General features: G+C 36.8%; 2 pseudogenes; both read left to right on the forward strand.

Annotated features, from left to right (window-relative positions):
• Positions 1-5,350: 5,350 nt before the first annotated feature.
• Positions 5,351-51,106, forward strand: LOC106734581 (60S ribosomal protein L6 pseudogene; annotated as a pseudogene).
• A 33-nt stretch (positions 51,107-51,139) lies between these two features.
• LOC102486124 (60S acidic ribosomal protein P0 pseudogene) lies at positions 51,140-51,523 on the forward strand (annotated as a pseudogene).
• The last annotated feature ends 9,650 nt before the right edge of the window (positions 51,524-61,173 follow it).

The following is a 61,173-nucleotide window of genomic DNA, read 5'->3' on the forward strand; positions in this document are numbered from 1 at the left end:
CGAGAAATCACCCCCCAGGGGGGATGGTCACGCCGCAATCCCTTCTCCTCCATTCTCCTCTCGGGATCTTGGGCACGCACGCACACGCGCCCGACGTGAGTTTTAAGCCACCGGGTCCGGGACACGAACCGCGGTCGACTACGTGGGAGTCCAGCGACATAGCCATTACGCTAACTGCTGGTTCCCGAGAAGCATCTTTTATAAACTTTTCAAAGATCTTTTATATTACAAGGATATTCTGATGTAATGAATAAGAATATGTATGATTTCTGGGCTATACAATAGTCCTCTGATGTCAATAATGATGTCATAAATGTAATTTATGCCCTTAATGTTCTATGAAATGGTTTCCAGTTTTTGTGTGGTTGTATATAAGATTGCTCTGGATATCTTTATATATATAAGCCATTTCTAGAAAATGGTCTATTGTGTTCTTTTAACTGCCTGAGGGCATGTGCACTTGCCAGAGAGAAACAAAAGGAGAAAGCGCTCCTTTGTGGGTCAAGATCATGTGTCAGGATTAGGGATATGCAAGCACAAGCACTCAGCTTGTCTTTCAAGCTGTGGGGTGGGATCAAACCACAGCCAGCTACATAGGCTCGAGCTCCCCTTGCACTGTGCTAATTACTACACTATGGATCCAGCCCGGAAAACAATGAATTTTGATATTTTTGGAATGTCTATACGTATTTAGTGCATATGCTCCTATAGGATAAGCTGTCTGTATCTATCCCAGAGATCATTTTCCTGGAGGCAAATACACGTTACTGAATAAAAGGTACCATCAGATGTCTGGTAGATATCAATGCAATTGACTTCAATGCCTAAGTGAGGTGCTGACTACAGTCATCAGGGATTTCTTTCTGGGGTAGCACATATTTCAGAAGTTATTCTCCTCATTTTACATTTCATGAATTCCTATATATGTCTTATTCCTGTAAATTTCCCCCATTGACCTCCAGAATATATACTGAGCTCCTCAGGCAATATCTTTTCTTCTCCCACTCCAGTATCTTGTAGTAGTATATATATATGTTCCATAATGTTTTAAGAGAATTAAATCTTCAGATATTGCCACAGTGGAGCTCACGTTTCTAATAAAATAACTTAAAATTAGTAAGTAATATCTGAGGTAGGCTAAATAATGGCCTACAAATATATCCATTTCCTAATACCTGGACCCTGTGATTGCTCTTTTACATGGTGAAAGGAATTTTGCGAGTATGATTAAGTTATGGAATAGAAAATTATCCTGGATGATCCCATGGACCAGAAAACTCAAGATGATATAATTACGAAAGTCCCTATATGAGAAAAACAGGCAAAGTCTGAAGAAGTGAAAAGTGAGCCAGGAAAGAAGGCAGTGTACGGACAGAAACAGAGATTGAAATGATACATTTTGCAGATGGGAGAAGGTGCCACAAGCCAAAGACCATAGGTGGCCACTCGAAGCTGAAAAGAGAAAAAAATCAGATTATCTCCTTAAGGTTTCTAAAAGCAAGCAGTTGTGTCAATGTCTTGGTTTAAGCCAGTAAAACTGATTTTGGATTTTCAGCCTCCAGAACTGTAAAAGAATAAACTTGTATCGTTTAAGCCACGAAATTTGTTGTAATTTGTTACGGTACTAATATACATTAATACAACAGTGATAGTGCTCTCTCTATAAAATCTGGTGACAATGCAAAGAATAAAATAGAAATGATCTATGATTGAATCATAGTTAACATGTTAGTATATTTTCTCCTAGATGTATTCATACCAGCATGTATAAAATTCATATATGCACTTCACACAATAGAGAAACCGTCTATTGAACTGGTCATTTCATATTGTACATTCCTTCAGTAGTAAAATAGTTTTATGATTTTCAAAAATTATCCATTTTGGACCAGCAAATGGCATAATGGTTACATTGCTGGACTTCCACATAGTCGACCATGGTTTGAGTCCCAGACCTGGAGACCTAAAACTCACGCCAGGCACATATGCATATGTGCCCAAAATCCCAAGAGGAGAATGGAGGGGAAGAGATTACATCATAGCCAGTCCTTCTGGGGAGTGATTTCTCACTTACTGTCTCTCTGTCTCTCCAGTAAGCACACATGCCCCTAAAGCAAAACTCTATCTAAAAAAATAAATAAATAGGGACCAGCAGGTGGTATGGTGGTTAAAGGTGTTGTACTCTCATATGGCCAAAGGGGTTTGAGTCCTGAACCTGGTGGTTTGCTTTCTCACTTTCCCTTTCTCTCTCTCTCTCTCTCCCCCACTCTGTACTTCTCTGGTCAAATTTTAAAAATAATAATAAATAAATAAAGTTAAATAAAATAATTCTTTAAAAAATCTTTAAAAAAATAAATAATATTTTACTACTCGGAATAAACCCCATTATATTTCATAATTTATTTAACTGATTCTTTATTGTGGATCAAATGCTATTTTTAAAACATTTTTCTGCATTAAGTAGGTATTGTTTGTACATATATATATATATAAATAATATATTATTTTATATCCCTATATTAGTAATATTAAAATAAACACTGCCATAAATGCTTGTTCAGATTTGATCATTTACTAAGATTATTTCTTAGAAATAAAGTTAATAGTACATTTTAATACATTTGACACAAAATTTTCCTTAGACTTCTTTACTTACGTGTCAAGTCATACATTAGATAGACTATCCATATTTACCAAGAATTCTCTCATATCAGTCAATCATTTGAAATTTATTATTACTGGGACCAGCAGATGGCATAATGGTTACATTGCTCGACTCCTAAGTAGTTGGCTATGGTTTGAGTCCCGGACCTAGAGGCTTAAGAAGTCCCAGACCTGGAGACTTAAAGCCCATGCTGGGCATGTGTGTGTGCATGATGCCCAAAATCCTGAGAGGAGAATGGAGGAGAAGGGATTGTGGCAAGACCAATCCCTCCTCGGGGAACAATTTTTCACTTTATGTCTCTCTGTCTCTTTAGCAAGCTCATGCTCAATGCAAAAATCTCTCAAAAAAATAATTGTTGTTACTATAATTTTAATTTTTTTTATTGCTAGAGAGAGTGAGCATTTCTTTCATCCCTATTAAGAGTTCATATATTTTTTAAGTTTTCATTTAGTTGAGGGAAGGAGAAGGCAGGAAAGAGGTACTCTGGAGAAAGTTTTATCATATCTCAATCTCTTGCCAGCCCCCTCAGCCATTCACCTAATATTTGGACTATAATCTTCCATGTGTCTAATGCACAATGGAGCCCTATTGCCTGTACAACCACAGTTGAGCTGTAGTTTGTATTTTTTTTAATGTTTGTGAATTTCTAACTTTTGCTTGTTTTATTAGAAGTTTTTTTTTTGTTTGGGGGACCAGCAGTTAGTGTAATGGCTATGTTGCTGGATTCCCACGTGGTGGACCATGGTTCACGTCCCAGATCCGCCAGCTTAAACTCATACCAGGCGTGTGTGCGTGCATGCCCAAGATCCCAAGAGGAGAATGGAGAAGGGATTGAGGTGTGGCCATCCGCCCTTGGGCATGATTTCTCGTTTTGTCTCTGTCTTTCTCTGTCTGTCTGGTGAGCACACGTGCCCTATAGCAAAAACCTCTCTCTCAAAGAAAAAAAAAAAAGCTAAAAGAAAAAAAAAAGTATTTTTGGTTTTTTGTTTGTTGTTTGTTTTATTTGTTTTTGTTTCTGTTTTTGTTTTGAGAGACAGAGAAACTGTTGCTGTTGGTTGTTGTGTGCTCACCAAACAATACTAGAAAGAGAAAAATCACTCCTACACTTCCACACTTTAAGTTCATTTTTACAAACTTTTAAAGTCCTCTCATGTGAAAAATTGATCGTTCCATCTTCATTTCTTTAATTCTCTGCTTCCTAAAGAAACATGGTGTCATTTTCCTCTTCCTCATTCTTTCCCTTCCTAAACAATTCAGTTTTAGACCTTGATGGGGTCAAGAAAGTTAGTCATCTACTACAGGGTAGGAGATGGAAACCCCAGTGGTTCAAGTAAGATATCCAAACCCAAGAAGAATGATGAGGGTGTTTGTGTGAAATGTCTTTCCAGGGAAGGGTGGAAAAGCATGACCTGGAGAAGGAGATCATTTCTGCAAGACAGCTTGATGTGCTCTGGCAGGGTGCCAATGGGTTCAGGCAAGTAATAATGTAAATAAACTGCTTGCCACTAGAGTGTTGGAGTCCAGACTGCATAAGGAGGCCTTTTTTTATGGTAAGATATTCTAGGGTGGGTGTCAGAGTCCAGGTTAGAAGAGGAAGGTGTCATTTAGGTGCAGTTTCAGAATTCTACTGGTAGAAGAGGCATCTGCAGGAAAGGAGTAGCGGCAGTGATGGGAGATTAGTTACATGAAGAGGAATTAACCACATTAACAAAGCAAGAATAATGAGGGCTACTTATCTATCACTGGAGAAAGAAGTTATAAACACAGAACTAGAGAAACTATGAATTCTGCAGTGGTAAATTGGCTTGGAAGCATCAGTATTGGTTTGGTTTTCAAATAGATAGATGATAGAGAGGTACGTGATGTGTGAGTGTGCAAATAACAATCTTTATAGCTCTTTTCAATAAGAAAAAGAAACAGGGTGCATCAATAACCCACCAATAAGGAGCTAACCTAACACCCGTATTTTAGTCTGAGCCAATAGGTGGCCTGGAGGTTAAGATGCTAGACTCACACATGGTTGACCATGGTTCAAACCTGGACCAAGTGGCTTAAAAACCACACCAGCTGCATGTATGTGCATACCCAAAGTCCCAGGAAGAGAGTGGAGGAGAAGGGATTGCTGCATGGTCATCATTCCTCGGGTGTGACTTCTCACTTTCTCTTTCTCTGTCTCTCTCTCTGACAAGCACACGTGCCCTATGGCAAAAACCTAAAACACACACACAAAGCAAAAACACATTTCAGGCAATGGATCAAAAGTAAATATTATCAGTAATGAGATTAAAAAATAATAAAAATAAAACCGCATAGGTATATCTGGCAGGATGTGAATGCAATGAAAGCACATTATTATTTCTGTAATATTCTGGCCAAAGACGCATAACCTGAATGTAATATAAGGAAATATCAAGAAAGCCCAAATTAGAAGATATACTACAAATAATTGTCTAAAGTATTAATATACGAAATACAAGGAGAGGATGAGAAACTGTACTAGACTGAAGGAAAATGAAAAGATACAAGTAAATGCAATGTGTAACTCCCAATGGGATCTGTTTGCCAGTTAAAGAATGTTGACTGAATCCTAAAGATTAAATGATAGTAACATGTCATTGTGAATATTCTGCTTTTGTTTTTAGAAATATAATCACATAATCTCAGTTCTCTTTCCCGCTATACAAGATGGCCGGTGAAAAAGCTGCGAAGCAGGACACTAAAGAGAAGAAACCTGAAGCTAGGAAGGCTAATGCCAGTGGCAAGGTTAAAAAGGGTGACCCCAAGGCTAAAAAGCCCAAGAAGGGGAAGCCCCATTGCAGTGGAAATCCAGTCCTAGTCAGGGGCATTGGCAGATACTCTAGATCTGCCATGTATTCCAGGAAATACTCAGAATACAGTACAGGAAGAAATACTCAGCCACTACATCTAGGATTTTAAAAAAAAGAGAAAGTTCTTGTCACTGTTATACCAGTTGTTGGGGACAAGAATGGTGGTAGCAAGGTAGTTAAATTTTGCAAAATGCCTAGGTTTTATCCTACTGAAGCTGTGCCTCGAAAGCTGTTGAGCCAAAAACCCCTTCAGTCATTATGTGAGAAAGCTGCGAGTTAACATCACTCCTGGGGCCATTCTGATCATCCTCACTGGACGCCACAGAGGCAAGAGAGTGGTTTTCCTGAAGCAGCTGAGCAGTGGCTTGCTGCTTGTGACTGGACCTCTGGTCTTCAATCGAGTTCCACTGCGTAGGATACACCAGAAATTTGTCATTGTCACCTCCACAAAAATTGATATTAGCAAAGTAAAAATCCCAAAACATCTCACCAATGCCTACTTCAACAAAAAGAAACTACAGAAGCCCAGACTCCAAGAAAGTAAGATCCTTGATACAGAGAAGGAGAAATACAAGATTTCAGAGAAGCCCAAGATTGAGCAGATAGATATGAACTCACAAATTTTACCAAAAATCAAAGCTGTTCCTCAGCTCCAGGGCTACGTGTGATCCGTGTGGTTTGCTCTTACAAACTGAGTTTACCCTCACAAATCGGTATGCTAAGTTTCTTTCCAAGAACCTAATTAAATAACTGAATATCAAAATAAAGAAAAGAAATACAATCACATAATCAAAAAGTAAAAATTTAATATTTTTCTTTTTAATTTTTCATATCCTATCTCACTGGCTAGAATGTTTAGAAACTCTATCCCTTAAATATTCATGAAAATTGCAAGTATATTCTTATACTATTATTATGTTAATGAAATATCTCTGATGTTTTCAGCTTTGAGATTAGTGCTGGTCATTAGTGTCATACTAAGAATATATCTTCCTATTTCTAGGGCAGTTTTGTAGCAGAATAAATGGCCGGCTGCACCTGTCTGGTAGCACAATGTTTCACAAAGCTGAGGCCACGTGGGAAGGTCCTGAGTTTGCATCCTGAACTCTCTCTGTGCATACTGGGTGCACGTGCTGATGGTCCTGACTGACTGAGTCTGGGAGAGGATTACAGCATGAAGACCCTGTTAGGGGTGTCTGTCTATCTCTCTCTCTTTCTGTCTCCCTTTCTCACAGCAGAAATAAATACATAAAATCCTTTTTAAAAGTCTGACTCATTGGGAATCAGCAGTTAGCATAATGGCTATGTCGTTGGACTCCCACGAAGTCGACCGTGGTTCGTGTCCCAGACCCGGTGGCTTAAACTCACGCTGGGCGCGTGTGCATGCGTGCCCAAGATCCCGAGAGGAGAATGGAGGAGAAGGGATTGCGGCATGGCCATCCCCCCTGGGGGGTGATTCCTCACTTTCTGTCTCTATGTCTCTCTCTGTCTGGCGAGTGCACACACCCTATAGTGAAAATCTCTCAAAAAAAAAAAAAAAGTCTGACTCATTTTCTTTATTCACATTAATATACTTTCTGCTTTGATTTATTTGATATGACCAAGTATATTAACATATTTACTAATTGTAAATAATTAATATTATCTCTGAAATTAATCTTAACTCTGCTGTAGGTTACTAAAAATTATAAGGCCGGCTTATCTTGGCCAATATTTATTTACAAATTTTCATCTGTACATAATAAATTTAACTATACGTTTTTCATTATGCTCGTTACTCCGTGCTTCAGTATGAGATAATAATAACAAAATAATATTTATAACATTGAACAGATTAATGTGTGTTAAAAGAATGATTAACATGCAGTTCCATGATATCCTTTTCCATTTATCGAATTATTAGTCTATAGCTTCACTTTCAACAACTCTTTACTCTCAATATCTTGGACTAATGCTCTACAAAACTCTTCTGTAAAGGGCCATATGGCAAAAGGCTGTCTCTGTGATCCGAATGGTCTGTCACAGCTACTCAAACTCACCTTTATTAGTCCATCTGTGCTGCTATAGACAAATGGACAAAATATCTGAGACTGGGTAATTTACCTCGAATAGAAATAGATTGCTCACACTTCTGCAGGCCAAAAGGTCCAAGATCAGGAGCTGGCATTTGGTCTGAGGACCTTCTTGCTGCATCTGAACATGACAGAGGTGGAGGGAAAGCTAGCAAGTTAGCAAAACAAGCAAATGCTGCATAAAACCTCTTTTTAAAGGGGACTTAAACCCATTAATGAAGAAGGTGACCTCATAGCCTAATCACTTCTTAAAGGCCCTACCTTTTAGTACTTCTACATTAGTGACACCCGACATTTTTAAGGAATACTTTTAAACTATAGAGCTGACATCGTAGCATGAAAATAGTCAAGGATAATTCATAAAAGAACACACATAACTGTGTTCCAGTAAAGTCTTATTGTCAAATAAGACTGAAATTGACCTGAATTGGGCTGAAATTGACCCCCAAATTATAGTTTTCCAACTTCTGCCTCATTTTTGATATTCTTTTTATACATTCTTGAATGCAATTTTAAATTCTTACTCTTTTTCTTTAACATTTAATATCTGTGGAGACATTTATTTTCCTCTGTGTGCAACTGTGGAAACTTCTCATAAATTTTGATATATAATATTCTTACTGCTGTCATTCTCCTGCAAATTATATAATTTATAATACTTATGTCCTTCTTGATCTTATAACTATTCAGGAAAGTGGTCAGTTTAACTTTTAAATGTTAGAAAATGAAGAAGGCTTTGAAAATAGGGGCATGGATAAGATAATTAAAGGAACACAATTAAGTGGCATTTTAGTATTGGTGATGACTCACATTATTTAGTGCAGATATGAAAGGCTCAAGAGTATAAGTCATTGAGGTCAGCAGTTGACATGATGGTTAAGATGCTAGACTCCCACATGGCCAGTTGAGGTTCAAATCCCAGACCCGGCAGCTTGAAACACGCTGGGCCCAGGTACATGGGTGCCCAAAACCCCAAGAGGAAAATGGAGGAGAAGGGATTGTGGCATGGCCATCCTTCCTGTGGGGTGATTTCTTGTTTTCTCTCTCTCTGTTTCTTCCATGAGTGCATATGCCCTGTAGTAAAACTCTCTAAAAAAATAGAATAAAGTACTGTCTTGTGCTGCCAGAACTAGAGCTATTTGGATGCATCATGGTCAAGAATCACAATATAGAGTTTATTTAACACATTTAGAAAAGTATGAAATGATGTTAGTGTATAATATGAGAGTCACAGAAAATGGCTTTAGCATGCTAACCTGAAGAATATGAAATAAAAAATTTGTATAGAAATGGAAAAGAGAATTACAACACAATCCTGAAAAACTTGAAGGTATGGACAAGTTACTGAATACTATTCATTTTATTTTCTTGGTATGGTATTTTGGTCAGAGTGAATTCTCTACAACAACTGCATTTCACAAGGTATTGGAGCTGCTATTTCTAAGTGTTCTATGAGTGTTGGAAAAGAATAGTTAAATCCCTGCAGAATATTGGTTAATTTATTTGTTTGTTTTTGCATTCCTTATCTCTCCAGGACTACTTCAACAATGTATTAATCTTCCTTTAGTACCGTGCTCCTTTCAACTTCTCCTGGACTTCTACTAATTATATATTTTTATTATTTTATGTATTTTGATGTTGGTTATTTGATGCAAAGGATAAAGGTTTTTTGAATAGTGTATGCTTCATCAATAATAAATACAGCATTACTGGTTGATTTTTTTTTTTTTTTTTTTGGAGAGGTTTTTGCTATAGGACACAAGCGCTCACCAGAAAGACAGAGACAGAGAGACAGAAAGCGAGAAATCACCTTCCCAGGGGGGATGGCCATGCCGCAATCCCTTCTCCTCCATTCTCCTCTTGGGATCTTGGGCACCCCGGTGTGAGTTTAAGTCGGTGGGTCTGGGATGCAAACCGCAGTCGACTACGTGGGAGTCCAGCAACACAGACAGCCATTACGCTAACTGCTGGTCCCCCATTACTGGTAGATTTAATATCAAGGATATTTCTTGGCATTAATGTTGTTACCTTACTTTTTTATTATTTAAATGAATGATATTGTCTATTCCCTTAGTCTTAACCTTTGTGGATGCTTTTTTCATTATAATTTCTATATATGATATCATATAAAATTTAGTTTTGATTTTATATGGTATAGACTTATAATATATTACAAATTTGTAAGACTGTCTCACTATATATCTCTAATACACAGGGGTGGGTGTTGGAAACAAAAGCACTAGCTATGACTTGGCCCAAAAGCTTCAGAACGCTGGTCTCCGCTGAGTCTATCAATTTACATAGGTTACTGCTACCAAGAGCATGTGGTAGGGCAGGAGAAAATCAGATGGTAAAGGACAGTAAGTGGTTTGCTTGATGATATACTTAAAAAAAAAAAAAAAAGAATTACCAAGACCTCCTAAGGAAGAGCATAGAATAGAAGAGAGAAAATAAATCTAGTCTTTTTCTCATTCAAATCAAACTAAAAGAAAACTGTTGGCCTCTTCCCCTCCATGGCACATATTTTCACTTACTCAATTACTTTCTTTAACAATAAACCGGACTCAGCCACCCTCTGGGGACTATTCTGATTGGAAATTCACATAGCAATCCCCCAAGAAGGTTAGCTGTTATAAGCTTTATGGATAAGAACTGAGATGGTCTCTGGTTGTAAACTCTATGGCCACATCATCGATTTAGTGGCTCTGTTCTCAAATTCTGTGCTGCCTGAATTATGGGGACTGTTGTTCTGCCTCTGTCAGACCATATTCCTCTAACCTTTCTGAACATGAAGATGTCTAGCTCCCACATTACAATCTCAAGAGACTGCGTTTTTTTCCTAAGTGTGTACCTACTTCTTATAGGAGCTCAAAAGATGAGAAAAAAGAGTGAGCAGAAAGAGTAATTCATAGCTGCAGTCACAATTCAAAACAGAGAATATTTGAAGGTTGTAGATTTACTATGTTCTTTTATGACTTTCTGCTATCGGGCCATTTCCATCATAAAAAAAAAAGCTCCTAGATGCATAAACTGAATGTCACTAAGGCACAAGATCTCAAGGTGCTATAGCACTGAAGAGCAATAGAATTCCTGAAAAGATAGGCTTTCAACAAAGGAATTGCATTAGGGAGGCAGCAAACTATAAAGCCCTGTTTTCCCTTTTGCAAAGGTCATTACCATGAACTTTTCCTCCTTTATGATAGGAAGCGGCAATCGAAAGGGTGATTTCCAGACACTACCACTACAATCGTATTGCCATCATTAGCTCCCCCAGATAGTCTAGGGGTCTCAAGGAATGATAATCCACAATCCTAACATCTTCTGTATGTAAGCAATAATGCAATAGCAGTATCAAAATTTTTCATCAGGCAATTAAATTTTATGCAAGCTAATTCAATTTTGCTGCTGTTTTATTAAGTCCTATGGAAAAAAAAGAAAAGAAATCTGTTCTCTCTGGTAAATCACAAGTTTCACAACACATTTCTTAATACAAGCTCCTTGTTCTGCTATTTTGATATATTAAATATCCAGCAACGAATTTCTGGGGTCATAAATCTACAGTGATAAAATTAATCCTATTGCTGAAGACAAATAAATATTTTATTGCAGTTTTATGAGCTTTTGTTCCCTCTTCACTTGCAAGTAGATGTTGTTTAGTGGTAGGAGACATTTTGCTTCTGTAAAATGTATTAAAAACAATATAGCAATAATAGAATTCGTATCTACAAAACCGTAGTGCACCTTTAAGATTGGAAATTCAAGTATATCTCTCCCTGTCCCCAAGTTTACAAAGAATAATGTGTCAACAGAAAATACTCATTCATTATAGTCAATTCAGTTTATATTCTAAATTTTTTTTTGCATTTTAATATAGGCACTAACTTTTTATTTTATTTTACCATGGGACACTTCTTTGGTTTGTGTTTGTTTTATTTTGTTGGGTTTTTTTTTGAATTAGCAAAAACTTAATAATTACAGGGAGAAGGAGAGTGTAAAAAACCAAATATTCACCAAAATATAATTCTAATTCTCAAGAGAGCACAAGCCCTGGAGGTTTCAGTGGAAGTTTTATACGGAAAATTCAATGAAAATAGGATTTGCGAGGGTTGAAGAGGGGTAAGCTCAGGGACATCTGATGTCTGTAAAACTTTGATATGGTTCACTTGCCTTCAGAAAACCTTCCACAAAAACAAAGACATTTGGTGTGGAGAGATGGAGTAGTTTATTTCCTCACACATGTAAGGAGAAGAAACTGAGACTGAGAGAAGAAAGTGAAAAACACTCCTTGAAAATAAACTCAGACCACATCTAAGTAATCTTTCTACCAATCCCTTAAATTCAGTACCTTTTTTAATTATTATTATGATACATCCATTGCTAAACTTTTGCTAAATTGCACTAGGCAAAAATCCAAAGGAGGATTCTCCAATAAAATACGCTCTCTGTCTTCCTTAGCCATTGTGCACATGAGGTTGCATTTTAGAAATACAAAGTATTGCTTAGTGCAGTTCTGGGTCTACATCCTTAGGCACCATACACATTGTCTTTTTCAACTAATTTCCATTTTCTTTAGGCTCAAATTCTGTGGGCAGGGTGGCACATTTAGAAATGGACTTTGTGAGGCCAGCAGGTAGCATGGTAGTAAGGCAGGGGATTCCCACATGGCCTACCACGTCTGGAGGCTTGAAAATCACTTTGGGCATGTGTGGATGCATGCCACAAATCCTCAGAAAAGCATGTAGGAGAAGTGATTGCAGCATAGCCATTCCTCCGGGGGATGATTTCTTACTTTCTCTCTCTCTGTCCCTCTCCTGCAATTGCATGTGCCCTATGGCAAAAAAAAAAAAAAAAAAAAAAAGAAAAGAAAGAAAGAAAGAGAGAAAGAAAGAATGAGAAAAAGATGGAACTTTGGAGCTTTGTAAGTACTTTTATCTCTGCTGGCAGGAAATAGCATGTACATGTCAATTTAATTTACATCCTGGCAAACTACCAAGTATATCAAAATATTTTGCAAGCAATATGTAGATGAGAAACATAAGTACATAAGTATAAAAGTGCAAAAGAAAAATAAATGAATTCACCTCCTCAGTCAAGACAAAAATAACAGGATTTCATTAACTTAAACACACAAAAAAGAAGAAAAGAAAAATGAAAGAAGGAAGGAAAGACAAAGGAAAGGAGGGGAGGAGAAGGAAAGGAAAAGGAAAGGGACGGTAAATGGGGAAGGAAACAAAATGGAAGAAAAGGGAAAAGGAAAAGAAAAAAACAGTGAAGTAGGTTTTCGTACATTGCATATAGGCGATGAAGAAAAGTAATGCTTCAAGGTGGAAAACAAACAAGGTGAGCCCGACATTTGCCCTAGCTTACTGACTTGAGGAAGAACTAGACTGTGGCTATCTACTCTTTCGTGACTTTTTTGGAGGGGAAACCCACTCAGAGTCCAGAAGACAATCTGAGCTGAGAAGATGAATCTGAGCATCTGGAAAGAACAAAGTGGTTAAAGTTTCTAGGAAAGAGTAATAAAGAACTGAGAATTATTTAGAAGAACTTCTTAATAAGAACCCTAATTTTTAACAACCAGACACATTGTCACCCAGCAAAACACTATTGAGCAGTGTCTTTTCCAACTAAGTGTGGCTATTTTGTCCAATGAAATGTTAGGAAATGCTGTGCACCTTTTTCCTACCTGCCAGAATGTGGTGTAGTTTCTCAGCTCTGAGCAATCTTGCAGGACAATGAAGCATATGTGCAAAACCACAGGCATCTGGACCATTGTGTCTTCTACCCACACTACTAGCTCCTGAGCCACCTGCAGTCCTGTTTGGGTCCCAGTCATCAGTCCACTCATGTTTCCAGTATCATACATGTGTCCATTCAGGGCTGTCAGCAAACCACTTGTCTACACATCCTTGACTTGCACCCTTGAGCACATGGAAACTACTCTGTTGCTCCTACAATGTAATATTGGGGTTTGGGAAATTTTACAGTGAAAAAGAAGGTCTAGAGAAAAAAAAAAAAGAACTTTTATTTTCTTTTTACTTTGAGGACTTGCTATCTCTCTGAACTCTAGGAAACCCAATTTTTTTCTGGTGTCCAATCCCACAAACCTATCTGGAGAGTGGTTGCAGGGATCAGTCCATGAAGATAATGCACCACTGCAGAATTTTTATCCACCTCTCTGTCTCCTTAGAGTGAAAATCAAGAAAGTTTTGCTCTTGTTAAGGTATTCTCCTGAATATTTTGTTTATGCCTTAAGTCTTTCCTATTCCAATAAAAATCCAGTTTTTGTTTGTTTGTTTGTTTTTTACTTAAATGTCAAAAAAAAGGACAATGTGTTAACCTCAATTTCTGTTGTTAAATTCTTTTCTTTACTGGAGAAGAGATTGACTTATTTAAATAAGTAGTTGAAAATTTCAGGGAAAAATATCAACAGAAGGTATTAAAATATGCTATCATACCAGATTCCATGACCTTCAAACTTTCCTCCTAGCTTTTTAGGTAAATGTCATAATTTGGAGAAGGGATGATTAAAAGCTTTAGCTTTCTCATTTTTGTTTAATGAATTTTTGAAGAGAATACTCTTGTGCTTCCTAATAAACTAAAATATAATGATTCCTAGCTTCCTTCACCGTGAAAAGTTGCTCTCTTTGCTCTGGTGGTGCTTTCAGACATACTCCGGAATATGGCATGAAGCAATCCCTTGGAGCTCACATGAAAAATACAGGGAATGACAACGTTCTACCAAAACCCACATGAACAGGGTCAAAGCACAACATCCTATTGACATACAAAAGATGACCATGGCGTGCCAGATACATTAAGGGAGATTTGGACTCTACATACAGGAATGGAAATTCTGAGAAGAGTCAAGGAAAGACAGGTTTTACAAGTCACTCTTTTAAAAGAAAACATATGAAAGCAAAGTAACATATTCCTTTCTTCTTCATTCTCTCCTAAATTACATTGTGTCTTTACAGAAAAAAAGGAACAAAGCAGAATTTCACTAGCTGCTACCCTCTCCCCACTACCATGCCACAGTCCTCGTCACCAAGATAAAAAGACTGTGGCTTCCTGAATCATTTCCAAGTGGATAATATTTTAAGATGTTAATGAACATTGCCTGGGTTCACTGCTTCCTCTCTTCCTAACAGTTGAACAGTAGTTATGCTTCCCACAGGCCTTACCCTAACGTAGGGATAAATAGCCACAGTCTATGCTTTGGTTATTGAAAAGTCACTCCACAGATGATTTACTAAAAGAAAAACCCTTGTGATTCATAATAGGTGAAACTTTTGAGAAAGGCATTAATATTGGTTCTCAGATCCAGAGCTTGTAGATCTAACACTGAGATTTTATTAAGAACAACAGAATATGGAGAAGACAGAATGATCATATGAGAGTTGTTTTCCCATCATAGAACCAGGCAAGAGATAGAAACATATCTTGGACTGTAGCAGTAAGTTTGGAGAGAATCATCAAATAGAGCCAGAAATTATGAGTTGGCTTAGGTTATCTGTTTTCTGTTTATCTCCATGTCTGCCACTGTCAAGACTGGGGTTGAAACCTCAGTGAAAAACGGGAAAGAGAAGGTAGAAAACATGCCTAAATTCCCATATGAAACTTTTGAAATATACAGCTTCCCAATATGAGTGATCACAAATGGCTATTTATTATCATTTATTTATGATAATGAAACAATTTTTGAAAAGTAGTCAGAGATGGAAAAAATATTTGAGGATGCTCTACATCTATACAAAAGAACACCAGACCAGAAATACTTCTAAAATAATGATGTGAAGAGTTCTAATGAATTCCCTTCCAGTAAAATAATAACTAGCAACAATGATAAAAAAAATTAAATATCTGGAAGTTCTAAGGTCCTAATGCAGAAACATTTATTCCAGGCAATCTACCAAGTCATGGTAAGAATAACAAGAATCAGTAGCATTTGAGCCGTAACTTCTCTCTTCCTCCTTCCCTAGCTCAGAGTGATGGAAGTTCTAGGCATCTTTAGCCAAGAATCTGGGCCTCTCCTTCACCCCCCTCCCCCCGTCTCACTCTAGAAATATGGTATCTCTCTAGGAAGGCAGGCCACCAGTGTTTCTCACTGCCAAGCCACCACCTCTATGTTGCAAACATTCTCTCACAGGCAAGAGAAGCCCAGCTACTAGGGGTGCCTCTTCTTTCTCCACTCATCTCTCACTGTTACGGAACAAGTTCTGCACCAGCCCAGGCAGGCCAAGAATACCAGGACCCGATCATACTTTCTCCACATCATGTGTACGCCAGAAGATCTACCATATAAGAAAGCTGAGCACTTTAGAGATTAGCACTTTTGTTCAATGTCCTCCTTATAGAACAGGGTGTTATAAACAGAAGAGAAGGCTGTTATCCTCACTCACAGCCACTCTGAAGCAGGGTAGTCTAAGTTTTGCCCAGGGGGGAGAGAAAAGCAAAGAATAAAGAGCTCTATAGTTTGCCCCCAGAGGTTCCACTTTCCATGGAACACAGTGCAGGGCATTCAATCATTGTTAAAACAGAAAGGACTGCCTTCATGGTACAGCGGTAGTACACTGCTCAGAGAAGCCAGATCTCACACAGTGATGGAGGTTCTGATTCCTGGCCAGGTCATCCTGAAATACACCAGGCAAAACATGAATCCCCAAGACTGAAGGGCCTGGAGGATTGGAGGAAGGTGATGATGATATGACCAGATCCTGCGAAGGATGCTCATCTCTCTCTCTCTTTCTCTCATGGACATGCACACATGATATGTCATGAATAAAGACAAAATAACTTAAAGAAACATTGGAGGTGGGTGATAAGCAATTATTATAACAATAAGAGAAATAACAAAAGTTTAGCAAAAATAAACAACAATAACAACCAAGAAACAGCTAAGGAGAGCCCTCCTAGAATGTGAACGAGTCTCAGAGTCTGGTCTCAACAATTATTCCTGCAAATAAGCCCAACTTTAACTGAATCAGACTAAAGGCTAATTTATGTTCCAGGATGTTGTCAAAAATAATCAAGCAATGAGCTAGACATTAGTGGAGTCGATTTTATGGGTCTGATACCAATATAGGTCAACCAGTAGTTTAACAAAGAGTTTAAAGAAAGAGGCAGTATAAAGAGCCTACATATTGGCTGTTTGCTGGACTCGCATGTAGTTGACTGTGGTTCAAGTTCCAGACCCAGTGGCTTAAACTCACACCAGGCAGGTGTGCGGGCATGCCCAGGATCCCGAGAGGAGAATGGAAGAGAAGGGACTGCGGTGTGGCCATCCCCCTTGGGGGGTGATTTCTCGCTTTCTGTCTCTCTATCTCTCTATCTCTCTCTGTCTCTCTGGTGAGCGCACGCACCCTAGAGCAAAAACCTCTCCAAAAAAAAAACAAACAAAACAAAACAAAACAAACAAATAAAAACCTCTTAAAAAAAAACAAAAAAACTACATGTGGAATTCAAAATATTTTGTAACAAAATAAACTTCTACTAACTTGTTATAAGATATCTAAACAGGATCTAATTTGACACACCAAGAAAGATAAGATAATTTGAAAAGAGCCCTTACCAGAGTTACATGAATTCTGCTAAAATTGAAGTAAGAACAAACATGAAATTTAGGATGAACTTTCCGTGGAAGTGTGGTCAAATTATTGTTGTTTTACAAAAAGTTTATAGAAACAGGGCCCCAAAGAAATCATATAGTTTACAAATGGAAAACTTGTTTTTAGAAGGGACAAGACTATGTTAAAGAAGATGCTGGCAGCAGTGGACCATCCACATTAATTATCAAGAAAAAAAATTAATCTTGTATAAACCCTAAATTGAAGAGGTCTGACAGTCAACACCAAAAACAATAGCCAGCACAAGAGAAGTACATCCAAATCGGTCATGTTAACACAGGTCTAATTGAAAAATTAAAGCTTCCAAAATTTTCTGCTCAGATTCTTCCAAAATCAGCTACAGAGAAGGACAGAAATTTCAATAGAAATTTTAAACAGTAGACCAAGATCTTGATCCATTTCTTCAAATAACTGTAGTAGGAGAGAAAACATGGGTTTACCAGTACAACCCTGAAGACAAGTGTATGATCAAAGCAATGACTACCAACAAGCGGAAGTGCTCTGATCAAAGCAAAAGTGGACCAGTCAAGAGTAAAGGTCATGGCAACAATTTTGGGGGATGCAATAAGTCATTATGCATGTTGACTTTCTAAATAATCAAAGAACAGTAACATCTATCTATAACGAGTGTTTTGAGAAAGTCAGTCAAAACTTTAGCAGAGAAACTTCCAAAAAAGCTTCATTAGAGTCCTTCTCGGCTTTGAACTTCATAGAACTTACATTGAGAAATAAAGTTTAAATTTTTAATCTTTTAATTCTATCTTTTTTCTAACTTAATTAAAAAAAATTACCAGTAGGCATGTGTACTTTCTAGACAGAGAGAAAGAGAAAGCACCCTCATGGGGCATAGTCAAACTTCAATCCCCCCTCCTCTACTTCTTTTCAGGATTTTGGGCACACATGCATATATGCCCAGTGTATTTCTCAAGCTGCTGGACCTGGGACTTAAACCACACAGTTGCATGTAGAATCCAGCCATTTTTGACTATCTGGCCATGCACTGACCATCTGTGAACTTTTAGGTTTGTTTACATGCAAAGTTCATAATTTCTTTCCTTGGCCACTTGTTCTCCAAGAGCAATCTCAAAGTTACTATTTCTCAAGGTGAGTCTGGCTAAAATATTAAGACTGAGATCCACACTCTTATACTATTTGACAAATGGATAGCTTATAAAAATATAGAAATTTTTGCTATCACCTCAGCAAAAATCAAAATGTTTGATAACACATGAACACCCTGTGCTCATTTGCACACTTAGGGCTAAAAGGCATTTTCATACATTGTTGATAAAAAGTATGAATTCAAAAAATCTTTGAGAAGGAAAAGTGAGCAGAATTTATCAAATTTGTAAAAAGAGACTTTGATCCAGCAATTCTAAATGTAAGCTTTAAATGCCCCTTTCCTTCTGGAAAAGGAGCCCCATGATATTCTGCACAACTCTTGCAACTCTACTTAATATTTTTGCCAGCTGCTTAGTCACTGGCTCAAGTCACTTCTCAATGCATTGACTATCTGGAACCATATTCCTAGCAGTCTTTGACCTCAATTATTGCCTGGAATCTCTGACTACTCTGCCCAGTTCACTTGATGAGATTACCTTAAATATAAACATTTGCCCAAATGAAGTCTGAATTCATTACTACTTTCTTACAATGAGCAGGAGTAGGTCATCGCTCATCAGTTGCCAGACTTAAAACCTTGCCAACCTCTCATTTCCCTTTATCCAGAGGTGTTGAGAGGTCTTAGTGCACCTTTTGATATGACTTTCCCAGTATACGATACATAAAAACATGTTATACTGTGTCCTATCATACACAACACTACATAAACCACAGGGAGAAATATGTTTGAAGTATTTTCTATAAGCTAAGTTTCTGTTAGCAACATTTTACACACACACACACACACACACATTTTTTTTTTTTCTTGGCGAGTAAGCAAAGACCCAGAGAACATACTTTTCTTGTACCTTTCTTAAGGTCATGGATTTAGGATTGTGCTGTGATTACAGTCAGCTCTCTTGACCTTCAAACCAGTGCCATTTTAACTAAACTTTCTAGTCTCTAAACTGCCTCCCAGTTAATCAGAAAGGGATATTCAATCAAAAGTTCATTCCTGTTTCAGCAACATCAGTGAATACAGAAGAATTAATGTATTTTCCATATGACACCTTTGAAACTCTCAGATTGTTTATAAATTAGTTCTCAATTGGCTTCAAATATCTTCTAAGTGTTTCTTTACATTTTGTTACATCGGCCACCTTTTATTTTGGGGAGGTGTTGTTTTCATTTTCTGCATATCAAATCTAGATCAAAGTCAAATCATGGTACTTTCTTCATTTATGAAACACCCTAGACTATTTTTCTTTGCAAATCAGTTACGTGCTATGTCTTTTCTGGGTCTGAAACACCGCCAATCCCTGTGTTTGGCAGCAGGTGACTTATAAAGCCCTACAAGTGGAACTTACCATCTGTTTGATAGCTAAGGATTTCATGCTTTGTTTGTCAAAAAAGAGATTTAATTTGTATTGATAATTACAGATTTAAATGATCAACTTTAATGCTCATGAGCTTAGAGGATATCTTTAAACATGACTTTGCTCTTCCTCTTAGTTTTTACATTTAGAATGCTTCTAGCTCTTAGTATGAATCTGATTGGTGTGGCCTACTTCATGAGGTCTATGTATTTGGTCCTGTGGCACTTTGCACAGAGAACCTTTCCTGCCTTCAATTTTCTCATTAATGTAAAAGTTATTTTTCCAGTCTTCAGGAGTATAAGCATTTCTTCCTTTGTTAATCTTCACTCTTTCATTAAACAGAAAATCTTTAAATGCCTACATTTTAGCTAGCACTAGTAGTCATTTGAGTTAGTATGTTGCACAAAAGAAATACATCATTGCCATTATTGGGCTTATAATCAGAGGGGAAGGATAAGAAAAAGCAGGAAAAAAAGGAGGGGTAGCAGGTGGTATGGTAGTTAAGGCACTAAACTCCCACATGGCCAACTACAGTTAGAGTCCCAAATCTGGTGGTTTGCTTTCTCATTTTCCCATTCTCTCTCATGTATCTCTCTAATCAAGTTAAAAATATTAATAACAAATTAAATGAATAATTCTTTTTTTAAAAAGTCAAAATAAAAGCATGTAACAGGTAGATTAGTTTTATACTTTAGAAACTCCTTGGAAAAAAAGTGCGAAGAGCAACATGATAGAAAAAATGATGTGAGTGTATATACTATGACCATATAGTCACATGCACTATTATACATGACTATTATACACAGAGATAGCCAGATAGTATTTCTTTTTTGGTTTTCTTAGCACTTATATCTTAAGGAAAATAAGTTAACAATTACCAGAAAAAAATATAGAAGAGTTTAAGCAATGACCCTGAATTAAAACAAAACAAAATAATAATAAAAAACTTTGTTTTTAAATAACCCAAATGATCAATAATGTTACTAGACCACAGTAAAATTTAGAGGAACAGTCACACGGAATGATTGTGTTTAATGACCTTCTTGACCTTCATAGAAAACTGATTTTATGCCAAATACAGTGAGAGTGAATGACTCGGATTAATTTTTTAAGAATAGCATCCTTGTTGCTAAATGGAAAATGACTTGGGGAGTCACAGGGGTAGATAAAATGAGATTTAATTAGGATGTTAAAGAGCTAAACAAGAGAAAATGATGGCCTAACCTAAGCAAAGAACAGATAACTTGAAAATAGGATTATTATAATTTGAGGGAGATTTGATCATAGAGAGTTGCAACAATGGAGATTCAAGGATGGTCTGGATGTAATGACCAGTATCAGATAAAGTTAGATATTCTATATTTATAAATAACCACTGAAACAACTCACACAGCCTCAAATGTCAAAGTTTATTACTTGCTCATGCTATATGCCTGTTTGTACATTGACCAGAAAACTCTGATCGTCACAGTCATTCAGAGATCTCAGTTGAGAGAGGAACCATACTCCTAAACTTTGGAGATCATGATATTGGAGGAAAAAGAACTTTCAAGTGTTTCATTCATATTAGCTACTAAATAACCTATCCTGGAGGTGACCAACAACATTTTCACACAGAACTCATTTTCCAAACTAGCCACATGGTTCCATTAAACTCAAGAATGGAGGCTGGGCAGTGGTGTGTCAGTAAAATGTGACACTGTGAGACTGATCCATACGGGAAGGTTTAGAGATAGCATCTAAACACCTCCCTGAGCACACTGGGCACACGTGTGACCATGACTGTGGAGGGCTAAAGCTGGGAGTGAGTTGCATTGTCAAGATCTTTTTGGGAGTGCTGTGAAAGAAAAAAATAAACTCAGAAATCAAGAATGAAAACACTAGTGTGCCAGAGAAGTCAGCTTTATACACATGCTTAGATAGCAGAAGGCTGTAAAATATATGCTGAATACATTAATGGTTAATGCCACATCTCCTTTTTGTAAGATGCTTTTTTTTTTTTAACTTGCAAGGGAGCATGTGCACTTGCCAGAAAGAGACACAGAGAGAGGCAGAGAGAGTAAGAGGGAAAAGTGCGAAAGCATCCACATGTGGGCTGATCACACCACAATCCCTTCTCCAATTCTTCTTTGGGGATTATAGACATACACGCACATGTGCCTGGCCTGATTTTTCAAGCCACCAGGTGTGGTATTAGATCACTCAATCAGTCATATGGCATCAGCCATCTTAATCCCATGTCACTGGCTGGCTCTGTAAAATCTTACTTTATTTTAAAGAAAGAATTGGAAACTTTTCTGAAAAATGTCATAAGTGCCTTAGACAGTGAGTTCCTGGACTATAAATAATTTCATATTCAACAGGCCCATTTCTTAGGGCAGTTATATTGTGACACTATCCACCCCAAAATGCTGGAGACCTATTTTAGATAGCATTTACATTCAGATTATCATCTACGCTGTCATCTATGATAGACATGATGAAGAATGTGAAGAGATCTTGGAAATCTTGGCAAGTGACTCTTTGTAGAAGAAATGTGAAAGTTGCCTTTTTCAATTTATCTGCATTTTATCGATCAATTTCCATTTTAACTGAAAGCGTTTGAGGAGTTCTCTTAAAATATTATAGATTCAAGGATATCTTCTCTGCACCATAAAGGACCATAACCTTCTAAGACAGAAGCCAGATTCATTGTATTCATAATTGTATTCACTTATGTATAGAATAGTACCTAGCACAAAACATACTGTTGAATGACTAACAACAAAGGTACTTTAATATGCATTATATATAATATATACATATGTAGAACATGATGCTAAAATTTTATAATGTAACCTGTATCTGTAATAGTTCACGTAAAATATAACAGGACGTAGTGTTATAAAGTACACAGTGTAAGTTTTACATAAATAATTTTGGGTGCCTGCATGCCAGACATTTTCTTAGGTGAATTAATTTTACCTTATGTCTTCTACACAACAGAAAGTTGTTTTAGTATTTTATTTTCATTTCACAGATGAGAAAACTAAAGTATAAATCTACTCTTGCCATTGTTAGGCAATGTATGGTGTTTCACGTTTCTTGGACTGTGTTCCAATGTCGTATTTTCCACGTGGAATATACAGTTATATGATGTCCTCTGAGAAGCCAGTGGACAAAACACTTTCTGGATCATCAGCAATTTTGCCTAAAGTATAGCTTTATTATAATCATGTATTATTGTATAAAATACAGTTTTTAAAAATTTTTGAGATATACAGAGAGAGGCAGAGAGACAGAAAGTGAGAAGTTCCCCCACCCCCACCCCCAGGGGGGATGGTCATGCCACAATTCCTTCTCCTCCAATCTCCTGGGATTTTGGGCATGCACAGACACGTGGCTGGCACGAGTGGGAAACTCTAGCTGCAAGGGAGGTTGGTGAAAGTAGTTTTTTGTTGAGCAGTTGACACGGTCAATAAAATTGGGATTGTGTTTAGTTAAATACTTAGTAGGTAACGTTGTCAACCCAAATAATAATCTGAATGTAATCAGCGATTAGTGTTAGCTCCATCCTGCTTTGTACACATGTCCATTGGTCATCTCAGAGAGGCTGCCTTTAGAGTTGGTTCACCCAGAAATAAAGTGAGCATTAGTTTAAAGGTTTGTGAAAGATTGCTCTAGTTCTTAACATGCCTGCAGGGTGGCCTTGTCCTTTGTAGAATCTCCTATTTCTTAACTCACAAATAGATCATTGATTTATTTCTCTAGAGCTTAAGCTGAGGATACATATGTTTGAAATCACTAGAGAGTTTTAAACTAGGAGTTCTCCATTTGTCTTCTGACCTTGGGAATATTCTCTGCTTACTGTTGGAATATTTACAGTAGAAAGTTGTTCTCTTGATTTTGAGAATAGGGGTGAAATAATTTAACCAGTAAGTGACTTTACATGGACCATGAAAACATCAAATGAGATTTAGTCAAAAGAATCTACTGTAGACAAAAGGCATCAGAGGAAACTTAAATTGCATGGATTTTGGTGCTATGAGGTCCAGGCAGTGGGAGTGACCTGGGCACTACCTCTTCCATTCTTCCAATGCTCAGAAAGTTAAAAGCTCTGAACCAAGATTGATGGAACTGTCCTGTCTCCAAGTGCTTGCAAAAATTATTATTTGATCATATCATGATTGTAGGTTAACCAGGCCATGCTGATGATAACCAGGACAGTACTTCACTTTTAAAATTCTCTCATGTTTACTAAATAGAAGAAATGACTCTTAGTATATGAATCCTAAGAGTCAAAGACTCAATAACACTGTCTGTGATGTTCTCAGGCCCAGCTATTTTAAGGGAAAACAAAGTTCACTCTTCATAGTAGAAGCAGGATTCAGTTCTTAAATTAAACCTCCGTAATAACCTAGTGTTTTCAATGTATCCAAAACCCACCAGAAAATGTGAAATTTGAAAGGCAATAGAAAATGTGAAGAATCAAAAGTAGTTAGATAAAAAGTAGTTAAATAAAATCCATCCTGAAGCTGAAAACTCCATAATTAATGATATAGTACCTTTTTATAATAGAAACACAGATAATTAAAATGGGCCAACCACTAACAACTCAAAGGAACAAACAAATAAAGATGGCCTGACAGTGCCCTCTAACAAACATAACAAAATTATTCTGTACAACATTGTTTCATTGTTGGGACCAGCAGTTAGCATAATGGCTATGTCACTGAACTCCCATGTAGTCGACCGTGGTTTGAATCCCAGACCCGGTGACTTAAACTCATGCTGGGCACATATGCATGTGTGCCCAAGATCCCAAGGCAGTGTGGCCATCCCTCCTGGGGGGTGATTTCTCTGTCTCTCTGGTGAGCGCACACACCCTGTAGCAAAAACCTCTCCCCCCCCAAAAAAAAAGAAATCAAACATTGTCTCATTGGGCCCAGCTATTTTAAGGGAAAACAAAGTTCACTCTTCATAGTAGAAGCAGGATTCAGTTCTTAAATTAAACCTCCGTAATAACCTAGTGTTTTCAATGTATCCAAAACCCACCAGAAAATGTGAAATTTGAAAGGCAATAGAAAATGTGAAGAATCAAAAGTAGTTAGATAAAAAGTAGTTAAATAAAATCCATCCTGAAGCTGAAAACTCCATAATTAATGATATAGTACCTTTTTATAATAGAAACACAGATAATTAAAATGGGCCAACCACTAACAACTCAAAGGAACAAACAAATAAAGATGGCCTGACAGTGCCCTCTAACAAACATAACAAAATTATTCTGTACAACATTGTTTCATTGTTGGGACCAGCAGTTAGCATAATGGCTATGTCACTGAACTCCCATGTAGTCGACCGTGGTTTGAATCCCAGACCCGGTGACTTAAACTCATGCTGGGCACATATGCATGTGTGCCCAAGATCCCAAGGCAGTGTGGCCATCCCTCCTGGGGGGTGATTTCTCTGTCTCTCTGGTGAGCGCACACACCCTGTAGCAAAAACCTCTCCCCCCCCAAAAAAAAAGAAATCAAACATTGTCTCATTGTTACTATAAATATGCATCAAACCATTTTGAATCCACAATCCAGACATTTCTTGGTCCTGATGATTATTGACAAATTATTGAGAAAAATGAGGTTATCCATTAAACACTTGACAAGCCAACCAAAATAATATTTTTATCGCAATCTGCCATATTCATTCATATGACTGATTTCTTTTTTTACTCCCACCTCTCCTTTCCTTTTCTCCTTTCTTTTAAAAATGTTTTATGTATACTGTAATCTTGAGCCTAAAATAATAAAAGTTAAAACAAAGCTAATACAATTTAGATCTGTTTTCCGTCTCCTCGAAATTCATACATGTTAATCTAACTCATCATTCAGTTCTGCCAAGCAGACTGTTTTTATATAGAACCAAGTGAATTATACAGTCTGTTTATCTTACACCTTTTAATTAAATGGCCTCTACCTCGTGCCTGGTCTCTAGTCCACTGTCTTACATAATATATCTGCTCACATTTTCCATCTCATTAAGAATAAGAAACGGATTTGAAGAGTTGAAGTGGAAATATGTTCAAATCACAACAAGATATAGCAATTTCATTTTTCAACTTCGATGTGTCCTGAGCTTTTTATTCAGGTCAGCTGAGCTTTTAAATGCTGTGAGTGATTACTAATTCCAGTCAGTTTTCCCTGAGAAGCTGAAGGTGATGAGGGAGGGAGACACTTTGCAACAACAGAAGATAGATAGAAGCATAAAACAATACTGTTCAATTTCGAGAAAGTCAACAGAAATGTTAAAAATTAGCTAACTCTTCTGGGTGTTATGGAAAATTGTAGAGTGGAAATAGGTAGATGACATTTGATTAAATATTTAATTAAGCTAAATACACACAGGCTTCTTAATTTTTAATGTGTTCTGTAGAATAGTGTTCCACCAAAGTGAAGTGGAGAAACAATTTTAACCGGCTCTTTCTTCTGATTATATTTAATTGCTGACATGATCAGCCCAACATGCCATTCAACATCAAACTTAGGCACATTTTACTGCAATTCTACTTATTACACCCAGTTTTGTATATGGGGTGATGCTCAGAATACAAATTATCCCTGCTAATATTGACTTACTAACATTTTGCCTTGTCTATTAATCTAAATGGCTTTGGAGAGGTTTAGTTATCAGCAGTCAGGGATCAACATAATTGCGTTATAGGCTACCCTTGCCAATGCTGTTGTGTTCAAGAAAAAAATTTAAAAAGTGATGATGCTTTTCTGAGCAACGACAACTCCAGAAGAACCAGGGAACCTCCAGGATATATTTAAATATTAAAGCTTCAGTATAAGGTTATAGGAAGCTCCCGAGGAAAGATGTAGCACTTTGTAACTACCAGGTTTCATTCTAGAAATGGATTCACACAAATAACATTCCCATTCCCGTTTCCACTGACTCAGTGAACCAAAGAATTCTGCAGTCCAAAATCACTTAAACATGGAGAAAGAGGATGTATGAGTGGAAAAGGCATTTTAAAAAGTTTTCAAAATAGGAACTTTTTAAAGTTCATTTATGTCATGAGTGAGAGAGCCAGAGAGAGAAAGAGAAGGAGCCAGAGAGACAGACAAAAACAGTACTTCTGGACACAAATCCAGAGCTTTCCACGCAAGTCAGCCTCACAGAGCATCAGGTTTTCCTGCTGCACCAACAGCCAGACCCCAAGAATTCTAAGTTTTTAAACCTATTTTTGTAAGCACATTACCTCCAGGTATGAGAAGTTGTCCCTACGTGATTTATGGTGTTTCTGTTCATAATTTGTCACAACCTGTTGCACTTAATTTATCACTCATACGTTTTTGCTTAAGTATAACTCCTTGAGACAGTGCAGTAATTTGTATATCTCTCTGTCCCCAATTCATGTGTTAAACTACTGGGATTAAGAGGGCAAAAATTTGATACAATTATGGGTTGAAATGGGAGACTTTGGGAAAGAGATTAGGGATTGGGAGATTCAGGTAAGGCAGCTCTGAATGAGCCCTGATGTTTGGTGTGTGTGTGTATGTGTTTATGTGTGCTAGAGCAAGTGTGTTTCTCTCACTTGCCAGAGAGAGAAGGAGATACAGACAGAGAGGGAGAGATAAAGTACTCCCCACCCCCCAATGAGGAATGGTCATGCTATAACCCCCTTCTCCATTTCTTCCTTTCAGGATTTTGGGCATCCATGCTCATGCGCTGGAATATTTCCCAAGCTGCAGAGTCTGGGACTCCAACAACACAGTTAACCATGTGGGATCGCCACCAGACCATAGAATGGTCCAAGTCCTGGTATGTTTATAAGAGGGAAAAGTAGACCACAATAGGCAGAAACTTACAGCCAGCTTCTCTGCTCAAAGGTCTGCCATTTCGTGATGCCTTTAGACCTTCCATGTGGCCAGAACTATTAGTAAGTAAACATGTATTTCTTAATAAAATACCCAGTATCAAATAACGTTGTTAGCAATGCAATAATAGGCTAATGTAGAAATGACCTGAATTGCAGTCAAATTCATATCGCAAGTATTGTGTTTGACAAAAGATAATTGGTACACCATTACTTAATAAATTGCATTGAATAAAGTTAATACTGGAAAATTTTACTACCCAATCAGTGAGAAAGTACTGAGGGCTAACAATAAGCAAAACTGACATGGGCTTACCCTGCGACTATGTATTCTGTTAAAAAAATAATAATAATAACGAGGCTGTTGCAGATTGGTATTAAGGCAGCTGAATCCCACATGGCCGATTACTTGGTTTGAGTCCTGGACCAGCAGCTTGAGAAGCACACCAGGCATGTGTGCATGCCCAACATACTCAAAGGAGAATAGAGAGGAAGGTATTGTGGTGGGGCTTTCTTCCTGGGTGGGGGAGGGTAGAGGGATGGGTGGGTGGGCAGGGTGCTTTCTCTGTAGGTCTCTTTATCTCCCCAGCCAATACACACATCCCATAGAAAGAAGAAGAAAAAAAAAAGTTGATGATGTGGTTTTGATTAAAAGTGATAGATTTTTTCCAAGCATATTTTTTTTTGGAGAGGTTTTTTTGCCATAAGGCACATGTGCTTGCCAGACAGACAGAGAGACAGAGAGACAGAAAGCGAGAAATCACCCCCCGGGGGGATGGCCATGCCGCAATCCATTCTCCTCCATTTTCCTCTCGGGATCTTGGGCACGCACGCACATGTGCCTGGCGTGAGTTTTAACCCACTGAATCTGAGACTCGAACCACGGTCAACTACATGGGAGTCCAGGAACATAGCCATTATGCCAACTGCTGGTCCTGTTTCCAAGCATAATAAAGAATAGTTAACTTATTCCACATTTCCCCTTTAGCCTAAAGAAACTATTATGCAGTCATCCTCCACATTCCAATGCCCACCCTTCTCATAGTATAAAAGAAAGTATCCCCACAGAGACCATTTATGATTGTACTTTGTTTAAAAGCACATCTACCTTGCAATCAGTGTTACAGGTGCTGCATTTCAGATAGCTATTGACCTCTGAATAGTTCCAGAGTACTTGATACTCCGTAACCCTCCTCTTTGTGTGTGTGTGTGTGTGTGTGTGTGTGTGCTTGTGCGCACACCATATCAGATAGTGCACTAAAAGAAACGAAGTAATAACTGCAAGGTCAAATTATCATCAAACAAAAATGCTAACACAATCAATAAATATAACTTAATAAAGGCACTTAAGCAAAGAATTAAAAAGAAATCTGAGGCACATAAAGGGGTCTGTGTCATAATTAAGCAGTGAGTTAAAAACTAGACTCCTGAATCAGAAGGTAGATGATGCAAATTACACTCTTTGTGTACTGATGTGGAGGCCTTTGCCCCTGTGCCTGCTGCTCTGAACAATATGCAGAAAGAGGCTGGAGGACACCTAAGCAAATCACTTACCTTGAAGGGTGAGAACAAAGAGAACAAAGCTATAAACGATACAGAAATGCCATTACCAGTGTAGCTGGTAAACCTCAAAATAGAGGAGCTAGTGGCCTGAAGGATTGGCATGAAGAGAGTTTCCTCTGACAATGCATTGTTCAAAGTCAACAATGCTGTGGAGTGGAGCCCAATTCATCTACACGTACAAGAGAGGAAAGGCCTCAGTAATAATCCCTGGAGTGCAGGGGAGTTACATGATTCTTATCAGATTGCTCACTCCTCATTCTCCCACTGCATATACAGCATGTGCATGCACACTCACACACACACACACACGCACACACAGACACACTTTGTTTTGAGATAGTTTGGTAGTATGAATTAAAATATATCAGTGTTTGGATTATAGTCCGTTTATTTAAGGTTATTTAGCAGCTCAACTAATATCATTAGCAAATTCTTCTAATCAGGGCCACTCTGTGGATGAAGGTCCACCCTGTACCAAATTCTTTACCCACTTCTTAGAGATCTAACAAAATCCTCATGTTTTTTAAAAATTTCCTGTATAAGAAATAAAGGTATGGAACTAGATCATTTTCTTAAGTACATGTAGAATATATTTTTCTAGAAATCATGAGTAGCATAAAAGTGATTTACCTTTATATTAGTAGATGAAAACATTGCTCTTGCGAGTAGTTTATGTTTATTGCATTTAAAATAATTTTTATTTTATGTTAAAATAATAAAGGTATATAATTTTAAGCAATGTGTTTTCTGAAAGTCTGCAACGTAAATAGCAACTCCCTGTACTTATTTTTTATTACCTAACTTCTTCTCCAAAAGGTCTTAATGTTTTTCTCTGTTTCTTCTCATATTTATCTCACTATTTTAAATAATTCCCTTTGTATTACTATTTCTTCAAGCATAAATTGAAAATAGTATTAGTCAGGGGACCGGCAGGTGGCATGGTGGTTAAGGCACTGGACAGTCCCACATGGCTGACCATGGTTCAAGTCTCAGACCTGTGGCTTGCTTTCTCACCTTCCCTCTCTCTTTCTCTCTCTCCATGTCTCTCTGTGGTCAAATTAACATAAAATGAATGAATAAATGAAATTAAATAAAAATAATTCTTTAAAAAAGAAGAAAATAGAGGGACCAGCAGTTAGCATAATGGCTGTGTTGCTGAACTCCCATGTAGTTGACCGTGGTTCGAATCCCGGACCTGGTGGCTTAAACTCACACTGGGCGTATGTATGTGCGTGCATGCCCAAGATCCCTAGAGGAGAATGGAGAAGAAGGGACTGTGGCATGGCCATCCCCTTTGGGGGGTGATTTCTCGCTTTCTATCTCTCTGTCTCTCTGGAAAGCGCATGCGCCCTATAGCAAAAACCTCTCCAAAAAAAAAAAAAAAAAGAAGAAAATAGTGTTAGTTTATTTTTAACTGTAATTTAGTCCAACTAGTACATCTAGCCTCTACTCACACACATGCACGCTCATGTACACACACATGTGCACACGCACACACACACATACGTACACACATAATTTCCTTTCTTCACATTTTCCCAATGTAATTGTAACACTATTCCACGTGTGCACACGCACAAACACACACATACATACACACATAATTTCCTTTCTTCACATTTTCCCAATGTAATTGTAACACTTTTTTTTTAACTAAAATTTGTGATTTACATTGATAGTCTTTACATTGATAGACTTTACATTGATGACTATAATTTTTGTCCTATATTTTCCCCATGAAATTAATAATTACCTCAATCCCCCTAGTTTTTCCACTTTCTTTGGCATTATTATTACATCTTCTTCCAAATGTTCCAAAAGATCTTTCAGCAAATTTAGGGAGTTCGCTAATTTTCCTATTAGTAAACTTGCCACTTGACCAGACAGAATTTCTATTTTTTTGGTCAGGTATTGTAGTGGGAAGGCCTTTACAGTTTAGCTCTTTGTCTCCTGTTCAGGTCTGCACTGAGTGTTTTCCAGACACCGGAGCAGTAGTCAGGTTGGAGCTCCATTCTCTATTGCTCTGGATCTTCCCCTCACAGGGTCTCATGTCCTTATTCTTAAGTTTCTTCCCCTATTTTGTTAAAGCATGTTCTGCAATAGCTTCCTAAAGAAGGATTAATAGAGATAACATCTGAAGAATTTGTATATCTTAAAGTGAATGTATTTTCATTTTTTTAGAATCATTTTATTTAACTTTATTTAATTTTATTTTTAAAATTTGACTAGAGAGGGGCACAGTGAAAGAGAGAGAGAGAAAGCCGCCAGGTCTGGGACTCATACCGCAGTGGGCCATGTCGGAGTCCAGCACCCTTAAACACTACACCATCTGCTTGCCCCAGAGAAACTGAGAAAGCTAGCCACCAGGACTGGGACTCAAACGGCAATCAGCCATGTGGGAGCTCAACGCTCTAAACTGCCACACCACTTATTTTCATCTTATACTCCATTGACAATTTGCCTGAGTAAGAAATTCTGAGTTGAAAATATTTCCTCTCAGAAATTTTTTTAAATTTGTATATTGTATATCACCCATTATTTTTACTAGGAAATTTAATAGCAGTTAGATTCTATTTTTATTATATTTGGATAATTTTTGTTGTTGTTGATAATGATAGCTTTTCTCATATCAAAAATATCCAGAATTATCTCCTTTTCTTTAATGTGTTTAGATTTCTTGATAGATGATTTTGTCTTACGTATTTGTTTGACAGTCAATGAGCTTTTCCAATCTGAAGATGTGTATGCTTCTCATCTCTGGAAATTTTCTTATAATTTTTTTCTGATAGTTTCCTTTTACATATTCTATGTCCTTCTGCTCTCCTCAGGTAGAATTCCTGGAATAATTCTCTGTATCTTTCTCTCTCTCTCTTTTTTTAAGTTTTGCTTTGGAGTACACATGTTTGCCATAAAAAGAGAAAGAGAGAAAGTGAGAAATCACCTCCCAGCGGGATGGCCATGCTGCAATCTCTTCTCCATTCTCTTGAGATTTGGGACGGATGCAACATGCAGAACATAATTTTTCAAGCAGAGTCTTCACTCAAACCATGAAATCAGCCATGTGGGATCCAGAACCTTAACCGCCATGCCACTGACTGGCACTTTTTCTCACTTATTTTTATTTTCTCCATTTTTTTTATTCTATTTTCTGGGAAGATCTTTGGCTTTATGTTTTAATCCTACCATTGCATTTTAAATTTCACCTAAGGATTTTTTTTTTTTTTAGTTTTCCAAATACCTTCTTGTTTTCTGAATATTCTTTTTTCATAGCAATCTAATCTTGTGTTAGAGGTCAGTGAAGAGATTAAATTTAAGTGATTTTTAACTTTTTCTTCTCTTCCCTGAATTGTGCCTATTTATCATAAGTCCTTTTTTCTGATATTGCTTTTCCTCTTAAAAGACTGTACACCATATACTTATTTTAATGCAAATATTAATTTGGTACTTTTCTTACTCACTTGTTTTCATAGCATTAATGACATGGCTGATAGCAGAGGAAAAGGAAAATGAAAAGTTCTAGGAAGGAACAAAGTCTTATAGCAAAGACTGTCTTGTATGTGGCTATGTGAGTGTTTTAAGTTTCCCTTTTTACTAATTACTTCATATTCATGAGTATCAAATTCACATGTAATTATAAAAACAAAGCATTGTTGGGACCAGCAGTTGGTGTAATGGCTATGTCGCTGGACTCCCATGTAGTCAACTGTAGTTCGAGTCTGGGACCTGGTGGCTTAAATTCATGTCGGGCGTGTGTGCTTGCATGCCCAAGATCCCGAGAGGAGAATGGAGGAGAAGGGATTGCGGCATCACCATCCTCCCTGAGGGGTGATTTCTCCCTTTCTGTCTCTCTCTGTCTGTCTGGCGAGCGCATGCACCATATAGCAAAAAAAAAAAAAGTTATAGAAATTCAATTGTTTAAATGAGGAAAATAAACCTCACTATGCTACTAATTCTTTGACTAATCATATGAAAACAAATCAAAACAAAGAAATTCAGAAGCCTGGGAGGCTTATTTTATAAAATATCTTTTTGGTGACATTTAAAGAAAACCTTTATGAGATTCTCCCTTTTCCTTTATTTTGATTCTGAGCCAATACAGTTTTTAGGTTTGTTTTTTGTCTTCCTGAACACCAATTCATGAAGTAACACACACACACAAAAAGAAATAAGGACAAGAAGGTGCAATATAAGAACATCAAACTTAAACTGAAAATTTAATAGATGGAGACTGGTAATCTTTTTCTACATCTGTTGTTTGAAGATTAATAGGAAAAAGTTCGCCAGTGCTCACTAATTACTTTCCAAAAGGCAGAGGTAGCAATTTAAATTACTCTAGAACACATACAGATCAAAACTGAGATGAGAAAGAAGCCACGTTTCATTTTCTCTTCCTTCCACTTTTGTAGGCACACCCAATCTCTTGTTTCCTTTCTTACTCTGCTATTTTAGTCCTGCAGCTCTTCTTCCTCTTTCTTTTTTCTACTTTTCCTTAAGTACTTCTCCCTGCTCTTTTATGTTCTTATCTTCCCTGTACTTTCTGTCCCTCTTTTGGTAGTTGAACTTTGCCTTACTTTTACCCTGTAGCTGCCATACCTAAGCTTAAAACGTGTGAGTGTTTGTGCATTGCATGTTTGTAGGCACTTAGTGATGTTCTCATTGAATATAAGCTAACTTTTTTTCTATTGGAAACATTTTTTTAATTTAGTTTAAACTTGTTTTTCAAAAACTAAGCCTTAACTCATTCAATTACTCTAATACATCTACCTGATGCTTAGATAATTTGCTTAATATATTTAGCCGTTAATACATAATAAATATTTTTCACTTCTGATTTAGAATTTTCATAAGATAAAAAGAACTAAGTCCAGTTCTCTTTGCTATGTGTTTTGAAGAAAATACCTCTGCAACCCACATGACTGACTATGTGATCTGAATCATGGACCCAGAGGCTTGAAAAGCACCACCAATGCATGCGTGCATGCCAAAATCCAGACAGGAAAATGGAGGAGAAGGGATCATGACATGGCTACCTTCCAGAGGCAAGGTGGGGGGTTCTTTCTCACTTTCCTTTCTTTTACTTTCTGTCAAGAGAGCACATCTACCCTATAGCAAAAATTTAAAACAAAACCAAAACAACCCCAGCTAAATTTCATAAGAACTGCTAAAGGAAGACTAAGAGAAAGATATAAAGAATGAGAGAAGGCAGTCATTCTCTCCTGCAATTAGGTTGGAACTGACAAGCTGATGAAATGCCATAAATGGGAAGTGTTTGAGGCTGCTATTACCTCAGTGCATGAAAACTTCCCTGATCATGTGACTTTTTAGCAAGATTCTAAATGAAGGAGAAATTCACAGGGGCAGACAGCATCCAACCAAATAGCAAATGCAACGTCCGTGTTCTGTTTTAGGAAGTAACATTCCTAGTTTTCCAAAGCACTAATACGAAGAATTCAAGGAAAGAAATAGCCCTTTCTACTAGAAAAGACAATAGAAAATTCTCCTCCATGATGCTATAGTAACCTATTATATAAATAGTGGCAGGATTGAGATGGATGTAGGCAATGGAAATATTTTATACAACAGGGTTTTTTTTTATACTTATCAAATTAACTCTTATTTCTTCCTTTCTCTCTTCCTCCCTCCTTTCTTTTGTCTTTTCTTTCTTTCTTTTTCTCTCTTTCTTCCTTTCTTCCTCTTTCTCTTTTTTATTTTATTATTTTGTCATAGTGCTCTTGCACTCACCAGAAAGAGACAGAGAAAGACAGTGAAGGGGAAAGTGAGAAATCATCCTCCACGGGAGATGGCCACAGCTGCAATCCCCTCTCCTCCGTTCTTTTCTGGGGATTCTTGGCATGTACAGACATGTGTCTGGCATGATTTTTAAGCTGCCAGGTCCAGGACTTGAACCAGTTGAATGTGTGGGATTCCAGAAATTTAATCACCACACCACACCACTTGCTGGCTTCCCTTGCTTTTTCTTTTTCTTTTCTTTTTTAATAACAGAGAGTACATGTGCTCACAAGAGACAGAGGCAGAGAGAGAGAGAGAGAAAAAACAAACAAACAAACAAACAAAAACACCACTTTAAGCACTACAGCACTGGCTGACTCAAGATGCCACATTCTTGTGCTCTTGGGTAAAGTTAATACTGTGAGTCCTGGGAACTAAACTTCGAGTAACAAATGTGTAGAAACTAGAACCATAGTTATGCCTGAACTAGTGCCGGATGACTGTGAATGCCTTCAAGTCATCTTAGGTCTCTCCTACAGAGGGCTTGGACTTTAGCTGTAAGCTGTAGATACCTAGACTCTATGTGGTTCAGCAAGATGGTTCAGGATGATAGACTTGATATTATTCTATACCACTGCAATGTACTATTGTTCAAGCTGTTTCACCTTCTTTTTGCCCCTTTTGTTTTTGGTATAGTTCTTCTCTAACTTTGAATTGCATCTAATTATATTTTTTAGGAAATTGACACTTAAGAAATCAAAGATAAATATATAAAGTTAAGTAAAAGAGCATAGATACTCATTGAATTAAGAGAAAATAATGACAAATCAGTATGTTTCCCTCAGAAATAAGACTATATTAAATGTGTGAGTTAAGAACCAAAGAATTTTGAAAGTGTGGCAAAACCTGAGAGTAATGTGCAATCTTTATGAAGCAGAGAACTATTACCTAGAACTTAATTTATTGATCCCACTCTGTAGGATCAATTGAAGCTAGTAGTGAATCTGAAGAAAAATAGAAACCACTGAGTCAACACTGAAAAAACAAACAAACAAACAAACAAAAACACCACTTTAAGCACTACAGCACTGGCTGACTCAAGATGCCACATTCTTGTGCTCTTGGGTAAAGTTAATACTGTGAGTCCTGGGAACTAAACTTCGAGTAACAAATGTGTAGAAACTAGAACCATAGTTATGCCTGAACTAGTGCCGGATGACTGTGAATGCCTTCAAGTCATCTTAGGTCTCTCCTACAGAGGGCTTGGACTTTAGCTGTAAGCTGTAGATACCTAGACTCTATGTGGTTCAGCAAGATGGTTCAGGATGATAGACTTGATATTATTCTATACCACTGCAATGTACTATTGTTCAAGCTGTTTCACCTTCTTTTTGCCCCTTTTGTTTTTGGTATAGTTCTTCTCTAACTTTGAATTGCATCTAATTATATTTTTTAGGAAATTGACACTTAAGAAATCAAAGATAAATATATAAAGTTAAGTAAAAGAGCATAGATACTCATTGAATTAAGAGAAAATAATGACAAATCAGTATGTTTCCCTCAGAAATAAGACTATATTAAATGTGTGAGTTAAGAACCAAAGAATTTTGAAAGTGTGGCAAAACCTGAGAGTAATGTGCAATCTTTATGAAGCAGAGAACTATTACCTAGAACTTAATTTATTGATCCCACTCTGTAGGATCAATTGAAGCTAGTAGTGAATCTGAAGAAAAATAGAAACCACTGAGTCAACACTCCTGCCTTGGGGTCAGAACTTACCACTGTTATTCTCATCACTGAGTAAAGCTTAGATATTCTAGTTGTTTATTTTCTGAACCTCACATATCTATTCTATGGAGATCTTATTTCATCCTGTCTACTTTAATGTTGTCTCGACACAACTAGATCCTCTTTTCTCCTGATCTTTAGTGTTTCTTTCTGTTTTAAACCACAGGTACTGCCATATTCTAGCTCAAATGTCATAACAGTTTTGTATATCCCATATAATCCTCACTTCTCATCCTGATTACTCCTTAATATTCTTCTGCCTGTTCTAGTCATAATTCACAGCCATACTATTCATATTCTTTATATGTACTCTACATTTTAACCAACCTAAAAAATGCATTCTTTACTAAATTAATGCTTGCCTGCTATCTTGCTTTCCTCAACCCTGTTCCTGATGCTTTGAATGCTATTCCTCACATCTGTTGTCAAAACTCTCCACCATTAAGACTTCCATTCAGCAACTGGGATGTGAGTCTTGTCAAATTCTGCAATGAATTTTAGTTATTTTTATGTGGTATGACATAAAAGCTAAGAGAATAGATACTCAAGCAAAGCTACCATTATTTGAATATCAGTTTTGTCATTCAAGTGATGTGTGATCATGGGCAAGTTAAATGTGCCTTGGTTTCCTTATTTTTCAAATGAGGATCATATTCTGCCTATTCCGTGAAGTTTCGTGACGATTTGGTAAATTAATAAATGTAAAAGAATGTAGAATACTATCTAGCACAGAGTACATGTTAGATAAATGTTTTGTGCTGTGATGAAGATAGTGATACATGTTCCAATACTGTAAAATCAGTGAGAGCTGCAATCACTTTTATTTGTACATGTATTCAAAATCCCTGACACAAAACCTTAGTCTAAATAAGAGTTCAGTAAATGCTTGTTGAATCAGGTTGAACTTAAATGAAATCTTTCTGGCCTTGTGTGACTAAGTTACCACTTTAGCTAAGTTTGCTAAGAATCATAGTGACATATAGGCTGATTCTCTTAGAGGATAATTATTGAAATCATGTCTTCCGATTCTTGCTACTCATACAGACAAGAAATATTTCCATTGTTTTTGTCAAATTAAATTTGGAAGCATTTAAACCAAATTCTTCCTAATTTTCTTACATTAGAAAAAAATTAACATCACTTTTTTTCTAAATAATAACAGGTAAATCACAAGATTATTTTTTGGTCCGTTCAAAAGATTTTATTTTCTAAATTACAAGAGCTTTATTAGTTTTAGTTTGTTTATTTTTTCCCTATTGGATCATCAAAAAAGTCATGACGTATTTTTCTGTTTTTCTGTAAAACACTGAGTCATGACTTTTCAGATGACCCAACATTTTGTCTTTCATTATCTCAAGTTCCTTGTTGGATAAAAACTACCTTATTAGTAATCAAGCAGCAGTTTGTAATTACATTAATATTTCTCAAAGGATTCATTATACAATATTTTAACAATACGACTGTCTCCTTAGAATGTTTATGTAAGAGAAAAGTGTCATGTTAACCTTGATTAAAATCCCACCTCTTGGAGCCAGCAGGTAGCATAGTGGTTAAAGCACTGGACTCCCACATGGCCGACCATGATTTGAGTCACAGACCCAGCTGCTTGAAAGTCATATCAGGTGCATGTGCGTGTGTGCCCAAAACCCCAAGAGGAGAATGGAGAAGGGTTTACAGCATGGCCATCACTCCTTGGGGGTGTGTGATTTCTCTCCCTCTCACTCTCTCTCTGTCTCTTTGGCGAGCACATGGACCCTATAGCAAAAATCTCTCAAAAAAAAAAAAAAACCCACCTCTTGGGGCCAATAGTTAGTGTATGGTTAAGGACTATATCCCACATGGCCTACTGAGGTTAGAGCCAGACCCAACAGCCTGAAAATTACACTGGGCGCATGTGAGTGCATGCCCCAAATCCCAAGAAAACAGAGGAGAAGGGATTGTAACGTGGCCATCTGCCCTGGGGGTTGATTTCTCACCTTTCTTCTTTCTGTATCTCTCTGTCTCTACCCAAAGAGTACATACTCCCTATGCCAAAAAAAAGAAAAGAGAAAAAAGTAAATGTCACTTCCTCTACTAGGATTTTACTGTGTAAACCCACACGTCAAGTAAAAATCAATACAACCCAAATTTAGATCCTCATGTGACACTAAAATAACCACACCAGGTTATTCTTAGTCCATGAATTTACAAATATAAAAAGTACCAAACACAATGTTTGGCACAAGAACTGCTAAAAAAAGATTAAGAAAGATATGAAAAATGATACCCTGATTTTCACATTCTTTACCCTGTTTGAATTTCCCTCAGGGCACTTTGTAGAGGCAGTGTAAAGGAAGGGACATTATGAACATCCTGTGTTACATATGAATATGCCGATACCCTGAAAAACTAAGTCGAAAGTTTGAGAAATTTTATTTAGAAAAATTTCAGCATCTCATGTTGCTGTTTTTGTTTTATTCTTACTATTCTTTAATATTTATTTTATTTTATTATCGTTATTATTGTTTTTTTTTTTAAATTTGCTATATAGTGCATGTACTTTTACCATAGAGAGGCAGAGAGAGAGAGAGACAAAAAGTGAGAAAACAAGCCACCAGGTACGAGACTCAAACCATGTTTGGTCATGTGGGCATCCAGTACCTTAACCACCACACCACCTGCTAGTCCTTTGTTTTATTTTTAAATGGAGAAAAACGGAAAGAGAGAGAGGGTAGAGGAGAGAGACAGAAGTAAGTGTCTGGCATGGTGTCACAGTGTAGTGATCCTCCTGGCCCAGCCTCCTAACCAGCTAGCATTGCCACTGTGCAAAACCACACCTAGCATGTTCAGGATGGCCCAGGCTGAGCCCGTGTATCTCATGAGGCTTCCAGACTTGCAGGTAGTGGCTTTATCTGTACACCACTGAAACTGGACCTGTACTGGTATTTGGGGTAACAGACAAGAAATGCCTTCTAATATTTTTACGGTCTAGTCAATTTTTAACTGTATTTCTAGAATACCCAAATATCTAAGGATAGTAAGTAAACTACTATGTTTCAACAACAAAAAATACCTACCAGGACCAGAAGTTAGCATAATGGCTATGTAGCTGGACTCCCATGTAGTCAACTGTGGTTCGCGTCCCGGACCCAGTGGCTTAAAACTCACGCCGGGCGCATGTGTGTGTGTGCCCAAGATCCCAAGAGGAGAACGGAGGAGAAGAAATTGCGATGTGGCCATCCCCGCCATGGGGTGATTTCTCGCTTTCTATCTCTCCGTCCCTCTCTGTCTGTCTGGCAAGCACACGTGCCCTATAGCAAAAACCTCTCAAAAAAAAAAAAAACTACCAAGAAAAAAATTACATGCTAGTTTGTTTTCTTTCATTAGTGTCTATTGATTATTAGTATACATTTTGTCATTGATCTACTGACATATAACATGCCTCTGATTAATATATGTTAGTGATCTGACGTCATTTCCAACATGCATTCTTACATTCCCGTGTACCCACAGAAGTAAACATTATATTCACAAAATAGAATCTGTTTAACTGCTTTTTTCTTTCTTTTTTACTTCTTTTTTTTTGGGGGGGTGGGGGGAGAAGGTTTTTGCTATAGGGCAACGTGCACTGGCCAGAAGTACAGAGAGAGACACAGAAAGACATAAAGCAAGGAATCACACCCCCTCCAGGGGGGGATGGCCATGCCACAATTCCTTCTCCTCCGTTCCCCTCTCAGGATCTTGGGCATGCATGCACACACGCCCAGCATGAGTTTAAGCCACCAGGTCTGGGATTCAAACCTGGTTGACTACATGGGAGTCCAGCAACATAGCCATTATGCCAACTACTGGTCCCTATTTAACTGCTTTGAAACTTGAGATAACAGTATCTTTAACAGTGAGAGAGCTATAATTAACTATGACATTATTTTAAAAAACATTTTCCATAAAATCCAATTTTTGAAATGTTAGTGTAAGGGTAATAAACATTATGTATCCCTCTGTAATGGAACTTTAGCATTTTTGATAACGCTTTCAGGAATTACGGTTAAAGGACAGAATTAAAAACACATCTTATAGAGCTTCTTGTAAACAAGGGGCCTTTATAAAGTTTATGGAAATGTATATTATGTCTGGATTTCAGAGTTTTTCGCACCAAAATAAGCTTATGCTTTAGTTTCATTTCTCCATCAACTTTTTGAAGTCCCCTCATATATGGCATTAAGTATATTAAATAAAAAATCTGTTCTGGCTCTGTCATGGTGGCACAGTGGTAGAGTGCCATTTTGCAATGTTGGAAGCCATCTGGAAGGCTAGGATGTGGTTCCTGGGTTAATCTGTACGTACAAGACCCATGAGCCTGTGATCCTTGCTGGCTGGGAAGGATATTGGGGAAATGCATGTGACGTATTGAAGAGGGTCTCTCTCCTTCTCTCGCATGAAGTAAATAAATAAATCATTTTTTAAAAATATAGCTGTTTTGCCACAATAATCAATAGTCTGATTATTCAAAATATGCTTATTGTTCATTTACAATCATCTATTTAATATTTAACATTTTTATCACATGCATGATGTAAGGTCAACTCTCTCTCTGTCTCTTTCTCTCTCTCTCTCTCTCTCACACACACACACACATACAAAGAACTAGTTATTATGCATTCCTCCTTCCTATTCCTATATAATGCATCCTCTGCATAGATTGCGGAGCTGAAACCTGACATGAAAGTTTATGACAGAGTGAGATTGTAAAAGATGTATTTTTTTATTTGAGACAATTTTGCTATAAAAGCACATTTCAGTCCTTTAAAATAACAGTCGACAAGATTTACTGTATCAAATGTAAGTTTCACACCTCAGTCAGTGGTAGATTTCAAACAAATCCCAACAGCTGAGCTGAAATTGGCTTTTAAAATCTTTAAGTTAGTTTGCTCCCAGATGAACATCTTTTTTTTTTTTTTAACTTGAAAAATCACACTAATCATGCAGCCTGAAAAGTCTTTGGTTTGCATTTATCCATTTTATTATCCTTTTCTTATTGACAGAGACAGGAGCCTTGTCAGTACTACATTAATCCCCAAACTAAAAGTAAGTAGGCAATATTGTGAATATTAATGCAAGGTGGCAGTTCTCATTTCTTTCCAGCCCAACCTATTTTCCATTTGAACCAATTTGTACAAAATGCATTTAAAAATCAGAAACTTAAAGAACCAATTTTCAACTCATTGACCTATAAATTTGCCTGTGATTGCAGTGCACTTCTGTTATTGCTGGGAGAATGGGAGTGGGTATCTAAAATTGCAGATCCTTGGGGAGGGCATAATCACATGCCAACAATGCACCCGGGCCCTTTAATGTCCAGGGTGGAAATTGGAGGACATCTAGCCAGTTTATGAGTCCCAAGAGGAGAGACAAATGGATGTTGATAACCATAACGCTTTGCTCTGTGGGGAGCCTGTCTAGTTCTTGGCACAAATTTCAAGCTTAATGTTTCCTGGATTGCTTTCTCTTCTGTCTTTCACTTTCTTGTATCTAACTAAGCAGACAAAAGTGGACTTTAAAGTAAATTCAGGAAAAGAAAGAGAGAGAAGAAAAATTAAACAGACAAAATCCCAACACATTTGATTGTAGATTTGTATTTGTCATGAATATTTGACTTTAATATCCACTTGCTTTGCCAATTTATCCCTAACAATGACTGGCATTTGTATAATGATTTTAAGATTCTAAAGAGCTTTCCTATAAATAATATTTTAATAATTTTTGAGGCAGGAATATAACCCATATTGCAGATAACAAAGCTGAGCCTTGAAGAGGTTCATTAAACAAAACTCCTGAAAGAAATTAAACTTCTTAAAAATTCAAAACCCAATGACCTTCATTGATACTTTTGAGCTTCAGAATGCCTGTTAATTTCTGTACGTTTTTGGCAGGAAGGAAATTTAAAGTTAAGCTTCCTGAATTTCATAAATTTAACAAGATACAGCTGTATAGAGTGACCGAGAATGGTTAGGCATGGCTTGACAACAGAGATATGTTCTGAATGATGTGTTTTTACACGATTTTGTCGTTGTGCAAACATAACAAAGTGTACTTACACAGACCTAGACGGTACAGCTACTGCACCCATAGGCTAGATGGTATAGCTCATTTGCTCCTTGTGGGGCCACCGCTGGATAGGCAGGCTTTCATTGATCGAAACATTGTCATGTGACACCAGACTGTACTAAAATAGAAACCTTTACTTGTGGACACAGGAAGAAGATGGATGCCAAATGCCTTCAGATGGCATCCTCTAACAAGAATAGGTCTACTGAAATGTGAAGATTTGGGATATAGATGAAAGCAAAAAACACAAGGCACACTGTTTTGGCTCTTATTTCTGTACTCTTTGGTTTTGTCATTTGTGTGTTTATTTGGCAAAATGTAGGATTCAAACTGCCACTGACTTTCCTAATAGACCGAAACTGAGAACTACCCAAATGTTCATGAACAATAGAATGGACTCATGGTTATTTTTTATATAAAAAAAAGATAACATATAACAATTTTTAAAAGCTTTTATAAATCTTCTTTTTATTATTTCTTTTATGTTTTTTAATTCATGATAGAAAATGAGCACACATGCATGTGAGAGAGAGAGGGTGGGAGAGAGGCTGAGAAACTGTGATGAAGTCTAGTCACACCATGTTGGCTTTCCGCCAGCCCAGAAACTCATCAAGATCTTGGGTTCCTGTGCACACTACCAGAGCTTTTCAGGTCACTCAGGACAGGGATCCAAGCAAGTAGTTGAGCATGTGGTTTCCAGCACTGTAGCCCAGTGAGCTATGAACTGTGCCGTCTAAGCTGGGAAATTTCTTATCTATAATATTTAGCCCCCACCAAAAGGCCACACATAAAAGAGTACCTACTAGTTTATTAAACTTATATAAAATACAGTGCAGCAAACTGACCTGTAGGTTAAAAGTTAGAGTCTATAAGTGGGTACCATTGAGGGGGGTTAGAAACTGGGAGTATGGAGTAAATGTCAGGGTCATAGGAATGATGGCACATCTATCTGGGAGCTGGTTACATAGTGTGTTTATTTTGTGAAAATGTTTGAAGTCAAACATTAGTGACATGTGTACTTTCTTGTACATACAATATACTTTAATAAAATCATTGAGAGAAAAATCCAGCTGGGTCTGAAGATTGTATTTGTATCCATCACAGATACGTTAGCACCGCTACCTCTAGACTTTCTAAGGCAGACTAGCACTGGAAAAGCACAGGAAGTAGATTTAGATGTCTGTGTCAGAAATATTCACATCACTGTGACACTTAGTAGCAGGGTGTCCTAGGGCAAGTGTCCCAAGCCTCAGTTTCCCCACTTAAAATGTTATGGATTCGCCCTCCTCAACTAATTCACAGGGCTTTGTAAAGCATAAATGAGATCCTGTAAACAGAGATCACAAACAAGTATATGCATTATTCTTTACTGTCCTTAACTATTTTGAACAAGTGCTATCTCAGCAAAAAGAGTCAAATTCTGTATTAAGAAGGTTAAATAATACTTCAGTATAATCACCAACCCTGCACAGTTCAATGGCTTCACATGAAAAATATTATTTCTGGCTCATGTAAAGTCCATTTGAGATGTCCTTGTGTAATGACCTTGGGTGATCCTGTCCTCATTCAGGTCTTTGGACTCTTCTCTCTTTATTCAGTATTTGAGAAAAGAGGATGTAGAAGTACACCTGTTTCTTACCTACTTTGTTCCCAAAGGGGTACACATCATTCTCCCTTACATCCATCAGGGGGAGCTAGTCACCTGACCACACCTCATTGCAAACCAAAGAAAGCACTGCTCTTCACTGGTCCATTAGCAGTGTCTGCCATGTTGCTCTTTTATTCTCTCCCACACAGCACAAATCAATTTTTAAGCTCTGTCAGTTGAACATTTTACACCAAAATTCATAGAAACACAAAGATCATTTGATCTACAAATACGTGTAGCTCAGTGGAAGAACATCTTCTGAGCAGTTGACTTTAAATTCAATCTGCATACCAGGGATGTGTTCACCTGTTCTGTGACATAGTGTACTTCATGAACAAACATTCCTTATACCCAAGATCCAATGCCTAGGTGTTGGTTGATGTCAGTCTTGAATTGAATACATCCTGTTCTTTTCAATCACTAAGATGAGAGATATATTGGTACAGTAGAAATCACCTAGCACTGACAAGGAAAGTCAGGATCCACCTTCAAAATTGATAAACAAATGTAAATCATTTAAAATAGAGAAAATTCTCATGAAGGGCTTTTTATACATTGATAAATTTACCAAAACTCACTAAATATTGTCTTTTACATCTTTAAAAATTAAAGCTTTACCTTTTAAATGAGTTTATGAGGCCAGCAGGTGGTATGGCGTTCAATGCACAAGACTCTCATATGGCAGGCTACAGATCAGGTCCTGGACCCAGAAGGTTGAAAATCACATTGTGTGTGTGTGCTTGCATGCCCCAAATCCCATGGAAAGAATAGAGGAGAAGGGATTGTGATGCAACCATCCTCTCATTTCTCATTTTGTCTGCATGCCCCTATGGAATAAAACCTAAAACAAATAAATTAATTACATTGAATATTTGCATGGAACATGTGATTTAGCCCAAATCTGTCTGATATGTACTTTATATATCATCAAGGCAGGAAATATATAATAAAATAAAAAATGTAATGATGTTTGTGTATAGGATACCTTAATGGCCAAGCTTAAGATAAATCTGCTATGCTATTTTACTGCTTAAATCAGTGACTCTGCCCTTTGATAGCTGATCCAAGTGGTACCAGAAACTGTAATTGCATAAGTAATCAGTATAAATTACATGTATTCCTCATTTTTAAGTCTTCTTTGTACTTGCAGATGAAAAATTGCAAAACATAAAGTAAAAGGGATCACTTTGGAAAGTTTTCATCATATAATCATATAGCCTTTGCTCCCAGGAAATGATTATTTTATTTTTGCTTCTGAAAGTATGTACAGGTCAGGAATGAAGTGTTCTATTTTTACAATAAAATGCAGATTTCTTATTAAAAAGCAAAGCTTTCATTTCCAATGTTATAAAAGACAGTATTTGAGTTTTGGTGAATTAATTTAGGAAGCTAAAGAAATTTTATATAAGAATTTTCTCTAGTCTATGTATTTACATATGATTTTACATTGGAACATTATTAATAATTTTCAATATGTAGCTTTGTGTATTTTATCAAATAAATATTGTTAGCTAATATTTAAATAACCAATTTTTATTGCACTATTTTCCATTAGATTTGGTCTCAGATCTATAGATAAATTTAAAGTATTGATTATTGAAATCTATATATTTCCTTTTCATTTGTTTCTATCTCAACAATACCTTTTTCTTCAAGGCAAAAAAAAAAGGTTATATACAAAAAGAGTGAGGAGAAGGTCAACTGGTGGCATGGTGGAGAAGGTAGCTCGATACCACATGGTCGACTACACGGTTTGAGACTCAGACCTAGCACCCTCACACACACCTAGCGTGTGAGTGCACCTGTGCCCAAAAATTCCAAGAGGAGAATGTAGAAGAGGGGATTGTGGTGTGGACATGCCCAACAGAGGGTGTTTTCTCATATTCTCTCGTTCCTTCTTTCTTTTGCACACTCTCTCTCATCTCTGGCAAGCACACTGCCCAAATTAAAAATAAAAACCAGTGAGGAGATATTTCAGAGTAGAAGATGTGAAGAATTGTTTATATTTAAAATGGTGTTTCAAAGTCTGTTCCTCAAGAGACAATAAATGGATGTACACAAGGCAGAGCACTGTGGGTCTGAGGTTTTAAGTATTCCTCCAAGTGTGTGGACTCCATAAGCCAGTATAAGAAGCAGATAGTAAATTCTATGAGAGCCTTGCCTACGTCATCTCCATTAACCACTACATAGCTATCAACTCTGAAAGTGCTTTGCAAATGATAGATTATTAGAAATGAATGAAGCAACATTAATTTGGAAGCAACACCCTTACATCCTAGCCACTCCTGACCACTAACACTTAAACTCTTTTCTTAATATTATAGTTAAGCCAATTAGGCAGTCAGCCTGAAATTCTTTCAATGGCTCAGAAAACTCTTAATGTTTAAAACTGTCCAGTCAATCCCTGACTTATAATGATTCAACGTATGGTTTCTGACTTTTTGATAATACAAAAGTGATAGACATTTGGTAGAAACCACACTAAATTTGGGTCTTTTTCTGGGTCTAGCGATATATAGTATGGTAATTCCTGGAGATGCTGAGCAGTAACAATGAGCTTTCAGTCAGCCACTAATCATGAGAATAAAACAATTTTTTAGAGTGTATGAAATGCATTTTCACTGATGATATTTCCTCCTTATGATAGCCTTATTGGTATTTAATCCCATCATCAGCAAAGGAGCACTTGTACTTTTTCACCTGAAATTTCACTTTTGAGTTTCAGTTAATTAGCTAAAAATGCTATTCTTATTAATGTAAAAAATAAATAAGTATAGTCCCCTCTCCATATCATTTTTTTTTCTTTTGGGGGCAAGAAGTTTTTGCTATAGGGCATGTGTGCTTGCCAGAAAGATACAGAAAGACAGAGAGACAGAAAGTGAGAAATCACCCTCCCCCCCCCAACCCCGGCAGGATGGACATGCCGCAATCCCTTCTCCTCCGTTTTCCTCTCAGGATCTTGGGCACGCACACATATGCACCCGGTGTGAGTTTAAGCCACTGGGTCTGGGACTCGAACCATGGTCAATTATATGGGAGTCCAGCAACATAGCCATTATACCAACTGCTGGTCCTTCCCCCTCAATATCTTGAAGAATTGGTTCCAAGACCTCCCTGAATACAAAAACCTGTGGATGCCCAAGTCCCTCATATAAAATGGCATAATATTTGCATATAATCTATTCACATTTTCTAATGTACTTTAAATCATCTCCAATTTGCTATTTTACAATGTGTTATAATCTAAATACTATGTAAATGGCCATTATACTATATTTTATTTGTATCATCTTTAATCTTTAAAAATATTTTGGAATATTTTGGATTCAAAGTTGATTGAATCTGTTGATATGAACATATAGGGCTGACTGTATAAATCTAGAGAGAGTTAGTGACTTTTGAAACTATCTTAAATTATTTACATGCATGACAAATAAGTTTCACATTTTTTTTTGTCCCCAAGTAGATTTTCGGTTTATAAAAGGTCATGTTTTTATGGTCTCTGGACACCTGAAGTTGGTGAAGAGAAACACTGGTCAACTGGGTGAGTTTAGATGAGTGAGAAACATCAAGAATACATCTGGTTATTTCACACTATTGCCTGTGGGTTACATAATGCTAAAAACGTGTATAATCTGGTTAACATTTGCTCATGAGAAAAATGATACTCGTAGCTGTGAGCTAGTTAAAGCACTACTCATTGATAGAGCCAAGATGAGTTTTGGGGAGACCTGGCTTTTGGTTTGGTACCTTTCCCTTCAGAATTTTAATTCCTTATAAGCTAATTCCACTTCAAAGTAAGCCAACTCTTACAAAATATTTTGAAAATTCAAAAGTATATTAAAGAAATCTCAACATATTTTCTGTCCTTATTACTTTGTTTGGTATGTATAAAGAAGTATCAGGCTTTCTTAGGGACAATTTGTCAAACATGTAAACTATGATTGATTTAATGTGAAGGTTTATGATTATACAGTTGGAACTGATTTAAAAATACTATCACTTTCAACATTAGAAATCTTTTTAAATCATCTGATTGAAATAATCAATGAGATCTATGACTGTGGTTTAAAAAATATCATTTTACTTTTGTAAAGATTTACTGAATAAAAATTATACTTATTCATAAAAGTTTTATATCATGAAAAGTAATAGGATACTGAGATCAGCAGAAATAAGATGATATATATCAGACAATGTATTAGTCAAGATGCTTCAGAAAAACAAAACAGAACCAATAAGATCATTATCTATATGAAAAGAGAGTTATAACGAATTGGTTCACGTGATTCTGAAAGCAAACAGTTCCCAAGATTTGCAGGATGAGTCAGCAAGCTGGACAATCTAGTTACAGTCTGCTTCTGAACATTCAAGATCCTTGAAACCTCCAAAATTGATGAGGTTGTTCTAGTTCGGTGACTGGCAGGTTTGAGATTTGGGAAGAGTCAATATTTCTGTTTAAGTCTAAAAGCAGGGAAAAATTTGATATCTCATTTGAATAATGTCAGGCAGGAGAATTCCCTCTTATTTATGGAAGAGTCAAGTTTTTTTGTCTAGTCACCTCTTCAGCTAACTAGATGAGGCCCATCTACATGATAAAGGACAATATTTTTTACTCAATTTGCTAATTTAAATGTTAACTTCATTAAAAAATACCATCACAGAAATAATCAGGATAATAATGTTTTGATCAAACATCAAGGCACCCTGTAGCAAAAACTGACACATAAATTCAATCATCACGAATAGGCAAGTCTCTTAGTATACAATGCCCTGGTCTTCCCCAATACCTTGTTGTATTCACTTTTTCATTTCATTTATATAAAAGCACAAGGATATCTTAAGAAAAGAAGATGAAACAATCCTATAATTAGAATTAAAGCATATATAGGCATAAATGGCAACTGAACATTCTGGAATAGATGACAGAAACAGATATTCAAGGTGACCAACAGTGCTACTAAGGGTTGGCTCAGTGGCCCAGCAGTAACATGCTGCTAAAACCAGAACAATATAGCAGATCACAGATTTAGTTACCTGGTTTACTGTACAGGCCGGAGTGCCCATGATCCTGGCTCGCTGGAAAAGTTGAGAGAGTGGGTTATTGCGGCAAGTGAACCTGATAAAAGTGTCTCTCTCTTTATCTCTTAATCTCTGTGTCACTCACTCTCATAAAAGGCATAAATAAACTTTAAGTAATAATAATACTGGGACCAGCAGTTGCATAATGGCCATGTCACTGGACTCCCACGTAGTTGACCGTGGTTCGTGTCCCGGACCCAGTGGCTTGAAGCTCACGTCAGGTGTGTGTGTGTGTGTGTGTGTGTGTGTGTGTGTGTGCGTGCCCAAGATTCTGAGAGGATAATGGAGGAGAAGGGATTGAGGCCTGGCCATCCCACCTGGGGGGTGATTTCTCGCTTTCTGTCTCTCTGTCTCTCTCTGTCTGTCTGGCAAGCACACACACCCTATAGCAAAATCCTCTCCAAAAAAAAAATGATGTATCCTAAGTTAGGTAACAAAATTCTTATGGTTGGAGAGAAGTGTCTTATGAGACACAGTTCACTATTTTACAAAGTGGCCTTCATCCCGCCACCCAGCGTCTATTATGTCCCATAAAATAAGAGGATATGTGTGAAAGCAAAACAGTCGTCCCATTAAATCTGTGCTACCCCAGACCTCAGCAACTTGGCTCTGGGACATCTGTAGCAGAGCACAACAAAGAGAAAAGAACTAAGTCTGAAGAGGATTCCCAAATTATATAAAATTGAAATAGTATTGGACAGAATTAGAGGGGATCTTGAATGATGGAAGACAAGATTACCGTATCTTAGAAAAAAGGACCAAAGGACAGATATGTCAGTGGGAACTGCCATCTACATGAATGAGGCAGTTCATGTAGTACTGTAAGAGGACCCCCTTATACATCCTGCAACAGTTGAAGGAGTCAGAATTATTTCTTCGTAGCAAATGATTTACCAAAATGTTCTGTAGCAAAATACATTACTAATAAATTAATTTTAATTTTAATTTTATTGCTCTAAATACACAAACATATATAAAATGAGCTCCCTTTTGTGCTTCACTCCTCATTCTCTCCCCTCCAGGAATATAGTCAACCCCATGTTTCCTCATTCTTGCCTTTCCATAAAAGGAAGGTATAGTAAACACTGTTATTTCTGCATACCTCTGAAAGAAGACATGCCCTAGCCATGAGCCATGCTAAAGACAATGCCTAAATGGCTCTTTGTGTTTGGAGGTCAAAGCCTCTCAGAAAAATCAAACAGGAGAACGGATATTAGTGTACTGTAGCCAGCTCATACTGACTTGTAAAAGCTCGGTGTTAATTTTTCAGGAATTTTATGTTGTTAAAAATAGGTATGATTGCTTCCTCTTGTGAGAGTGACATCTTTTTTTTAATTATTATTATTATTTTTATTTTATTTTTTTATTATCATCATCATAATCTTCTTTATATTACATTGGATTAATTGGATTACATATAACTTTACAGTGTATTACATTGTTTTTTCAAAAGGGAATGCCATGCATGTCCGTCAGTACAGAGACATTAATCTCCCCACGTCAACATTAAGAGTGACATCTTTTAACCCTGCTTGGAACCCAGACGCATCACCATGATGCCCAGGGAAGACCGGGTGACCTGGAAGTCCAACAACTTCCTTAAGATAATCCAACTTCTGGATGATTATCCAAAATGCTTCATCATGGGTGCAGACAACGTGGGCTCCAAGCAGATACAGTAGATCTGCATGTCCCTTTATGGGAAGGCTGAGGTGATGATGAACATGCTGAACATCTCCCCATTCTCCTCCAGGCTGATCATCCAGCAAGTGATTGACAATGGCAGCATCTACAACCCTGAAGTACTTGACATCACAGTGGAAGCTCTGCATTCTCATTTCCTGGAGGGTATCCACCATGTTGCCAGTGTGTGCCAGCAGATTGGCTATCCAACTGTTGCATCAGTATCACATTCTATCATCAATGGGTACAAGCGGGTCCTGGCTTTGTCTGTGGAGTCTGATTATACCTTCCCACTTTCTGAGAAGGTCAAGGCCTTCTTGGCTGATCCATCTGCCTATGTGGCCACAGCCTCTATGGCCACTGCCACCACTGTTGCTCCTGCTGCTACCAAGACCCCAGCTAAGGTCGAAACCTAGGAAGAGTTGGAGGAATCAGATAAGGATATGGGACTTGGTCTCTTCAACTGATCACCAAAAAATAACTCAGCCAGATTTATTTGTGAAATAAGGAAATAAAGACTTATTTCTCTTAATAGAAAAAAGAGCTATTATTTACATTTAAATTATATAAACTTATTTTGTAATAAATTATGTTAGAAATAAAGTAAATAAAACCTGAAACTCACCACTTCTTTATTATTTTACTACATTTTAATATTGTCTATGCTCTAGAAGTTATTTACCCATGTTAGATCAAAATACTCCATAAAAATAATGTTTTACTGCCCACCTCTTCCCAACTCTGTCTTGAGTGACATCATTAGGATAACTTGAAATTGGCCATGGTAGGAAGCATGCATATCGCAGACATTGGAAAACATACAATTATGGCTTTATTTTTCCAATGAACCAGTTGCTAAACATTTACTTATACATTAATGGGTTAAAATTGTGAGGGTAATTTGACACTAGGTTAATGTGAGGTCACTGGGATATAAGAAAAGATGAATACAACTTGAGTGCTCATGGTGAAGCAGGATTTCCAAATGAACTGTGTTTGGGGAGGTGGATTCTAAATCAGCTTCCCACCTTTGAATGTACCATTACAATCTGATCAGTCAGTCTTCACAAATAAGGACCAAATTCGTCTTCACTTTTTCTAGTAGAGTAGAAGCCTCAGATTTCCTTTATAAACTAAAGAGTAGGATTTTCTACTACTGACAGATACTATACATTTGCCGAACTTGGTGGTCTGTCTTTAAATTAAATTCTGTTTATAGAGAAAAAAATTTAACTCTGTGACATTAGTTGGACTCCTGGTGTTGTGGGATGACATTATATCAAGGGGAAAAACGTCTCATAGGAAAACACTAGATTTGATATTAGTATATCTAAAGAGATATTAATTATTAATTATATTTGTTTCTAGGTTTTATAAAGACCAAATATTTGAAATATTAATTGTCATAGAACAAATAGAAGTGTGACTATTGTTTAAAATGTATGTAGCTGATTTCTGGAACCTACTCCATTGCATAGTTACAATCCTCCTGTCTCCCACCTCTTAGACACTATGGAGATTAAAAGATGATTTTACATATGGCATTGGGAAAACAATTATTTTTGAGATATATTTTTTGCTATAAGGTATGTGTACTCACCAGAGAGAGAGAGAGAGACAGAGACAAAAAATGAGAAATCACCCCTCCCCCCAGGGGGATGGTCATGTCATAATCCCTTCTTCTCTCTTCTCCTCTCAGGATTTTGGGTGCACACACATGCACCAGACATGAGTTTCAAGCTGCTGGGTCCAGGACTCGAACCACAGTCAGCAAAGTGGGAGTCCAGCAACATAACCATTATGTCATCTGTTGGTCCCAGGGAAGAATTTTTACAAGAGTGGAGGACCTTACAAATCCTCTCAAGATCACAAATACCATGCTACCACAGAGACACACTAAGAATGGCTGAGACATTACAGTCAGTCAATGCAGCTATTAAGCTGTTAAAAATCCAGATATCAAAGTATTCTGAACTTTTTTGTATAAATTGTGATTAGTGAGTGATTCATGAGAGAATCCTGCCTATTGTATTTTTCAGGGTCTGATCAGAAAAGCAAAAACATTTTACATACTTACTGTTTTTTCAGGAGGTAGAAGGTGAATTTAATGCCAAATTAAAACAATCATACAATTTTCTCTATTCAGATACCTCTGTATATATTTACTATTAAAACTACATCATACCTCTTTGAAACTTGCAGACCATTTTATCATATCGTCATTGATTACTAAGCATTAATCATGGGAGCTCCTAAAGACAAAAATCTTCTACTTTAATCAACTGCCAACCAGTTAATTTATCATTAGGAAACTCACAAGATTGTGGATATCGTACTGTGTCATGTTTTTTTGCATCTAGGACAGGTTATATCCAGTGCTGTTTATAAACTGACTTTTCCGCAGAATTGGATGAAGCTGGATGATAGACACAATTAGAAAGTAATAGTGTATTTAATGTAGAGATGGAAAGTTTGTACCTATCCAGTTATTATTCTATTTCTACCTCACTACTCTTATATTTACTTTTGGTTAGATAGAAACATATTTTTTTGTGCAGTATTACCATCTCATGGCTCATGAGAAGTGAATTTTCTTTTCCTTCCTGGAAGCAATGGAGGAATAATTGCATCTTATCAGAAAAATTCTAGATATTTCCCAGAGGGTGTTTTGTGAAGGAACTGTGGTAAAATCCAGACTAATTGAGTAATTGGAGCTTCTTTTTTTTATCATCATTTTATTTTTAACGTTTTATTTTAATTTCATTTATACATTCAGTCACAAACATCACTAGCTTATAAAATGAATGTTCCAATATGAATACATTCCTCACCAGTCCAGTTGGGAATATTATACATGTTAGTATCAACAGATAATAACCCATTTCTTTGTCCTGTAAATGTCCTACCTCTCTATTTTTTTCCTTAATGTCTTTCCTCAGACTCTCCCTCTCCCACCCTCTTTCTGCACTGTATTTGGTATCTATAACCATTTTCTATGTTTCTACATCCTCTAGTCTTTCAATTTCGGCCACAGAATGTGGACAGTCATATTAAGTGGAGACATACAATATCTCTCCTTCATAGCTTGGCTTGCTTCACTCAACAGTGAATCTCCCATATTTATCCATTTTCTGTCAAAAGTCAGGGTCTTATTTTTTATGGCTAAATAGTAGTCCATAGAGTATATGTGCCACACTTTTTCAATTCATTCTTCTATTTTGGACATTTTGGTTTGTTCCATGTCTTAGAAATTGTGAATAATGCCACAATAAACATAGATGTACAAGCACTTTTCTGACTAAGCAATCTTCTATCCTTTGGGTAGCTACGAAAGAGTGGAATTGCTAGGTCATATGGTAGTTCTGTTCTTAGATCTTTGAGAAATCTCCATATTGTTCTCCACAGTGGCAGACCAATTTACATTCCCACCAACAGTGTTGGGAGAGAGTTCCCCTTTCATTACATCCCTGCCAGCACTTATCTTTTTTCCTTTTTTTTTAAAATCTTAGCCATTCTGACAGGGCTAGTGGTATCTCATTGTGGTTTTGATCTGCATCTCCCTTATGATGAGGGCTGTTGAACAGTTTTCATATGCCTTTTAGCTGTTCACATGTCTTCCTTAGAGACTTGTTTATTCAGCTCATTTTCCCATCTTTTAATTGCGTCGAATTTTTTTTTCAGGTAAGCCACTTGAGTTCCATGTATTCTGGCTATCAGTCCCTTATCTGAAGCATAGTTTACAAAAATATTCTCCCATTCCATGGGCTGTCTATTCACACTTATTACTGTGCCTTTTGCCATGCAGAAACTTCTTAATCTGATGTAATCCCACTTGTCTATTTCTGGGATTATTGACAGTGCTTTTGCCTACCTCAATGTCTCTCAGAGTTTCCCCCGTGTTTTCCACCAATAGTTTTATAGTTTGAGGTCTTAGGTTTAGATTTGATTTTACATACTTAAATAAAGGGAATTCAGTGTAAGAAATTGGTTACACTGGAAGAGTTATGAGATCAAACACGGGGTGGTGGGATATTATTGACACAGGAAGCCACTATCCTCCTGGACAGGTAATGTCACAAAGACTCAAAAACCAGGATAACCTGCCTAATGGACTTTTCACATGAGAGCTGGAAATCCCAAATCAATTACACTAGTGCTAGAAGTGCCACCAAGAAAGAAAGACAGGAAATATTGTACTTTGATTTCATCCTTCCTTGTGCTCCCCAATCTCACATCAGATAGTCTCACTTCTTAAATCCGATCATCAGTCTGTTAACAATAGACTACTGGATATGTATTCCAGTGAGCAGCAAAATAAGAAACGGAAAAATAATCAATCTGAGAAAAAATAGGGCACAATTAGCAAACCCATAAGCTTCAAAGTATTTATTATCTATGTCTAATACCTAGATAGACAATAGATAGGTAGGTAGATAGATTTCCCGAATGTCCATTATTGTTAAAATATGAGAGCCAGAAAATTATTTTCTTGCCCATATATTATCTGAATAAGCATTTAATGGATGAATCTGAAGTTTACGCACTTCTAATTATTCACACTCTATTAATTGCTACTTAGCCTTCTAAATGAACACAAGATCACCCAAATATCAAGAATCTATTACTAATCCAAGGGACTTTTTTATTTTTAGTGGCCTAAGTTTCTTTATCTATATGCATATTATAAGAGATATTACAAAGTTGAAAACTGGATTGTTTTGACAGTTAACCTGTTCTTTCCAATGTGCATTTTTTCAGATATACTGAGAAATATGAAATGACCAAAAGATAAGAAGAAGGCAAAAGAACAAATGTATTTACCAGACTAAATGGAATTCTGACAAATAATTGAGAACTGGCTATTTCTATAATGTGCTTTATTATCTGACATGTAATCTTTGCATTCCACAAAATAGCTTGATGTAACATATCAATATGTAATATATCAATATCTACTTCTCTGGCGTATGTTCTTTCTACTATCATAAAAATAAGTCTATCAGAAAATATATCGTAGCTAAGACTTGATTTTCTCCTTACCAAAGTTACGTCTGTTTATGCAGATCCTCTCTTAATGATTCTATTCAGAGTCCCTTCTGTTACTACAAATCATACCAGGGAGACCACCTTTCATTTTATGAGAACTGTGTTCTGTTACTTACACACACAAGTAGAGCTCTCTCAAAACAGAGCAGCCTTCTAATTTACTGATTTTCTCTAAGCTAATACACTAGAGTTAAGCACTTTAAGCACACCAATTTGTTTAGCAAATCGGGAACCTAAAAATACAAACAAACATTACAGTATTTAAATAACCTTTAAACTACTTTAAAGACAAATACCATGTTTTGACAGTATGAACAACTCAAAGGAATTAGGCATACTTCCCCAACAAAATCTGTAATGTTTAGCACAAGAAGAAAAGAGCAAGTTAACTTTTTTTATTATTATTTTTATTTTTTTAAGTTTGTTATAGGACCCATGCCAGATTTGGAGAGTTAGAAAGTAATAAATCCCCCTTCCCCACCCCCAGGAGAAATGGCCACATCGCAATCCCCTCTCCTCCATTTTTCTCTCAGGATCTTGGGCACACACACATTCACACGTGCCTGACTTGATTTCAAACCATCAGGACCAAGACTTGAAGCACACAGCAGGCTATGCAGGATCCCCCTGTCTTAACCTCCATGCCACTAGCTGGCCCAACCCAAGTTAACTTTAAAAGCAATTATAGACCATGATTTTGCTCAATGTGATTGTGGTGAAGCCATGTTTCAGCTGACCACTTAAAAATCCTATTCTTAAAGTATTTGATGACATATTTAGAACCAGGGATACAGGATATTTGTGCTGGAAGGAAAAGCCAGTGATCTGTTATTTAATTCTCATATTCTTTCTGCACCAGACTCTTTAAGATCATCATTGAGTTAGTCTGAGAATTTTGCAGCTGTGGAAATCAGGGCAGTACATTACAATATGCCAATATTACTATTCTCCTGCCTGACATTCTCCATTGATTGACAGATGAAGGAGAAGGAAGGGCAGTCACCATTAACTGAGAGTAAATGAAACTGGAATATTAAAATTCAGGATTATTTGAGTGACTGAATTGGCTAGCAGAATGTTCTCCAGTTAAAAGTAAGGAAAGATTAATTCTGCACCTGACATCACTACTGTATTTATACAAGCCTACTGGGACAATTGTTCGCCTTGAATTGTTTTGTTCATTCATTTTAGTCAGACAGTTGTGTTGACTGATTTTTCTTTTTGATATATGGAATGACTATTTGACTGAATTTGCCATTTAATTTCTGCTAATGCACTGTAAAAACAATACATTAGTCAAATTAGATCGGCAGGTATGAACAAGTTTACCCCAGAACTACAGAGAAATATAAGATTGCCTTCTATATACATTTAAATCATATGCTCTGCCTTTTTAGAAATTGTTCCAATTTCAACAAGTTGTTCCTATGTCTTTTAGTTTTTTTAAAAAATGTAGAAGTACTAATCCTATAGTAAAAATAAAAAAGACATTTAAAGTCCATATAGAAACAATTTGGTGCAAATCTAAGAATTACAGCATAGAATCAAAAAGAAAAAGCATTATGAAAACAATTTTACTTATATTCTTACTGACCAAGAGGTGTGCTGTTAAACTTTTGAGTATTATTCTAGAAGATTTTCAGGCACAATATTTCGAATATATTCATAAAAAGCCATCTTTATTTATAGATTTGTTTTCCCAGTACTTAAAGTTACCATGAGAGAGGCCGTTTCTCTGTGTTTCATCTCTCAACTCAGTGTTCTTAGTTGAGAATTTATTGCATAGGTAAGAGAAAGTTTTTATGAACTTGATGGTTACTTAGTAATGCTGATTATATAGAGTATTTTCCTCCATGGTTGACTAGTTTATTATGGCAAAGATGTGTAAATACTACTATTTGAAAATAAAAAGCATCTATTAGAAGTTTCCATTTTTATTAACACATCTGTGTCCTATTCAAGGAGAAATTCATTCCTTTCAAAATTATCATAGTGGCTTAATTATTATTTTCAATCTTTGTGTTTTTTTTGTGAGGTTTTCACCATAGGGTGTGTGCATTTGCCAGACAGACAGAGAGAGACATAGAGACAGAAAGCGAGAAATCACCCCCCAGGGGGGATGGTCACGCCGCAATCCCTTCTCCTCCATTCTCCTCTCGGGATCTTGGGCACACACACACACACGCCCGGCGTGAGTTCTAAGCCACCGGGTCCGGGACGCGAACAGCAGTCGACCACGTGGGAGTCCAGCGACATAGCCATTACGCTAACTGCTGGTTCCCTATTATTTTCAATCTTAATCGGTTTATGAGAATGGATAGTTTTTGGTAGGAAAAAGTTAGGGAAGATGGGAGAAGGTAACAAAATTCTGAGAAAAGCAAAACAAATTTTTTTACAATAAGATAAAAATTTCTGCTTCCAGGGCAACCAGTGGTTAAGGGAGCTGGATTCCACGTGGCTGACTGCACATTTCAAATCCTAGATCCACTTGAAAAACAAATCGGGCATGTATGGATGCATACCCAAAATCTCAAGAGGAGAATAAAAGAGGAAGGAAGGTTATGTGGCCTTTCTCTCTGGAGGGTACATTCTCACTTTCCTTCTCTGTCTCTCTCTCTTGCTCGCTCCAGAGAATGCACATGCCCTGTAGAAAAAAATTCTGTTTGCAACTACATCAGCTCATTCTGGAAAAAATACGTTTGAAAAGCCAGATAAATCATATGCCACATTTGATTGTAAGCATTAGATCTAAAAAAGTAAAATCTAGAGACAAATTCACCACGGTGAGACCAATGCTCTGCATGGATTTCTATTTATTTTTGTATATATTTAAGGTGTTCAACATGATGTTTTGATGTACATATACATGGGGGTCTTCAAAAAATTCACGGAAAATTAGTATCATAAAAAAAACCTTATGCATAGATTTTAAATAAGTTTTCTTGGCAACAAAATGAACTCATACTGTAATTCTATTTTTCCATGATCTTTTAGAAGTCACTTTGTACATGTGAAATGATTACAATAGTCAGTAACAAGTCCATCACCTATTATAATTTCCTTTTTCGTGAAAGAAGCACTTAAAACCTACGCTTTTTAAAATTTTCATATCCAATACAGTTTTATCGCAATTAATCATCATGCTGTAGATATGTCTTTAGACTTACTTATTCAACATATCTACACGTTCGTACCCTTTGATCTATGGTTTCCCATTTTCTTCCCTTCCTTACTTCTTATAACTATCATCATATCCTCTGTTTCTATGTATTCAACTTTTTATAGATACTACATATAAATGAGATCGTGCAGTATATTTCTTTATGTCTGGTTTAATTCACTTAACATAAGGTCTTCCAAGTTAATGTATGTTGTCACAAATTTTAGTATTTCCCTCTTTTTTAAAGCTGAACACTATTTCATTAGATAGTGTGTGTGTACACATTTATATAATTCATAGAAAAGCAACACAAAAATTTTTACAACAATGAATAAAAATTTCTGCTTCCAGGCCAGCCCCCTGGTTAATGTAGCTGGATCCCACATGGTGAGATTCTAGAACCACTGGCTTGAAAAATACACCTGACATATATGTGTGCATGCTCCACATCTTGAGGGGAGACTGTATACACATACGCACACACAAATACATACACACACATCACAATTTTTAAATCCATTGATGCATTGATAGACACTTAGGTTGCTTTCATAATTTTATTTTCCTTTTTGGAAAGGTTTATGCTATATGGCATGTGCACTCGCCAGAAAGACAGACAGAGGCAGAGAGACAGAAAGCGAGAAATCACCCCTCAGAGGGAATGGCCATACCGCAATCCCTTCTCCTCTATTCTCCTCTTGGGATTTTGGGCATGCACACACATGTGCCCAGCGTGAGTTTAAGCCACCATGAGTTTAAGCCGCTGGGCCTGGGACTGGAACCACAGTCAACTACATGAGAATCCAGCAACAAAGACATTACACCAACTGCTGAACACTGCTTTCATAACTTTTACATTGTGAATAATCTATAGTAAACATGGGAGCACAGATATTTCTACAAGGAGGTGATTTCAACTCCTTTATGTATATGCCTAGAAGAACTGGTGGGTCATACTGTAGTTCTACTTTTAATTTGATACAGAACCTCCATGCTCTTTTTCATAATGGCTGCACTAATTTATATTCCCATCAACAATGTATGAACAATCCCTTTCTCAACATTCTAGCCAACACTAGTTGCTTTTTGATAACAGTCATCCTAAAAGGTATAAGGTTATAAAGGTTATATCACATTGTGGTTTTGATTTGCATCTTTCTAATGATAAATGATATTGAATACATTTTCATGTCCTTGTTGGCCATTTTAATATCTTCTTTGGAAAATATCTCTATTCAGGTCTTTTGTTTTTGATTTTTGCTATTATGTTCTGAGATATATACATATATATAAATATATATATATATATATAACATGTTTCTTATATCAACCCCTTACAGATAACAGATAAATAGTTTGAAATATTTTCTCTGAATCTATAGGTTACCTTTTCATTTTGTTGATTTTGCTGTGCAGAAGCATGTTAGTTTCATATAATCTCACTTTTTTATTTTTGTGGCCAGAACTTTGGATATGACATCCAAAAAATAATTTTCAAGGTCAATATCAAGGATCATAACCTCTGTGTACTTCTTGGAGTTTTATGGTTTGGGGTCTTGTAGTTGGGTTGATATTTGTGCACAGTATAAGGCAAGATTTGATTTTCAATGTTTTGCTGTATATCTAATTTTCCATTACCATTTATTGAATAGATTATCCTTTCTTCATTGTGTTTTGTTGCAAACTAACTATATATGTTGTGTCTATTTCTGGTTTCTCTTTTTGTATCTCATTGCTCTGTGTGTTTGCTTTTTGCCAATGCTATATTATTTTAATCACTATAGTATTGTAATATAGTTTGGAATCAGGAAGTGTGATGACTCTAAGTTTGTTTATCACTGTCAAAATTGCTTGGACTAT

Source organism: Tupaia chinensis, unplaced genomic scaffold (assembly GCF_000334495.1).
Source record: "Tupaia chinensis unplaced genomic scaffold, TupChi_1.0 Scaffold000147_1, whole genome shotgun sequence".
In the NCBI taxonomy this organism is placed as follows: domain Eukaryota; kingdom Metazoa; phylum Chordata; class Mammalia; order Scandentia; family Tupaiidae; genus Tupaia; species Tupaia belangeri.